Below are 72,089 nucleotides of genomic sequence, written 5' to 3'. Positions count from 1 at the left end.
AACAGCATGTGAAATTTATTGTCAATCAGTGTTGCTTCCTAAGTGGACAGTTTGATTTCACAGAAGTGTGATTGACTTGGAGTTACATTATGTTGTTTAAGTGTTCCCTTTATTTTTTTGAGCAGTGCATTATAGAAGGAATTTTTATCTTGAGAAGCCCCTTCATCTTGGCACACAACACTGCACAATCACAGTGCTGTACAAAATCTGCTGTGACTAACCACTGTACTTATTGGACGTTATGGCTAAGGGTTTTCTGTATGTATTTACACAGCTCTAAACAAACAGAGGCAAAATACATGATAGGGAGAGAATGATAGACAGGGAGAGAGAGTTTATATTTGCCAGACAGGATAACACGAATCTCTGTTATCAGTCAACTACTTCCGTTTTACGTATGGGAAACATTTCATTGGGTGACATAACCCTGCACAAATTACTACCCAACTTCCTCGTAAGAGTATGCATTTACAGTTGAAGTCGGAAGTTTACATACACTTAGGTTGGAGTCATTAAAACTCGTTTTTCAACCACTCCACAAATTTCTTGTTAACAAACTATAGTTTGGCAAGTTGGTTAGAACATCTACTTTGTGCATGACACAAGTAATTTTTCCAACAATTATTTGCAGACAGATTATTTCACCTAAAATTCACTGTATCACAATTCCAGTGGGTCAGAAGTTTACATACACTAAGTTGACTGTACCTTTAAACAGCTTGGAAAATTCCAGAAAATGATGTCAAGGCTTTAGAAGCTTCGGATAGGCTAATTGACATAATTTGAGTCAATTGGAGGTGTACCTGTGGATATATTTCAAGGCCTACCTTCACACTCAGTGCCTCTTTGCTTGACCATGGGAAAATCAAAAGAAATCCGCCAAGACATCACAAAAAAAATTGTAGACCTCCAATAGTCTGGTTCATCCTTGGGAGCAATTTCCAAAAGCCTGAAGGTACCACATTCATCTATACAAACAATAGTACGCAAGTATAAACACCATGGGATCACGCAGCCATCATACCGCTCAGGAAGGAGATGCGCTCTCTTTCCTAGAGATTAACGTACTTTGGTGCGAAAAGTGCAATTCAACGCTAGAACAACAGCGAAGGACCTTGTGAAGATGCTGGAGGAAACAGGTACAACAGCATCTATATCCACAGTAAAACAAGCCGCTCAGCAAGGAAGAAGCCACTGCTCTTTAACCGCCATAAAAAAACAGACTACGGTTTGCAACTGCACATGGGGACAAAGATCGTACATTTTGGAGAAACGTTCTCTGGTCTGATGAAAAAAAAATAGAACTGTTTGGCCATAATGACCATCATTATGTTTGGAGGCCGAAGAACACCATCCCAACCATGGAGCACGGGGGTGGCAGCATCATGTTGTGGGGGTGCATTGCTGCAGGAGGGCCTGGTGCACTTCACAAAATAGATGGCATCATGAGGCTGGAAAATGATATGGATATATTGAAGCAACATCTCAAGACTTCAGTCAGGAAGTTAAAGCTTGGTCGCAAATGGGACTTTCAAATGGACAATGACCCCAAGCATACTTCCAAAGTTGTGGCAAAATGGCTTAAGGACAACAAAGTCAAGTTATTGGAGTGGCCATCACAAAGCCCTGACCTCAATCCTATGGAAAATTTGTGGGCAGAACTGAAAAAGTGTTTGCGAGCAAGGAGGCCTACAAACCTGACTCAGTTACATGAGCTCTGTCAGGAGGAATTGGACAAAATTCACCCAACTTATTGTGGGAAGCTTGTGGAAGGCTACCTGAAACGTTTGACCCAAGTTAAACAGTTTAAAAGGCAACGCTACCAAATACTAATTGAGTGTATGTAAACTTCTGACCCAATGGGAATGTGATGAAAGAAATAAAAGCTGAAATAAATCTCTCTCTACTATTATTCTGACATTTCACGTTCTTAAAAAATAAAGTGGTGATCCTAACTGACCTAAGACAGGGAATTTTTACTCTGATTAAATGTCAGGAATTGTGAAAAACTGAGTTTAAATATATTTGGCAAAGGTGTATGTAAACTTCCGACTTCAACTGTACATGTCTTCTCTCTCTTTCTGTAACTATTTCTCAACTCCCTCCTCTCTCACACCCTCAGCCACAACAACCCAACCAGGTCAGTCTAAACAGTATCAGGTTCACATCAAGTACACAGTGATCTTTTCATGTAGAGCAAAGATCCTCTTTTTATCACAGAGGGTAAAAAAACCTCTGGCTCCCACAGAGATACAATGTGGGAATGTTATTCATCCCTACTAGACCTTTCAGTGCCATTCAAAACTTCTGTTGGTCAGCAGTAATTGTGCCCACTGCCCCTGTACCAGTAGGCATTCTCACCCTGTATACGGCTAGCAGTGCCCACTCCTCACCTACGGGTTATCAACCCCACCATGCCATGTTATTCTTTGAATAGACTACAGTACCTCCTGTCTTGGGCTTGAACTCTGAAGTTGAACGCTGAAGTTGAGAATCGTTTGGACTATGAATTAAAGATGTCTTTAAAGAGACGGCTGCTGTCCATGTTGTTGGGCTGTGTCTACTGCGTGGCTTCGCTCTTCTGCTTCAACCCCAACAACTGTGTCTCCATTAGCACCCGGTGAGTATGTGTGTGTACATGTGTGTGTGTACATGTGTGTGTGTGAGTATGTGTGTGTACAGGTATGAGTGAGTGTGTGTGTGTACAGGTGTGAGTGAGTGTGTATTTCAGTGTGTTTGCCCGAGTGTTTGTATTTGTGTGATGGGCAAAAATGTCTTAGTCATGAATCATGGTGTGTGTTAATAATGTCTTATCTGTTCATCTGTTGGTAATTTGCAACAATCTGAGGTAGTGGCATGTCCTCTGTTTTATGTGTGTTTTTTACATGTGTGTGTTGGCATATGTTTCCTCGCTTGATAGAGAATGAAATACACAGTATAACAATACAGGATGTAAAAACAAGATTGCCAATGAGTTACTTTTTTTGTCTTAATATACTCACAGTAAGGGTAATAAATAAAGTATTCATAAAGTAATTAACAAAGTAATAATGAAGTAATCTTTGCTCGACTATAAATATATATATATTTAATACAGTATGTTAAACAGAACCTTACCTTGAACAGTTTGCTGTGTATGGCACCACTCACAGATCATGTCTTTTGTGCTCTTTTGACAAACCATTTTAGGAATCTCATGACAGTTGTCCAGCAGCTGTACCAACGAGTCACGAGGCTTATGCACACCACTTTGTGATCTTGTGGAGCTCGTTAACACTCATCATCCTCAAGACTGAGTCACTCTACTGCCCTAACCTTTCCATCCAATCGAGATGACCTGCAGTGCACCTGCCACAGACAGAGCAAGAGGACAAATAGTGCTCTCACAGTCATGTATTGTTTTTTTGGAACACCTGAACATTCTTAGAGATCCCTCTTACCATTGCAGTTCACTGTAATAAAGAGGGAGATAGTAAAAAAAATGGTTATTGATTCAGATAGATTTAGTTGAGATCCTACTGGGCTTGTTGTGTGAGATGTGAATGAGGTGGTGGACGCAAAGAGGGCTGGCCCTAGCCTTTTGTGGGCCCTAAGCGAGATTTGGTTGGGGGGCCCCCCACCTTGCGGGCAAAACATTTTAGTGGTCCCCCTCTTGACAGCAGAGAGGAAAAAAAAGTATATTTTAAAGTTAAGTTACTGCAATAATACACATTTTGCATGGGCCGGAGAGAACATTTTGCAATTTTATAATTCATTTCATGGAATTCTACTTATTTTGCAGAGATAAAAATGTGCAGTTTTAAAGCTAATTTCCTGCAATTCTACACATTTGGCCATGACTCATGCCATGTTAATATAATATGATATCTGAGTGGGAGTGACTAATACAATCAATGGGGGCCCACTGGAGTTCAGGGTCCCTGGGCATGTGCCCTGCGTGCCTGGTTGGTAATTCGGCCATGATTACTACAAGTTTAGATTGCTGGTTAGACTAATTTACCAATCCCAAAAATTGTTGACATGGGCTAATTGAGTGACTGTCAGTGACTGACATGACAAGAGAAAACTGTGATGTACAACCAAATATTCTACTATTATAACTCTCTGCCTGTCTGAGTTTGTTTGTGTGGTTTGGGGGCCCCTAGTGCCCGCTTATGTCGCTTAGTGGCTAGGGGTGGCCCTGGACGCAAACATACTTGTAGGTCTACTATGTTTTCAGGTTTCACCTGTGATTCTGTGGCTCAGGCTGTTCCCTTTTATATGCTTGACTGATCTTTCCGTTATAGAACTTGAATGTTAGTATCATTGTTTGCACAGGAGGCAACACATTTGTAATACATGGATGGGATACAATGAGCTGGCCATTGACACTGTGGATTTTATTTTGGCAGCTTTCCGTAGGCATAACGATGTAGGGTGTGGTTGTGTAACAGTATTGCTTCCGTCCCTCTCCTCGCCTCGAACCAGGGACCCTCTGCACACATCAACAACAGCCACCCGCGAAGCATCGTTACCCATCGCGCCACAAATCCCGCGGCCCTTGCAGAGGGGAACAACTTCTTCAGGTCTTAGAGCGAGTGATGTCACCGATTGAAACACTATTAGCGCGCACCACTGCTAACTAGCTAGCCGTTTCACATCGGTTACATTCACCCCCCTTTTGACCTCCTCCTTTTCCGCAGCAACCAGTGATCCGGGTCACGGCACCAATGTAACAGTATAACTTTCATCCGTCCCTCGCTCGAACCAGGGACCCTCTGCACACATCAACAGTCACCCACGAAGCATCGTTACCCATCGCGCCACAAAAGCCGCAGCCCTTGCAGAGCAAGGGGAACAACTACTTCAGGTCTCAGAGCGAGTGAAGTCACCGATTGAAACGCTATTAGCGCGCACCACCGCTAACTGGCTAGCCATTTCACATCGGTTACAGTTGCTCTTGCCTTGAGGGGAGACGCCACAGAACTGACCGATTTAAGTAGCTGGTAAAATTGTTGTGCACACAGAATGCCATTCACAGAGAGCATTTTTACTTTTGCAGAGTATGAATGAGTATGAACATACCTTTGCCATGTATTAAGTATTATGAGGATGCTTTTGCATAGCTGAAGAAATGCAGTGCATGTTAGAAGCATTTGTTTAAGTGCATGAGCTTTGTGTTAGTGGCAGAAATGTCCTGCATTGTAATGCGAGTGCTGGAAAAGCCAATTACAGGATCATTCAAAGATGTCATTCATTTCATGCCCTCTTGTGGGAAACTGAGCAGTTATTTCTACATGATGGTCAATAAATGAATGCTTTCAATGAGCTTCAAAGCTACCACTGGACATGGAAAAGATGTCCTGCTGGAATTGATGTGATTGAGTTTTGTTAAATCTGCTCCATGAATGCATATAGTGTAGTATGTGCTGTCTTCATGTAATAATACTGGGCTTTTACCTTGTGCAAATTATGGGAAAATAGGCAGTGTCGGGGAGTATTGAACAACATGTAGTTCAACTTTGCATTAGCTTGGTGGTAGTTGAAATAAATTCAAATCTAGGTAGTGTTTTCAGTAGTTAATGACTTTTTTGCCATGTAGCGGTGTAGCTAACTACTGGAACTACAGACTAAAATTAAATAAAAAAAGGTGAATTAGGCAAGAATTGTCTTTTTAGTAGTAACTTTAGTTAAGTAAACTATATTTTCTGAGTATCTTCCCCAACATTGAAGATCATATGTTAAATACATTTGTACCACTTGATTGATCTAAATGTTATAACAGTTTAGTCTTTTGTCATTTATGCTGTAGGCCTATCAAAACTGATATAATACACTTTACATTTGTTTTCATAAATGTTTGCCAGTATATTTTTTATATGCTTATACCTTTAACTCACAACATAAGTCTGGTGTAATACACAGCCATATGACGTAATATATTTACTACATGATAAATGTATATGTAGGCCTAGGGAAATTGTAACAAAGGCAAACTCCATTTAAAAAAGGGCGTTGCATCATTATCGCGTACCCTTCCAAATGGTTCCGGAAACTTCCGGTGCCCTCTGTTCCTCTTTCGGCACAAATCCACTAGAAATGGAAAGCTACGTAGCCGGATAACTTTTGTGTTGTTTTATTTATTGAATAAACCCACTTGATGTCGAAGATATGGAATCCAAAATAAAATAGCAGTGCACAACTTTTATTTACATTACTGGTAGGTGTCATTATGTGGTGTTGCAGTTTGTAGCGGGTTTCGTAATTTATTTATAGAACTGTTGGCTTTAGCTAACAATCTACAGTAACTATAGTAGCAAGCTGGTTGTCGCTAACATGCGGACCTGGCGGCCAACGCGGGTTCTGCTAAATGAACGATTATTCCTTTGATTTGATTGACATTTCAGATAGGACTGGGACTCACCTCTGTATTTTAAAAGTTGAACTGGTAGTATCAGATAACATTACATTGTATCATCTTGTGGTGAAAATATGAATGACATTGCTGTCATTCGCGTTATCCTACACACAGTGATGTGGGCGTGGAATGAAACAACCAAAGCCAATTGAAATCCTTTAAATGTTGATTGACTTAAATGGCAGCCAATAGAAATTCTCAATATTTGAGATGGCTAATTTCATGACTCTTTGAGAGAGGCGTTCCTTTCCGGCGCAATATTCTGTGATGCTGATTGTATGAGCTCTCGGGGAGTAATCAAATCAGGTAGCACAATGTTACATGATGTACGATTACAACAATTTCTTTATTTGTATTTCGGCGGCCTGCTGTTGTTTTTAGCAGGGCTCCATCACGTAGAAGCGGCCACCACCGAAATGACCAACCTGAACTGGAAACCGTTCATCTACGGAGGGATGGCCTCTATTGTCGCAGAATTCGGTAAGTGATGCACCAAACCATTTCACACTAATCTAATTTATTTGAGTCATTCATTCATTTTATTATTATTATAGTCACACACATTTAAGACGAATGTTTAGATCCATCACATTGAGAAGCACTGCGAGATGTGCATCAGTCTCTCTTCTTGAGTGATGGCGAAGGCCCTAAATGATGGATGCTGCATCTAATGATTAATGATGCTACTCCATTGGAGTAGATCTACAGTGATGCAATTGTGTGCAACCCCAAGCAATTATAGATTTACTTAGATAAAGCAACTTAAATGATACTGCTCCTTAGAAAAAAAGCTAAACAATGCAACACACCTATTTGCTGAAAGCAATCATGTTGGTTTTAATTACAATCAATGCATTGTTACTCCACCTCATTGTATTGAGAAAATATACCCTGTGATAGTAAACCCTGTGAAAGTAATCACCTCTCCCTCTTTACTATCATGTCCCCTAATCTTTTGAAGGGGCTTGACAATTATGTCATTAAATTAATTGTGTGTGTGTGAATATATATATATATACATACATACAAACACACACACACACACACACCCAGACACACACACACACACACACTGAGTGTACAAAACATAGGTAATACCTTCCTAGTATTGAGTTGCGCCCCTTTTGCCCTCAGAGTAGCCTAATTTAGTCTGGCAAGGGACTCTACAAGTTGTCGAAAGCATTTCACAGGGATACTGGCCCATGTTGACTCCAATGCTTTCCACGTTGTGTCAAGTTGGCTGGATGTCCTTTGGGTGGTGGACCATTCTTTACACACACAGGAAACTGTTGAGCGTAAGAAACCCAGCAACGTTCTTGACGCACTCAAATAGTTGGGCACAATGCATTTAGTTTTTGGCAGGCTTTTAAAGCCAGAATGGAATGTTTGTTAGTAGGTGAGCCTGAGAACCAACTACCATACCCCATTCAAAGGCACTTAAATATTTTGTCTTGCCCATTCACCCTCTGAATGGCACACATACACAATCCATGTCTCAAGTCAAAAGTTTGGACACACCTACTCATTCAAGGGTTTTCTTTTATTTTTACTATTTTCTACATTGTAGAATAATAGTGAAGACATCAAAACTATGAAATAACACATGGAATCATGGTGTAACCACAAAAGTGTTAAACAAATCAAAATATATTTTAGATTATTCAAAGTAGCCACCCTTTGCATTGATGACAGCTTTGTACACTCTTGGCATTCTCTCAACCAGCTTCATGAGGTAGTCACATGGAATGCTTTTCCAACAGTCTTGAAGGAGTTCCCACATATGCTGAGCAATTGTTGGCTGCTTTTCCTAAACTCTGTGGTCCAACTCATCCCAAACCATCTCAATCGGGTTGAGGTCGGATGATTGTGGAGGCCAGGTCATCAGATGCAGCACTCCCATCATTCTTGGTCAAATAGCCCTTACACAGCCTGGAGGTGTGTTGGGTCATTGTCCTGTTGATAAACAAATGATAGTCCCACTAAGCGCAAACCAGATGGGATGGCGTATCGCTGCAAAATACTGTGGTAGCCATGCCTTGAATTCTAAATAAATCACTGACAGTGTCACCAGCAAAGCACCCCCACATCATCACACCTCCTTGTCCATGCTTCACGGTGGGAACCATACATGTGGAGATCATCCACATGTATCATCCACTCTGCTTCTCACAGTGGTTGTAACCAAAAACTCAAATTTGGACTCATCAGACCAAAGGACATTTCCACCGGTCTAATGTCCATTGCTTGTGTGTCTTGGCCCAAACAAGTCTCTTCTTCTTTTTTTTCTTCTTTCTAATTTTTTTTTACCCCTTTTTCTCCCTAATTTCGTGGTATCCAATTGTTGTAGTAGCTACTATCTTGTCTCATCGCTACAACTCCCGTACGGGCTCGGGAGGGACGAAGGTTGAAAGTCCTCCGATACACAACCCAACCAAGCCGCACTGCTTCTTAACACAGCGCGCATCCAACCCGGAAGCCAGCCGCACCAATGCGTCGGAGGAAACACCGTGTACCTGGCCACCTTGGTTAGCGCACACTGTGCCCGGCCCGCCACAGGAGTCGCTGGTGCGCGATGAGACAAGGACACCCCTAGCCCTCCCTAACCCGGACGACGCTAGGCCAATTGTGCATCGCCCCACGGACCTCCCGGTCGCGGCCGGTTACGACAGAGCCTGGGCGCGAACCCAGGGACTCTGATGGCACAGCTGGCGCTGCAGTACAGCGCCCTTAACCACTGCGCCACCCGGGAGGCCCAAGTCTCTTCTTCTTGTTGGTGTCCTTTAGTAGTGGTTTCATTGCAGCAATTTGACCATGAAGGCCTGATTCACGCAGTCTCCTCTGAACAGTTGATGTTGAGATGTTACTTGAACTCTGTGAAACATTTATTTAGGCTGCAATTTCTGAGGCTGGTAACTCTAATGAACTTATTCTCTGCAGCAGAGGTAACTCTGGGTCTTCCTTTCCTGTAGCTGTCCTCATGAGAGCCAGTTTCATCATAGTGCTTGATGGTCTTTGCAACTGCAAATTTTCCGCCTTGACTGACCTTCATGTCTTAAATTAATGGATGGACTGTCGTTTCTCTTTGCTTATTTGAGCTGTTCTTGCCATAATATGGACTTGTTCTTTTACCAAATAGGACTATCTTCTGTACACCACCCCTACCTTGTCACAACACAACTGATTGGCTCAAACGCATTAAGAAGGAAAGAAATTCCACAAATTAACTTTTAACAAGGTACACCTGTTAATTGAAATGCATTCCAGGTGACTACATCATGATGCTGGTTGAGAGAATGCCAAGAGTGTGCAAAGCTGTCATCAAGGCATAGGGTGGCTACTTTGAATACTCTTTGTTTAAAACCTTTTGGTTACTACATGATTCCATATGTGTTATTCCATAGTTTTGATATCTTCGCTATTATTCTACAATGTAGAGAATAGTAAAAAATAAAGAGAAACCCGTGAATTAGTAGGTATGGCCAGACTTTTGACTGGTAGTGTGCCTCCAGTGCATTCGGAAAGTATTCAGACACCTTCCCTTTTTATTTTAATACATTACAACCTTATTCTAAAATGTATTTAAATAAAAAAAACATCTTAATCTACACACAATACCCCATAATGTCAAAGCGAAAACAGGTTTTTAGAAATGTTTGCAAATGAATTAAAAATAGAAAACAGATATACCTTATTTACATAAGTATTCAGACCCTTTCCTATGAGACTTGAAATTGAGACCAGGTGCATCCTGTTTCCATTGAACATCCATGAGATGTTTCTACAACTTAATTGGAGTCATCCTGTGGTAAATTCAATTCATTTGGAAATGCACACCTGTCTATATGTCTGTCTATATAAGGTCTCACAGTTGACAGTGCATGTCAGAGCAAAAACCAAGCCATGAGGTCAAGGAATTGTCCATAGAGCTCCGTGGCAGGATTGTGTTGAGGCACAGATCTGGGGAAGGGTACCAAAAAATGTCTGCAGCATTGAAGGTCCCCAAGAACACAGTGGCCTCCATCATTCTTAAATGTAAGACGTTTGGAACCACCAAGACTCTTCCTAGAGCTGGCCGCCCCGCCAAACTGAGCAACCTTGGTCAGGGAGGTGACAAAGAACCCGATGGTCACTCTGACAGAGCTCCAGTGTTCCTCTGCGGAGATGGGAGAACTTTCAAGAAGGACAAACCATCTCTGCAGCACTCCACCAATCAGGCATTTATGGTAGAGTGGCCAGACGGATGCCACTCCTCAGTAAAAGACGCATGGCCAGACAGTTTGGAGTTTGCCAAAAGGCACCTAAATGACTCTGACCTTAAGAAACACGATTCTCTGGTCTGATGAAACCGAGATTGAACTCTTTGGTCTGGAGGAAACCAGGCATCATCCCTATGGTGAAGCGTGGTGGCAGCATCATGCTGTGGGGATGTTTTTCAGAGGCAGGGACTGGTAGACTAGTCAGGATTGAGGCAAAGATGTACAGAGAGATCCTTGATGAAAACCTGCTCCAGAGAGCTCAACAGCACAGACTGGGGGGAGGTTCACCTTCCAACAGGACAACGACCCTAAGCACACAGCCAAGTCAACACAGGAGTGGCTTTGATACAAGTTTCTGAATGTTCTTGAATGGCTCAGCCAGAGCCCAGACTTGAGCCCGATTGAACATCTCTGGAGAGAGACCTGAAAATAGCTGTGCAGCGACGCTCCCCATCCAACCTGACAGAGCTTGAGAGGATCTGCAGAGATGAATGTGAGAAACTCCCCAAATACAGGTGTGCCAAGCTTGTAGTGTCATACCCAAGAATACTCGATGCTGTAATCACTACCAACGTTGCTTCAACAAAGTACTGAGTAAAGGGTCTGAATACTTACGTAAATGTAATATTTCCTATTTTTTTTGCAAACATTTCTAAAAACTAGTTTTTACTTTGTTATTATTGGGTATTGTGTGTAGGTTGAGGGGGGGAAATATAATTTTAGAATGAGGTTGAAATGTTATAAAATGTGGAAAAAGTCAAGTGGTCTGAATGCACTGTATTTTGTATTTGTGATTTTTGGCCATTGAATACCATTCAAAAAGCGTACAAAAGTATATTTAAAAAAAAAGCAAGGCTACTTCCTGGAAAACTTGCATAGCTAATTATTAGCTGACCTAATGCTGCATTCCCGTGCTAGTCGGAACTAGGAAATTCAGAAATTCCCAACTTGCTAACTGGTTGTAATTATACACGTGCCGTGTTTTAAAGAATCAGCAAGTCACACGTTTTCTAATTCCGACTAGAATGTGAACGTGGCATTAGTTACTGAGGGGTCACTGTGTGTCATCTGAACTTTCTTCATTGATATATTTATTACCTGTAATCTCTAAACTAAATAATGTTGTCATGATGTTGTCTGTTCTCCCCCTAGGTACATTCCCCATAGACCTGACTAAGACGCGGCTGCAGGTGCAGGGCCAGTCCCAGTACATGGAGGTGCGCTACCGGGGCATGTTCCACGCCCTGTTCAAGATCGGCAAGGAGGAAGGCATCAAGGCACTGTACTCTGGGTGAGCAAAAATAATATGGTTTACACTATAGAAAACACTTGTGAAATGGCTAGCTAGTTAGCGATGCACGCTAGTAGTGTTTCAATCAGTGACATCACTCGCTATAAAACCTTGAAGTAGTTGTTGCCCTTGCAAACGATATGTAATGATTCTTCAAGGGTGACTGTTGTCGATGTGTGCTGAGGGTCCCTGGTTCAAGCCCAAATTGGTGCGAGGAGAGGGACGGAAGCAATACTGGTACACATACAATATTTATTTTGTGTGTAATGGCCACAACTTAGATCAGATGACTGCCTGGTGCGTATGAATATGAAAACACCATGAACACTGCATAGCAAAAATTCTAAGTGGTTATTGTATTCCAGATGCCTGCTATCATGGCTAGGAGGAGGACATAACGGGCTGTCATGCCATGTTTACAATATACTTTTGTTGTAGATGATCATGTTAAATGCTATGCCATACATAACCATATGTTAATGTTCATGCACAGTGTAATGCAACCTCATGCTGGATTTGTGGCAGTCAGTCTAAATGTAGTCCTAGGCCCTACTTGGTACTGTATGCAGAATTGTAGTAATCTTCTGCAGTTTATCAGAATTGATCATGTCAAGGCTGGTGACTAGAGAGATTTTTGCAAATGTCTCAGTGCATTGTTCCCTTCAGTGAATTGGCAAACGTTTTTACAAACGAAACAAAATATGTGATCCATACATGGTATTCACACTTTACAGGACTACTGTAGGGAGGCAATAAACTGTCAGGTCAGCTTAAGCTCCTGGCCTGAGTATGTCAACATCCAGGACACAATGTCCAGGTCTGAGTTCTTAGAAGAGGCTTAGGTCAGGGACTAACACAATAGAAAATAACATCTTAGCTCAAAGGTGCATTGGAGAAGCAACAACTGAAGAACTGAACAACGGTACAAGTGACCCCTTTGCATTGTACTTGCAAATTCAACATTTTTGTTTTTAAAAAGTTGACAAAGGTCTATGTGGGTGAACTTGTCAGTAAATGTTTAATTTGTAAGTATACACAGTGTCCAAGACTCTCTCAGTTCTACCATTTTAGAACATGGAATCAAACACAATATTTTTCTTCTTAGAACACAGTTAGATCATTATCATGTAAACCACTATCCATTAATCAAAATAAACTCTACTAGAACCTTCTCTCATTCTCAAGGATAATATCAACATTTGACCTCTGAGCTACTGACATGGAATCTGGTCTCGTTTGTGAGAGGGTGACCTTTGAAAGTGGGCAGTATCTTTAGCACAACCTAGGGGCGAAGTGCTCTTCTTGGCTGTGGTTTTTATCAGAGAACTGCTTTTGAAATCCAGTACCTGTTAGGTCATTCTGCTCTCAGGGAGTCTAGAACTAGTGTGATGACAACAATTGTCAATAGTGTGCAACCTAAACAAGAGTTGATTTAAGGAACTGAGCTCCACGGGCAGAATACAAATTCCTTCCAAAGTCTTGACAGTCCTGATGGAAAGGTAATGTGAAAATTAGGCAGAGTGCCTCTTCACTTGTTCATAGAAGTGACATTCCCTGATATTACTTCTGTCTTTCTCTTTTTCCATGCAGCATCTCCCCAGCTCTCCTGAGGCAAGCCTCCTACGGGACCATCAAGATTGGGACATACAACACACTGAAGAGGTTATTTGTGACCCATCCGGAAGGTGGGTTTCAATGACTCTGTCCCCACTGCTTTCTATCTCACATCATATTCTCTTTGTTTGCTCCACCCATATAGCTTTTGATCTAATACTGAACTCCCAGCCAAATTCATGTTAGGGACTGACATTCCAAATACTCATACCAGGACAGGACAGTCACCACTTTACAGCCATGTGTGTGGGGGGGAGAAAAGCTGGCCAACCTGAAAGGGTAGAGGGGACAGCAGCACTTGATTTTACTTCACCATATACTATTAATTTGCACACACAAAGAAACAACAGGGATTTAAATAAAGCCTGTAATTTTGAAATAGACCATTGCGCTGATTCTTCTGAAGATCAGTGTTTTGTTTCTAGGCCTTCCAATAGTGTTGACAGGGCGCTATCTCATACCCTCATCAGCAAAAATAACGTCTGGGGAAATACCTGTCTAGACAACCTGCATTGACACAGATGGAGAACGCCTAACTGCTGTCACTAATGCCCAATCTAAACAGACGACTGGGAGCCTCCATGACAAGAGGGAACAAATCTCCTCCGCTGTCTATCAATAGGTTTGCATTACATTAACCAGCGTCAGCATGTATCCCCATATCACAGGAATCACTTTCCACTGAGAGACTATTTGTATTTACTGTACAAACAATTACAATATTATTTGAACCACTGCATTAGAGAAACGGACCAAACAAAGTCTGACAGGGGTTCACCTAGTTAGTATAGGGGTTGACTCAGATTATTTTCTGCGATTTAATAAGCATTGGGGTTAGTAGGGAGTGGTGACTGGGTTTTATTTGTGATTGTGTGTGTTGTAAACAGAAGACCTCTCTGCTGTTGTGCTTCTTCACTCTGCATGCCTCACTCTGCCAGAATGTGCCACTGTGTTTTGAATGCTTATTTTGATACAGGCTGTGGTTTGCCTGGTGTGGTGGTGGTTGGGCAGGGAATCCAGTGCCCGTTCTCCTGCCATAGTGAACGGTGCCAGGACCACACTAACTATTGGTCACATTGATCAAGGTTTCACTGTAACTATTGTTCTTAACTTGATCCATTATTTTTTTCCTGCGCCTGTGTCACACCTCCTTCCACTGTAGATTTGTTTTGTTTGCCGGTGACTAATAATCTCTTGTCCTAACCCCAACTGTCATAACTTCTAGTAAATAAATGAAGGTCCCCATTCCATTTCAAACCTCGTACTGTAAGAGAGACAGGGTGCAGTCTCACTCTGTCCCATTACGGTAGTGTATCAATAATACAGTAGTGGTATGTTGTGAAATGGTGACAAATCCAAATTGCAGATAGATGTAGTTGGTAGTCATTTTTTACTTGTGATAATGAATAGGATAATGGCTCTCTGTTTTTCTTTATGTACATGTAGGCTTTCTAATTCTCGTGATTCTCTGTCTGGAGTTGAATTACTGCATGTTTGCGTTGATCTTTTAGATTTTATGTTCACCTTGAAATAATAGATCATTTGCAAATCTTCTTGCTCAGAATTATAGCCTCTTGTTATTACGTGGAACATACTTCTGTCTTTCTAGCATTTCTCTCTATTTGTGTGTGTGTGTGTGTGTGTGTGTGTGTGTGTTATGTGGAGGAGTAACGGGCTGTCCTGTGTTTGCCCTGACAGATGAGACCATGGTGATCAATGTGTTCTGTGGAGTGGTGTCTGGAGTCTTGTCCTCCTCTCTGGCCAACCCCACTGATGTCGTCAAGGTAAAAAAAAAACGCTTTTTAAAGAAGATCTAGATACTGGACATTGCAGATAGAAATGTCATGAATAGAACTGATGTGATTCCTTTTTGTGTCCGAGGCATGTTTGTTCTATAATAGATTTCTGTCTGAACGTTCCACACCGTTCTGGCCTGCTGAACGCAAGCCCTGATGTTCTGTGTTCAGATCCGTATGCAGGCACAGGGCAGTCTGTTACAAGGCAGTATGATGTCCAACTTCATTAGCATCTACCAGACAGAGGGAACCCGTGGCCTGTGGAGGGTGAGTGGTCCTCTCTCTGTCACAACCTATCAAACAGTGGCTCTGATCTGTCCTAAACTACCCCCATGTGATGTGTGGTTGGGACAGCAGTAGTAGGTGAATTATATAGGCATACTGTTGTTAGGATTTCGTTTTTGTGGTCTTTGTTGTTGTGTAAGATGGTGACCAGTGAGAGAGCTGTTTTTTTTAGGCCATCTGAAGACCGTTGAGTGACTGCTACACTCAGATTATTTACATTGTTGTCATCCTCAGGGCGTCATCCCTACAGCTCAGCGGGCAGCCATCGTAGTGGGAGTGGAGCTTCCTGTCTATGACATCACTAAGAAGCACCTCATCAAGTCTGGCACCATGGGAGACACCATACTCACACACTTTATGTGAGTTTAGACATCAATATTGGATAATGCATCTATAAAAAATACTATTTTGTTTTTCCATATGTACCGACATGCTCTCTTTAAAAAGGTGTTATATTGAGTGTGCATATTACACATTAGTGAGTGAGCATATTACACATTAGTGAGTGAGCATATTACACATTAGTGAGTGAGCATATTACACATTAGTGAGTGTGCATATTACACATTAGTGAGTGAGCATATTACACATTAGTGAGTGAGCATATTACACATTAGTGAGTGAGCATATTACACATTAGTGAGTGAGCATATTACACATTAGTGAGTGAGCATATTACACATTAGTGAGTGTGCATATTACACATTAGTGAGTGAGCATATTACACATTAGTGAGTGAGCATATTACACATTAGTGAGTGAGCATATTACACATTAGTGAGTGAGCATATTACACATTAGTGAGTGAGCATATTACACATTAGTGAGTGAGCATATTACACCTGAACCTCTGGCTTCTCCCACTTCTGTCTCTTCCTGCAGTTCCAGTTTTATGTGTGGCCTGGCGGGGGCGCTAGCCTCCAACCCAGTGGACGTAGTGCGGACACGTATGATGAACCAGCGAGTGCTGTCAGGGAACCCCATGTATAAAGGCACGCTGGACGGAGTAATGCAGACATGGAAGAACGAGGGATTCTTTGCCCTCTACAAGGGCTTCTGGCCCAACTGGCTGCGTCTGGGGCCATGGAACATCATTGTATCCTTTCCATCAGTGGAATCAAACCCACTGTGTTGCCAGCACTATGATCCAAATCACTGAACCATCCGAACACCTCTTACTCACTCCCTGCATTTACATATCGATTTCTGTTATGTCAGTTCAGTTTTACTTCAGGTCATATTGAGTATTTTAAACTGGTTCGAGCCCTGAATTCTAATTGGCTGACAGTCGTGGTATATCAGACGGTATACCACGGGTATGACAAAACATTTTATTTTTACTGCTCTAATTACATTGGTAACCAGTTTATAATAGCGATAAGGCACCTCGGGGGTTTGTGGTATATGGCCAATATACCACGGCTAAGGGCTGTGTCCAGGCACTCCGCGACGCATCGCGCATAAGATCAGCCCTTAGCCGTGGTATATTGGCCATATACCACACCTCCTTGTGTCTTGTTGTTTAATTATAGACATTGTAGAGCTCCATTCCTAGCAGTAGAAGGCGCCAAATACATGCACTGAAGCACAATATGCAAGGATAGAACATTGTTATATACTGAACTAAAATATTAACACATGCAACAATGAACGGTTTTACTGAGTTACAGTTCATATAAGGAAATCGGTCAATTGAAGAAATTCATTAGGCCCTAATCTATGATATCACGACTGGGCAGCGGCGCAGCCATGGTGGGCACAGGCCGGCCCAGTGGGGAGCCAGGCCCAGCCAATCAGAATAATTTTTATCCCACAAAAGGGCTTTATTACAGACAGAATAGTCCTCAGTTTCATCAGCTGTCTGGGTGGCTGGGCTCAGATGATCCTGCAGGAGAAGAAGCCGGATGTGGGAGGTCCTGGACTGGCATGGTTACACGTCTGCCGTTGTGAGGCCAGTTGGACGTACTGCCAAATTCTCTAAAATTATGCTGGAATGTGGCTTATGGTAGATAAATGAATATCTGGCGACATCTCTGGTGGACATTCCTGCAGTCAGCATGCCAACTACACGCTCTTTCAACTTGAGACATCTGTGGCATTGTTGTGACACAACTGCACATTTTACAGTGGCCTTTTGTCCCCAGCACAACATGCACCTGTGTAATGATCATGCTGTTTAATCAGCTTCTTGATATGACACACCTGTCAGGTGGCTGGATTATCTTGGCAAAGGAGAAATGCGCACAAACTGGGATGTAAACACATTTCTGCACAAAGTTTGGGAGAGAAGCTTTTTGTGCAAATTGACAATTTCTGGGATCTTTAATTTCAGCTCATGAATAATGTGATAAACACATTTTTGTTCAGTATATTTACAGTGATATTGAATAATACCAAATGTTAATTTTATTCAGTAAAGTATTAAATGTATTATGATTATTTTTGTGTGGGCAGAGATAATGTCAAGACTATATGTACACTTCAAGGCTGCCGTCATCTGTTGTCCTTAACCTGAGCTATTTAGTTCTTCATCACGTTCGAGCAGCTGAAGAAACTCAACTTGTAGTTGGAACAGGAAGTGGACACTCCGTCGGATTAGATGCAGGGATGGGCAACTCCAGTCCTCGGAGGCCGGAGTGTTGTCCCACTTCTTCCCCATCCCTAGAAAACACAACTGATTAAGGCCAGGCACCATACCCTATTGGGGATTTAAAAAAGAAATCTTAATCATATAACAATCAACTTTTCCTAGTTGAATGTAGACAAAGTTTTGTATAAATGTTTGAAATATTAAGATATGCAAATGAGGTAATAAGTATACATATTTGCATACCATACAAATTCATTTTTTATAGATGCTGGATGAATTCTGCCTAGACGTTTGTTTCAGATTAAGACACTCCAGGACCGGACTTGTCCAGAGCAGATTCTGGATAAACTTTGTATCTTTAAAATACTAAAGACTATAGTAAAACATTTAAAAAAATGTTATCTAGAATTTAAAAAAGTTACATCAACAATTCCCCCTGGGCAAGTCTGGAGAATGTATCTAAGGATAACTACACACAATTCAAAAGCAGATGCTTCTGAAGCTGAGAAAAACAAGTTGGCGGTGTGGTGCCTGGCCTTAAACTGAAGATCATGATTAGTTGATTATTGGAGTCCAGTGTGTTAGCTTGGGCTTAGGTGTGACAACAATCAGGCCCCCGAGGACTGGAGTTGCCCATTACTGGTCTATAGTGTGTTGGAGAGCGGGAAACCCCACAACACCCCAGCCCACGTGTCAAACTCATTCCACGGAGGGCCGAGTGTCCAGGTTTTCGCTTCTCCCTTGTACTTGATTGATGAATTAAGGTCACTAATTAGTAAAGAACTCCTCACACCTGGTTGTCTAGGTCTTATTTGAAAGGAAAAACAAAAACCACTAGGCCAGAGTTATTCAACTCTTACTCTACGAGCCTGCTGGTTTTCTGTTCTACCTGATAATTAATTGCACACACCTGGTATCTCAGGTCTAAATCAGTCCCTGATTAGAGGGGAACTATGAAAAATGCAGTGGAACTGGCTTTGAGGTCTAGAGTTGAGTTTGAAAACACTAGGCCCTGCATGGAATGAGTTTGACGCCTCAGCCCTTCGTCCTTGTTACATTCACAATCCCTCCCTCTGTCACACAATCTATATGTCTGTGCATGCTCATCTAAGTGTTATTTTAGTTTTATTTGAACTTTTAATAATATTGATAGTATAAAAAAACAAACATTTAAAGTTATTAGTTGTATTATGTTTTTTAAAACACTTATTCATACCCCTCAACCACCCTTGAGGCCTCTCCTGGCAGCTAAACATTAGGTTGTAGCTGAGGACGGAAGCCTGTTTGGGCCAATAGGTATTAGCTAGGTATGTTGCCTGCCAACTTGCTACCTTCTTAGTGAGGAGGAGGACTATCCTGGGTGGAATGGGAACTGGAGATCTACTTGAGCTTATTTAGAGAGATGTGGAATGGGCCTCTGATTGTGTCTGACCTAGTTTTTAACCGCATCTCTGCTCTGCATGGGACATGCAGGTAAAAGACAAAGGTTTTGTGTCATTTCAGCCAGAAAGTAGTGCTCACGAGCCAAAACTGGTTCTGAAAATTGTGCACAGTTGTGTAAAGTCAACTATTTTGTACATGTTCCGTCCTGAAATTTAAAACAAATAAATCTTCCTACAATTCGTATGATATGTTACGTATTCCAATTCGTACAATATGTTACAAATGTAAAGATCTGGTTCAATCTCTTTAAATGTTTAGAATTGTAGTTTTGCCATTCTGATCTGACATTTGAATAATCTATTCACTGTTTTGGGCAACACTAGCTAGCAGAGGATGCATGATGGGTTAACTGGGTTTTTATTGTCAAATCATTTATTCTCAATGACTTACCTTTTTAATAAAAGGTTACAATAGATTCTGTTTAGTCTGTTAGAGGAACTCAGGACAAAGCTGAGACTGTATCTGTATGGCCAATAAGATGGGATTGGGGACTCTTTTGTCATTACTTGAATGCGGTCTGTTGTTGAGCCAAAGCCACCAGTTGTTCCCCGAAGAGTGACTGCTTTCTGTGCATGTATACCTGAATACCTGATAAGTTGTTGGCGCACGCACAAATTCTACTGTAAAAAACATGTCACTTTTTTGTCAGAAGGTAGTAGAACTATTGAAAGGTTTTAGATTGTTATTTTCCTTTGCCCTCTCCAAGTCCCCTGACCTCTGTGTGAAACAGAGTTCTGTTTTTTCTTGTCCAGAACAGGCATTGCAGTGGAAGCAATTAGGACATTTCTTGGACCTGCCTGGTTGTCATGGTGATTCCCATAAAAGTACATTATGTACAGAGAGACACACATGTGAAGGTGGATACACCATATTGTGACAGGCATGTCTAGCTTGTACATAAAGCTACTTCAGAGTACTTGCTTTTTGTTTCTATTTTGAGGTTTGCGTAAAGCCCTGAATAGAAATGGCCTGGAGTACTAGGATATGGGGGCCGCAGTGCCAAAGTGTGCATGTACTGTACTGCACCGTTGTTGTAAAGCTCTGTCCCTGAATAGGTCTGAACTGCACTGTTATATACTTACTCCAGCCTTACACTTTACTTTCATAATGTTTATAATTTCTATGATGCCTCTTTCTGTGCCTCTGCCTCATGTCCCATGGTCATGTTGAGTTGTGTTTTATTAGAATGACAAGTTTTGTTGTAGCATTTCCAGATCATGTATATGGATGTTAGGTGTGAGAGATGTGGGTGTTATGTACTGTGTAATTAATTGAAACCAACATCCTGTTTTCTTTAGGTTTGATTTTTACAGTTCATGCTTACGGGCGGCAGATGGCCTAGCGGTTAGTGTTCGGTCAGTGACTGAAAGGTTGCTAGTTCAAAGCCCTGAGCCAACAAGTTGAAAAATGTGTCTGTGCCCTTGAGCAAGGAACTTAGCCCTAATTGCTCCATGATCGCCGTTGATAATGGCAGACCCTGACCGTGACTCCACTCTCCAAGGGTGTCTGAGGGGGAGTTGGGAGATGAAAAAAAAAAACAATCACAAATGCGTATGAATACAAACTTGTACATGTATGAAATAGGACAATTATAAGCATTCAGTTGTTGTTTCAGCAGTCATGTTTTAATCAGCCGTCCTTTCAGCTTTTTCAGCTTTACCATGATGATGTGTCTTTACCATGATGATGTACTACTTTTTTCCCACAGAGAATATTGTGTGGGTTTCTTTCCTTTTAAACACATCCATTGTTTGTGTGGAAGAGACTATTATATTGGCTAATATATTTAGTCAGATTTATTGAAAAATATGATTGAATAACTTATATTTTTATTGGATCGAATTTCTTTCCAAAGCTTTATCTATTTTTTAAATAACCTCATGTTTTCCCATATGAACTTAACAAAGAACACTTTTTTGAAGTCTTGAACTTGTTTCCCCTTTACTCAAAAATGCAGAGTATGTTATGTAGTTATTTGTCTCTAATTGCTGTTCTTTTATAATGATTATTGGACAATTATTGCATTTATACAACCCATATAGTTGGCTCCAGCTGCATTCTGGTAACCACAAATTGAATATTACTTGGGTGATCAGTACATTTTCAGTTCATTCACTTCAGGGAGTGATTTGAATTTCCAATTTAAGAATAGAAAAAACCCTAATTGAAAATGGATTCAATCATTGTATTGGAATTTCAGAATTGACCATTTGACTCCTTAGACTTGCCTTACTTTATTGTTTTTCAGTTCCTTCAGAAAGTATTCATACCCTTTGACTTATTCCACATTTTGTTGTTACAGCCTGAATTCAAAAAATTGATTTTCTCACACATCTACACCCAATGCCCCAGAATGACAGTGAAAACACATTTTTAGACATTTTTGCAACTGTATTGAAAAATGAAATACAAAAATATCTCATGTACATACAGTGCCAGTCAAGAGTTTGGACACACCTACTTATTCAAGGGTTTTTCTTTATTTTTTACTATTTTCTACACTGTAGAATAATAGTGAAGACATCAAAACTATGAAATAACACATGGAATCATGTAGGAGAAAAAAAAGTATTAAACAAATAAAAATATATTTTATATTTGAGATTATTCATAGTAGCCACCTTTAGTGTGTGCAAAGCTGTCATCAAGGCTAAGTATTCACACCCCTGAGTCAATACATGTTAGAATCACCTTTGGCAGTGATTTACAGCTGTAAATCTTTCTGGGTAAGTCTATAAGAACTTTGCACACCTGGATTGTACAATATTTGCACATTATTATTCAAACTATTCTTCAAGCTCTGTCAAGTTGATTGATCATTGTAAGACAGCCATTTTCAAGTCTTGCCATAGATTTTCAAGCCAATTGAGACAAAACTGTAACTAGACCACTCAGGAACATTCAATGTCGTCTTGGTAAGCAACTCCAGTGTATACTTGGCCTTGTATTTTAGGTTATTGTCCTGCTGAAAGGTGAATTGGTGTCTGTTGGAAAGCAGACTGAACCAGGTTTTCCTCTAGAATTTTGCCTGTGCTTAGTTCCATTCCGTTCCTTTTTATCCCCCCCAAAAACACCCTTCCTGATGACAAGCATACCCCTAACATGACCACCATGCTTGAAAATATGACCTCATGTTTTCCCATATATAAAGAGTGGTACTCAGTGACGTTGCATTGGATTTGTCCCAAACATAATGCTTTGTATTCAGGACATAAAGTACATTTCTTTGCCACAGTTTTAAATGTTGTACATTCGTGCCTTATTGCAAACAGGATGCATGTTTTGGAATATTTGTTATTCTGTACAGGTGTCTTTCTTTTCACTCTGTCATTTAAGTTAGTTTTGTGAAGTAACTCCAATGTTGTTGATCCATCCTCAGTTTTCTCCTATCACCTCATGGAGAAATACCTGAGCGGTTTCCTTCCTCTCCGGCAACTGAGTTAGGAAGGATACATGCATCTTTGTAATCACTGGGTGTATTGATACACCATCCAAAGTGTAATTAATAACTTCACTGTGCTCAAAGGGATATTCAATGTCAGATTTTTTTTTTTTTTACCCAATAGGTGCCACCTTTTGCGAGGCATTGGACCTCCCTGGTCTTTCTGGTTTAATCTGTGTTGTATATGTGGGGTACAGAGATGAGGCAGTCATTCAAAAATCATGTTAAACACAATTATTGCACACAGTGAGTCCATGTGACTTATTATGTGACTTGTTAAGCACATTTCTCCTGAACTTATTTAGGCTTGCCATAACAAAGGGGTTGAATACTTATTGACTCAAGACATTTCAGCTTTTAATTTTTAATTAATACAAAAAAAATGTCAAGCATAAATCCCTTTGATATTATGTGGTATTGTGTGTAGGCCAGTGACACAAAATCTACATTTGAATCCATTTTCAATTCCGGCTGTAACACAACAAAATATGGAAGAAGTCAAGTGGTATGAATGCTTTCTGAAGGCATTGTATATTTTGATGACAGTAAATTGTATTTATTTCTGTTTTCGTGGTATTCGTTGTATTCTCTACTGCTGTATGACTCAGCTGGCTGGGACACTGTTTGGTCTCTGTCAAATCTTTTAGCCTGTCATATTACCTGGTCAATGTGCACTTTGGTAAAATGTCTGTCGATAAAACTGTATTTGCAATCATATTTATAATCGTTTTGCTTGTTTAGTCAATTGATTGTATGGTTGATTATATATGTGTAAACTATTTTCAGTTACAGATTGGATTTTGCTTTGTATAAATAACAAGTATGTATACTTCCGAAATAAAATATATCCACTGATGGTTTTGATACATCCATCAGTGATCTATTTAAGCAATAAGGCCCGAGGGGGTGTGGTATATGGTCAACATACCACGGCTAAGAGCTGTTCTTATGTACGACAGAGTGACTGGACACAGTCCTTAGCTGTGGTATATTGGCCATTTATCACAAACCCCCGAGGCGCCTTATTCCTATTATAAACTGGTTACCAACGTAATTAGTGCAGAAGAAATAAATGTTTTGTCATACCCGTGTTATATGGTCTGATATCAAATCAAACTTTATTTGTCACATGTGCCGAATACAAAAAGTGTAAACCTTACCGTGAAATGCTTATACTTACAAGCCCTTAACCAGCAGTGCAGTTCAAGAAGAGTTAAGAAATGATTTACCAATTAAAATCATAAAAAGTAATACAATAACATAATAACGAGGCTATACAGGGGGTACAGGTTAGTTGAGGTAATTTGTACATGTAGGTAGGGGTGAAGTGACTATGCATAGATAGAAACAGCGTGGTTGTCAGCCAATCGGTATTCAGGGCTCGAACCACCCAGTTTATCATTATTTTTAAGGACCGAACACAGGGGTGGACAGTTGAATAACCAAGTAAGAAGGAAATTACCTGATTTTAGAATGTCCTCACAATAATTGTCTCACTGTACCACAGGTCAAAATAGACTATGCATTATATTTATATATATATATATATATATATATAAATAAGCAGGATTTCCAAAAATCGAACGCACCTCCGCAGGCTCTAGTAGCCTACAGGTCAACACCTGGAACAATCATACAGATTACAATTGTATACAGTGTATCTGTGGGCTGCCCTGTATTGTATATGTTGGTTGCCTCCCACATTACATTTTCCCTTCAGGTAGGCGATATTTGAGAACGAGGCACACTATGTCAGCAAGTCATTTGCATAGATCGCCGCCCCCAACGCTTTAGTTGCGTAGTCTATTATGCAAATCACTTTCTCTTTCAAGGAAGTTCAGCGTTTCATAGGGACTGGATTTATTTGATTTAGCCTTCACTCTGCAACTATTTTTCATGAAGTAGGCTGTTCGATTGTCTTCGATAATAAAGGTCGCATGCGAGCACACATGGTCTAACAAGGCCACTTTGGATAAACTTGGTAAATAGCCGTTTTCAAAGTTTCTGTCTGGGCGTAATTCTTCGCAGCAAGATGTCTATACACAATACCTCCACATCATACAGGACCGTCAGCGTCTCGTCGGACCCGGCCACCACAGTTCTATCCTCGGGCCAATACATCGACGGTTACAGAACTATGAGTGTTTCGCCTGCTCCGGTACAGTATGGTATCGGTAATGGCTACGAGACCGTGCGCTACCTGATGCCCGTACAGCAGCCGATGCAGCAGCAGCAGATGCAGTACGTACTGGTCAACCAGGCCCCTCAGGTTATGCAGCAAATGGTGTCACCTGTATATTTGCAGAATATGCAGAGGGTCAGCGTGAGTAGTTTGGAAGAATCTGACATCTACCGACAACAAAATGTAGAGGTGAGTTTATTACAACACACTGTATGATGGGGTTAATGAACAAATGGGGTTAATGCCTAAAAGAGTATGAGTTTAACATTTTATAATATTTGTATATAATTTATTTTAAGAATGGTAAGAACTGTTAACACTTGGGCATCTTTGGCTCTCATTAGAAAATCCACCCATGTGCAAATAAAATAACAGTTTGTCAGTGCAGGTCGACATGACAGGTATATCATAATCTGCCCAGTGCATTGTCTTTACACCATTCATTCTTTCTTTGATACTGTATAGAAAAAAATCCACATGCTTGTGATAGTGATTTGGCAGTAGGCTAAAGGAACAACAATTTGCTCCAGTATGACCCTGAGGGCTTCATTTGAACAAACCTAATGCAATGGTAAATCTAAGCTTTGGTGGTAACCCTAGGGGTGTGTCAGAAATACTTTTGCTATTTTCACAACCAGAATTATGGGCGCGTAGCTGGTGGTGGCGGGAAATGTGTGGGTTTTGATGAATAAACAAGTTGAAGGTTTGTAGAGGCTTGAATCAGAAAGTGCTCCATGGCTAAATATGTGGTTCGTTCAAGTTGTGCATTTATGGTCTTTTATGTATTGCGTTGTCATCCACTCCAATTTGAATGTTAGCCCAATATAGAGCCTAGTATGTTAAATAGCCTACAGAAACAAAAAAAAACAAAATGTAGGCCTATCTCTAATTTGCTAAATATGTTTAACATAATTTTTAACATTAAATGCATGGCTTCAATATGGAAATATATTGTTAGCATACCATTTGCACTGATATAGGCCTACTGTAAAATGCATTATGTCTGAGCCATGGACATGCCAAACGTTGTCAATAAGCAAGATTACATTCACTATAAATTAGACCTTGAAAGAGAGTGAATAATTCTAAAAAAATGTAACAACAACTTGTTTTAAATAGGCTATGTCTACAGTTAGAGGCACCATCATTTCTCCCCGTGGGCATATAATATTAGGCCTAAAAGACAACGTAGACTATGGAGGTTTTTACACACATTCAAACTTTTCACAGGACCCCGAAAAAGATCCAATATAAAGAGAAAGGGGGACTGTCCACTCACCGTTACTGCTTCCAAATATATATATAGCTATAGCATACCATCGCTGTCGATATGGCCAGTAGTGCCTTTGCCACGTGAAAGGTAAACAAACAAACAGGAAATATAACCTACAAGCGGATTCAGCACCTTGGACAGAAAATTCTCGCGATTTGACAGTTCGGTCCAACAGAGGAAAGTGGAAGAGTTTTTTTTTAATCAAAATTATAAAGTATTTTTAAATTACTTGATGTTCCTAAACAAGCTTCCTACAGTCACTGACACCTTTCATGGAATGGGCATTGCACATAATGAGTCTAAACATTTCAGAGAAGCTGGACAAAAATCATGTCCAATATAAATAAATAAAATACAATGTCTGTTGACTATTTTGCTGTTTGTGATATTTTCATAAAACATTGGTGATGTAGGCCTACATAAGGCTACTGTTTGTGCCTCAGCTGGTAAAATCAATGCCATAACCAATTACATTAGGCGGGTCTACCTCTAAGACCAGCTTTTGGTCGGTCTTAAATATCTCTATTTGCGCTCACTGAAATTGGCATATTGGTGCATGTTTTTAAGGACACACCTCATATTTCCGCCCCTCTCACCTCAGAACAAGACCGCTGATGTTAGACAGGTAAATTGCCGAACCTGTCTTAGGTCTGGAAAATGCCAGTATGCCAATTTCTACGCAATTTTCAAAATTGCAAACTAACGGATGTTTGACATTTGAGCCTCCTTTATACTTCCAGCCTGAAAATGCATCTCTGAGCCTGAGAAAAGCACACAGATGAAAGAAGCATGCTTTCCTGAATGCTTGTCTTTACTTGGATCCCACAGGGTACTCCTGTTACGGAGCCACACCTAGTCAAGTTTAAACCAGCCGTCACACCTTATTACAACTAAATAATAAATACACTTCTTACAACCCTCTGATTCAGCAGCCCCAGTCATCACTCTTATCTGCAGCAGTGTTTCTCGTTGAACTTTCAGGTTCATCATCAAACCAGTGCCACAGAAATACAAGTATTTTTCCTTCTTAGAAATTTGATGTGTAACACAAATTACATAGTAAGTGCTACCAGTAATATTCTAGAACCTATACTGTTAATGACCCTGTGCCTGTTTTTTTTTGCTTCCTTCAGAATATCGATGGCAAAACTCCTTCTGTCTTCAGCCAGACATCTAGCTCCATCAAGAGCCCTGAGCCTGGTGTCGGAGAGGAGGAGGAGGAAGAGGAAGAGGAGGAGGAGGAAGAAGAGGAGGAGGAGGAGGTGGTGAGAGGGACTATACACACCTGCACACACATTGAATTTACTTGCGTACTGCTCTTCACACAGACACACACACATACATCTTCCTACATGCAAACCTGTTTAGTGCACATGAAAGCATCTAATTACACATGCACCCATTTTAATTTTATTCAAAATACAATTGTAAGGAAACCAGCTGCGATAGGATTGTGAGTTGGCTCAACAAAAAATATGTTGAGCAAACTCACAACAAAAAGTTTGTGAGTGAACATTTTGTTGAGCAAACTCTCAATGGCAGCTTGTTGCCTTACAATTGTATGTTGAATCAGCATCTTTTGTTTTCACAGTGTGGGTGTACAGCACTGCACTTAAGTCAATTATTCATGCAAGTAGTCATGCAAGCACACTGTAAATAATGCTGAGAGCTAACACACACACACTACAGTCCTGGAATATATTTGCCTGCCTGGACCTTTATTTCTGGAGTCAGGTCTATTGACCGCTTATGACCCTGTTCACAGCTGTTTCTCAAATAACTTTTATGGAACTATGGTAATTACCTAATGGTGCGGTCATTGTATTGAGCACTTAAGCTTGGCCTAGTTTGACCTAGTGGTTGCTTTGGAGCTTTTAACATGCCTTTACCAGAACAATGAGCCAATCACACACACACCTTTGACTAAAGTTTGGCCTTTTCGATACCGTTGGTTTTATGAATAGAGAACACTACCAGTATTACAGCTGAACTTTGTTCATCAGCATTGTCCCTAGTCTTATGCAACACTGTGCGTGGGGCCAGGTTAGGGTGCGGCATGCCACCCTGTTACCAAGAAGCCTTTGCTGTGGTCAGAGGCGGCAGCTCTTTTTGATCAGACCAGAGATGCCATGAAGATAGCTGTTGTCAAAACAGAGAAAAAAAAACGTTATTCATGTGTGGTGTTGTTATCACCTGGCTTTCATTTCAATTTGCTGTTCAGTATTGTCTTGTCAAATAATCATCACGGCGTCCTTGGGTCATGTCAAAGTGTGTGTGACTAAGTGTGTGAGTACATGTGTGTGTGTTAATGTGTAGATTGTGTCTGACCGAGGATATCTTTTTAGCCACTTGAAGAGGCATACTGAGCGTCTGAGGAGTTATTAGCATATTGTCTTTGTTTAAGTTGTTCTAGGTTATTGTCAACTCACTTTGTGTTGTGACATGCCTACGTTGTTCAGGCTTGCATTCAACATATTTTAAGAATAAAATGAAGCATTCATGAATTCCAAGATCAAGACGCTTCAGGGCGTACAGCCATAGACTTAACGTTCTTCAGGGATTCAGTTTTCCTTTCTCACTGAATCACATAGAACATATCCATTAATCACTACTGATTGTCAGGTACATTGTGAAGGGAGGACTGATCCAGCTTGTTCCTAACCACACCACACCTACGTGTGTTATTGTATCTGGAAGAGTTGAGGTTGAAAGACAGAATTCTAGGTTTCTTACTTTCTTCACACTAAGGAAAAAACCGCAGCACTCTAACGTGAATGTTAGTTTCCTCCTATAAAGATGTTGGGATTTAAAGTGATGTATCAAAACAAATTTCAGTCAGCTTTGTTGCCCTGAGGGACTAAGATAATCACTTATCTTCTAATATTCTGCTTGCATAACTAAGGAAAATGTAGGCAAGTTAGTAGACGGCTCTACACACAGGAACTTTCTCTCACCCCCAAATTAGATTACTTTGTGCAGGCCCGGTCTTGGCCACTCTGCTGCCCTAGGCGAGGCAAAAGTAATTGCAGCCCTTCTAAACCCTGCAAATCTACACAAGTCCCAGTAAGCAAAATTATGTTGAAAAGACGTCATTACTGCGAATTTGAAGTTAGGTTCATTTTAGTTTCTGAATGAAAGGTTAAAATACTTATTTCCCGGACGTTGAAATTAGGTTCATTATCGGTTCTTAATGAAAGTTGATAAGACGTCAGTTATAGATGTCTATTTTCGGACCAAATCAACGCTGGTCCAGACCGGACCAAATCAACACTGGTCCAGACCGGACCAAATCAACGCTGGTCCAGACCGGACCAAATCAACGCTGGTCCAGACCGGACTAAATCAACGCTGGTCCAGACCGGACCAAATCAACGCTGGTCCAGACCATACCAAATCAACACTGGTCCAGACCATACCAAATCAACGCTGGTCCAGACCATACCAAATCAACGCTGGTCCAGACCGGACCAAATCAACGCTGGTCCAGACCATACCAAATCAACGCTGGTCCAGACCGGACCAAATCAACGCTGGTCCAGACCGGACCAAATCAACGCTGGTCCAGACCGGACCAAATCAACGCTGGTCCAGACCATACCAAATCAACGCTGGTCCAGACCGGACCAAATCAACGCTGGTCCAGACCATACCAAATCAACGCTGGTCCAGACCGGACCAAATCTGAAACAAACATTGATGTCAATGATTGGTTCAAGGCCTGTCTGGACCGCCCCCAAAAAACACAGCCGGACCAGACAGGACCAAAAAAAGATGTCCAAAAGATATCAGTGTTGGTCCGTGCTTAATTGGGTGTAGCCTACAGATACCAATTCCGATTTTTTGGGGGGACAAAACTTACAGATACCGATAATATCTGTCAATTATACTGTTTGACTGTGGGGAAATTAAATGTTGTAATTTTTCCACACTGAATTCTTGTACGTTTCCTTCCAAAAGAGCAATTGTCCAATAACTATGCTTCAAATGTTGTGTCATTTTTGTCACAATGTATGAAATCATCATGAGAATGGCCGCAAGTGTTCAGATGAGCATGACATTCCCTTTTTTCAACCTATTTATTGAATATCTGTTGAATTATCGTCCGATACTGATATAGCGGTAAAAGGCCAATATCGACGATCATGAACCGATATATTGGTCAGACTCTAAATGTTTCTATGTCAAACTTGTTTTTTGCAAATAGGCAGCAGCCGGTTTAATTGCCATTTGGATCTAGACAGGTTCTTTCAGTCTCTGGCCTGTATTCCCACGATACACTAACAGCCCAGCGATGATAATGACTGGGCTTGGCATTTTATTGGCACACTGCTGCCCTTGATGATTGGGAAGACAAGGTACATACAGGTAGTTGATTACTCAATAACTAGTGGTTACAGGCCTGTACACGGTAAAATGGTTTGCTGATCATTTTGGATTCTGTGTTGTATGTGTTGAGTGCTGTGCGTGTGTGCCTGGGTGTGCGTGCGCGAGTTTGTGTGTTTGTGTATGACCAAACAGACCTACATTTTATTTGCATATGTCCTTGTTATTGTTTATCTTATGCCTTCACATTCCTGTGAGGTCCCTCCAGTGTCAAATGGTCAGACTGTTAGAACGCTAACATGCCCTCCCACTCTACACAGGCAGTGTCACAATACCCCAGACTCTGCTGTTACAGTGTAATACTGATGCCCTGGTTCATACTCCTGTCCTGACCTACATCAGTATTCACATGGACACACAGGGCCTTTGTGGATAAGGCAATAAAGTCTAGAAGGACTGGACACACTTCCAGGTAGAGCCATCATGATGTATTGCCTTCAAGTTTTCGATTACAGATGTATACATAGTTTAAGGGGATTGCTGTCTCAGATTCTATTTTAAAAAATACATTTGTTTTGAAGGGATCACATTTTTATTTAGATCAAATTGTATGTGATACAAACCATATACAAGTGTGCTTTTCACTCTAGATAAATGAGTGTCTGGGTTTATAAGTGCTTTCTTTAGAAGATGGAGGAATTTGAAATAGGGTCTGATCAATGACTATATAATGGCTGTGTTTAGTAATATCCTACTCCCCCCAGAGAGGGGAAGCTGGTTCAGCTGGATGGGTGTGTACAGTGTAGTATGGATTTTAAGGGCAATTCCATGATAGCATAGCCTGGAAATAGGTTTGGTATCTCAGATGAATCTGTCAGTTCTCACATAGAAACTTAATTGGGAGGAAGGATGTTTAATATGCTTTTACATTTGTAACACAAACCATTTTTGAGAAAATCATGATTAAAGTGACAATTTTAGGCCTTTTTTTTTTAGAGCTATACAGGCCTCATGTAAGGCCCTATGATCCATGAACTGTACATTATACAGACAACACCTCCTAACAGTGTGCTCTAAAATATGGAGCATCGCTACATTCTAAAATACGATTTTACACATGAATGAGAACTCCCTCAGCTGGTGATTTGCTAAATGCGCAATCCTACAGGTTAATGACCTATAATGTACATTTCTATGTTTAAAATGTATAATTTCCTCAGAAGGAGCAGAGAGCCACTCTGGAAATGTGATGTGTTTTAAGAGTATATTGTTCTAAAAATAAGCAAAATCAAAAAAGGGGCCTTTAATGTGATTTTTTATATTTCAGAATATAGCCATACATATTTTATAGCACACTGTTAGGAGTATGACACCAAGGTTTTGTCTGTATCATGTACGGTTCATGGATCATAGGACCTTACAGGAGGCATGTATACGTCTAAAAGAGGCCTAAAATGGTCACTATCATCATGATTTTCTCAAAAAATGGGTTGTGATACAAATGTAAAAAGCATTTTAAGCATCCTTCCTCCCAATGAAGTGAGAATTGCCAGAGCACTCTGTGGTACCTAAAAATATCTTTGGACTAAGCTGCTGTGGAATTGCCCATAAAATACAATCTCCTAACAGCAATCCTTCAGAGCTGGTTGTTAATTAACTATGATAAGGATAAGCATATTCAGCTCATAATGACATGTTGTCTTGACTCACAGCCAACATCCTAATGATATAGCCCATGTGTATGCAATACAACATAGTAAGATAAGAATGTAAAATAGAAGGGCTTGTTTGTTTCTGCATTCTTCTAGCACAATACAGTGCCTTGCGAAAGTATTCGGCCCCCTTGAACTTTGCGACCTTTTGCCACATTTCAGGCTTCAAACATAAAGATATAAAACTGTATTTTTTTGTGAAGAATCAACAACAAGTGGGACACAATCATGAAGTGGAATGACATTTATTGGATATTTCAAACTTTTTTAACAAATCAAAAACTGAAAAATTGGGCGTGCAAAATTATTCAGCCCCCTTAAGTTAATACTTTGTAGCGCCACCTTTTGCTGCGATTACAGCTGTAAGTCGCTTGGGGTATGTCTCTATCAGTTTTGCACATCGAGAGACTGACATTTTTTCCCATTCCTCCTTGCAAAACAGCTCGAGCTCAGTGAGCCATTTGTGAACAGCAGTTTTCAGTTCTTTCCACAGATTCTCGATTGGATTCAGGTCTGGACTTTGACTCGACCATTCTAACACCTGGATATGTTTATTTTTGAACCATTCCATTGTAGATTTTGCTTTATGTTTTGGATCATTGTCTTGTTGGAAGACAAATCTCCGTCCCAGTCTCAGGTCTTTTGCAGACTCCATCAGGTTTTCTTCCAGAATGGTCCTGTATTTGGCTCCATCCATCTTCCCATCAATTTTAACCATCTTCCCTGTCCCTGCTGAAGAAAAGCAGGCCCAAACCATGATGCTGCCACCACCATGGTTGACAGTGGGGATGGTGTGTTCAGCTGTGTTGCTTTTACGCCAAACATAACGTTTTGCATTGTTGCCAAAAAGTTCAATTTTGGTTTTATCTGACCAGAGCACCTTCTTCCACATGTTTGGTGTGTCTCCCAGGTGGCTTGTGGCAAACTTTAAACGACACTTTTTATGGATATCTTTAAGAAATGGCTTTCTTCTTGCCACTCTTCCATAAAGGCCAGATTTGTGCAATATACGACTGATTGTTGTCCTATGGACAGAGTCTCCCACCTCAGCTGTAGATCTCTGCAGTTCATCCAGAGTGATCATGGGCCTCTTGGCTGCATCTCTGATCAGTCTTCTCCTTGTATGAGCTGAAAGTTTAGAGGGACGGCCAGGTCTTGGTAGATTTGCAGTGGTCTGATACTCCTTCCATTTCAATATTATCGCTTGCACAGTGCTCCTTGGGATGTTTAAAGCTTGGGAAATCTTTTTGTATCCAAATCCGGCTTTAAACTTCTTCACAACAGTATCTCGGACCTGCCTGGTGTGTTCCTTGTTCTTCATGATGCTCTCTGCGCATTTAACGGACCTCTGAGACTATCACAGTGCAGGTGCATTTATACGGAGACTTGATTACACACAGGTGGATTGTATTTATCATCATTAGTCATTTAGGTCAACATTGGATCATTCAGAGATCCTCACTGAACTTCTGGAGAGAGTTTGCTGCACTGAAAGTAAAGGGGCTGAATAATTTTGCACGCCCAATTTTTCAGTTTTTGATTTGTTAAAAAAGTTTGAAATATCCAATAAATGTCGTTCCACTTCATGATTGTGTCCCACTTGTTGTTGATTCTTCCCAAAAAAATACAGTTTTATATCTTTATGTTTGAAGCCTGAAATGTGGCAAAAGGTCGCAAAGTTCAAGGGGGCCGAATACTTTCGCAAGGCACTGTATCTATAGCTCAGCTAACACCTTTATTGTTCTCCTTCTCTTTCATCTGCTTCTCCCTGCTTTCCCACCGTTTCTCCTGCTTTACTATCACTCTCACCCTGCCATACCATTACCCCATAGTTATCTCCCATACCATTACCCCATAGTTCTCTCCCATACCATTACCCCATAGTTCTCTCCCATACCATTACCCCATAGTTCTCTCTCCCATACCATTACCCCATAGTTCTCTCCCATACCATTACCCCATAGTTCTCTCCCCCATTCCATTACCCCATAGTTTTCTCTCCCATACCATTACCCCATAGTTTTCTCTCCCATACCATTACCCCATAGTTTTCTCTCCCATACCATTACCCCATAGTTTTCTCTCCTATACCATTACCTCATAATGATCCCCCTCCCCCCTATACCATTGCCTCATAGATTTCACCCTCTCCTATACCATCACCTCACAGTGATCACAAGTAAAGTGATCAAAAGTATCTATATCTACAGTAAAACGAGACCTATATCAACATAACCTGAAAGGCCACTCAGCAAGGAAGAAGCCACTGCTCGAAAACCGCCATAAACAATCCAGACTATGGTTTGCAACTGCACATGAGGACAAAGATCGTACTTTTTGGAGACATGTCCTCTGGTCTGATGAAACAAAATAGAACTGTTTGGCCATAATGACCATCGTTATGTTTGGAACAAAAAGGGGTAGGTTTGCAAGCCGACGAACATCATTCCAACCGTGAAGCACGGGGGTGGCAGCATCATGTTGTGGGGGTGCTTTGCTGCAAGAGGGACTGGTGCACTTCACAAAATAAATGGCATCATGAGGAAGGAAAATGATGTGGATATATTGAAGCAACATCTCAAGACATCAGTCAGGAAGTTAAAGCTTGGTCGCAAATGGGTCTTCCAAATGGACAATGACCCCAAGCATACTTTCAAAGTTGTGGCAAAATGGCTTAAGGACAAAAAAGTCAAGGTAATTGGAGTGGCCATCACAAAGCCCCGACCTCAATCCTATAGAAAATTTGTGGGCTGAACTGAACAAGCGTGTGTGAGCAAGGAGGCCTACAACCTGACTCAGTTACATCAGCTCTGTCAGAAGGAATGGGCCAAAATTCACCCAAATTATTGTGGGAAGCTTGTGGAAGGCTACCCAAAACATTTGACCCAAATTAAACAATTTAAAGGCAATGCTACCAAATACTAATTGAGTGTATGTAAACTTCTAACCCACTGGGAATGTGATGAAAGAAATAAAAGCTGAAATAATTCATTCTCTCTACTATTATTCTGACATTTCACATTCTTGACCTAAGACAGGGAATTTGTACTCTGATTAAATGTCAGTAATTGTGAAAAACTGAGTTTAAATGTATTTGGCTAAGGTGTATGTAAACTTCCAACTTCAACTGTAGTAACCAAACAAGTGTTAAACAAATCAAAATATATTTAACATTTTAGATTCTTCAAAGTAGCCACCCGTTGCCTTGATGACAGCTTTGCACACTCTTAGCATTCTCTCAATCAGCTTCTCCTGGAATGCTTCTCGAATAGTCTTGAAGGAGTTCCCACATATACTGAGCACTTGTTGGCTGCATTTCCTTCACTCTGTGGTCCAACTCATCCCAAAACATCTCAATTGGGTTGAGTTTTGGTGATTGTGGAGGCCAGGTCATCAAATGCAGCACTCCATTACTCTAATTGGTCAAATACAGCCTGGAGGTGTGTTGGGTCATTGTCCTGTTGGAAAAGCAAATGATAGTCCCACTACGCGCAAACCAGATGGGATGGTGTATTGCTGCAGAATGCTGTGGTAGCCATGCTGGTTAAGTGTGTTGAATTCTAAATAAATCACTGACAGTGTCACCAGAAAAGCACCCCCACACCATCACACCTCCTCCTCCATGCTTCATGGTGGGAACCCCACATGTGGAGATCCTCCGTTCACCTACTCTGCGTTTCACAAAGACACGGCAGTTGGAACCAAAAATCTCCAATTTGGACTTACACCGGTCTAATGTCTATTGCTCATGTTTCTTGGCCAAAGCAAATATCTTCTCCTTATTGGTGTCCTTTAAAATCAAATCAAATTTTATTAGTCACATGCGCCGAATACAACAACCTTACAGTGAAATTCTTACTTACAAGCAAGCCCCTGACCAACAATGCAGTTTAGTAGTGGTTTCCTTTAGTAGTGGTTTCTTTGCAGCAATTCGACCATGAAGGCCTGATTCACACAGTCTCCTCTGAACAGGCTGGAGAGTATCGTCGTCCGAAGGAGGAGATGGAGACAGCTAAAGCGGAACGGCGACGTTACGAGGAGTCGGCTCAACGAAGCAAGCACGAGAGGCACACGGGGGACACACGGGGAGATTGGCGGAGTCAGGGTTCAGACCTTAGCCAACTCCCCGTGTTTACCGTGGGGAGCGAGTGACGGGTCAAGCACCCACGTTATCCTGCACCAGCTCTACGCATGGTATCCCCAGTTCGCCAGCACAACCCAGTGCGGCCTTTTCCAGCTCCCCGCACTTACCGGGCTACGGGGGGTATCCAGCCAGGACGAGTTGTGCCAGCTCTGCGCTCCAGACCCCGGTGCGCCCCCACGGTCCAGTGTGTCCTGCGCTGGCTCTACGCACTATGCCTCCATTGCACCGTCATAGCTCAGTGCGTCCGGTGCCAGCTCTCCACAATCACAGAGCTAGAGTTGGTATCCAGCCAGGACGTGTTGTGGCAGCTCCACTCACTAGGCTGCCAGTATGTCTCCTCAGTCCGGTGAGACCTGTTCCGGCTCCACGTATGAAGCCTCCAGTGATGATCCATGGCCCGAAGCCTCCAGTGATAACCCATGGCCTGGAGCCTCCTGTGATGATCCATGGCCCAGGGGCCTGTAGTGGTAATCCATGGCACGAAGCCTCCAGTGATGATCCATGGCCCGGAGCCTGTGGTGATGATCCATGGCAAGGAGCCTGCAACGACGGTCCCCAGCGACGGTCCGCAGTCCGGAGTCTTCAGTGACGAGCTGCAATCCAGAGGCGCCAGCGGGGGTTCCCAGTCCAGAGCCTCCGGCGACGATCTGCAGTCCGGAGCCTCCAGTGGTGGTTCCCAGTTCAGAGTCTCCGGCGACGATCCATGGTCCGGTTCCACAGAAGAGGAGGGATCAGCGTAGGGAGTGGGGGCTACGTCCCGAACCGGAGCCGCCCCTATAGGTTCAGGTTTGCGGCCGGGAGTCCTCACCTTTGGTGGGTCACGCCCTGACCTTAGAGACAGGGGTCACGACAGGGGTCACGCCCTGACCTTAGAGAGCCGTTTTATTTCTCTATTTGGTTAGGTCAGGGTGTGATTTGGGGCGGGCATTCTATGTTGTCTATTTCTTTGTTTTTGGCCGAGTATGGTTCCCAATCAGAGGCAACTGTCTATCGTTGTCTCTGATTGGGAATCATACTTAGGCAGCCCTTTTTCACACTTTCTGTTGTGGGATCTTGTTTTTGCACAGTTGCTGTTAGCCCTGCAGAACTTTACATTTGTTTATATTTTGTTGTTTTTTGGTGTCGTTTTTAATAAAATAAAAATGTATGCCTACCACGCTGCACCTTGGTCTCATTCCGACAACAGCCGTAACAAAGAGTGTGCAAAGCTGTCATCAAGGAAAAGGGTGGCAACCTAATTTAACACCTTTTTTGGTTACTACATGATTCCATATGTTATTTCATAGTTTTGATGTCTTCACTATTATTCTACAATGTATAAAATAGTAAATATAAGAAAAACCCTAGAATGAGTAAGTGTGTCCAAACTTCTGACTGGTACTATAGGTTTAACTATATGGAAACAGATACAAATGTAGGATCTTAATTTAAGCCAGTTTGCTACAGCTGAAAAATGATCCTGCAGTAACAGGAAATGTACATTTTTATGTGGATTATATGGACATTTTCCGCAAGGGAAAATCAAGTCTGACGTTTCAAAGTGGAAATTACAAACTTCAGAAGCCTTTTTAAACCTCAAATACACTACACATATTAACAAGCATTGCATGAAAGTTATCCTACAACAGGGTTATCAAATAAAAATATTTAGGTTTGACTCAAAGGGTATCTTGACCTTACAGTCTGGTAACCTATGTGTATTTGTATAGATATAGAGAAGTTTCACTCCGGGTTTAGCTAACCTCACCATTGTGCTTGAACTTAGGTATGCATGCCAAGTTCAGTTGTATCCATATAAGTTTAACTCCGTGCTATGGAGGGGCAGCATCATAAAGTGTTTACAGAGCATGTTGCTTCTTGCCTCAGGTGTTGCTCTGTTCTCCAAACCGGTTGAGTGGCAGCCAGCTTCAGGGCCAAGTCTGTCACCATAACCTCTACCAACTACCTCTCTTTCACTGGAAGAATCCCTGGAATGTTTCCATATCAGACACACCCAACCAGGAGCCAGGCGAGGTTCAAGGACACTCTCCCTCCACATGGGTGATTACACCCAAAACACAGCAGTGCAGGCAGGAGCGAATAAGCCAAACTATCACTTTTCTCTCCACATTAAAAAGCCCCTTATTAATAACGCCTTGTCACTCATCACATAGTACAGTATATGTCATAATATATTGGATTTATTTATTTAAACTTTATTTTACAAGGCAAGTCAGTTAAGAACAAATTCTTATTCACAATGACGGCATACCCCGGCCAAACCCTAACCCGGACGACGCTGGGACAATTGTGCGCCGCCCTATGGGACTCCCAATCACAGCCAGTTGTGATACAGCCTGGAATTGAACCAGGGTCTGTAGTGATGCCTCTAGCACTGAGATGCAGTTCCTTAGACCGCTGCGCCACTCAGAAGCCCAAAGATTAGCGCCCGACATGGCGCTAATATCTGAGATGTTATGACAGAAAGGGTAGGGGAGAGAGAAGGGGAAATAGAGGGTGACAGTTTTTTAGATGATTACAGTATTATAGAGCAGTGAGGAGGAGCTCCGTGGACCCTTTCTGTCCAGAAGTAATTTTGCCAGTCATTGTAGCCATTGGCGCTCTATAGTTGCTTTTTTCTCAAGTTTTCTTGTGTCAATTAACTTGTGACATTCTTTGATTACTCATTATACTAATGAAGTCAGATTTAATCAATAAATACTATAGTCAGTTTAAAAATGGCTAAGGGTACACAAGACTGTGTACATATCTGCCTGTGTTGGCTAAATCACTACATATCCCATCGGACCAAGCAGGGAGAGGCTGCCCGTTTTTACAGTTCCAAGACCTGACTACGCCAATGATGCCGGTGGATCCCAAAACTGAATTTGGACCCGCGTTAAGTAGCAATGATATTCTTCGCCACCTTTGTCTTATAACACACGAAATAGCATGAACCAGTCATAACTATTCAACAAAACAAATAATTTTCAAGTTTCTTTCCAGCAAATGTCTTAGTTATATGATTGAATAACTAGCAAAGGAGTTATTAAGTTGAGGGTGCAGTTTTTATGACGTTTGGCAATGTGGGATGAAAACTATCATTGTTCAGCCAGTAAAAAACGGGGGAAACAAGCTCGGGACAGGATATAGCTTTTTATGCCCTAATATCAGGAGCTGGCGTTCGATTAAACAATTCAGAGACTGAAACAAATACATCAGATGACAAATATTTAAGTAGAGCGACTCGATATACAAATCCTGAAATCAGCTGTAACTGTTAAAAGTAAAACAGAGCTTAAAACGGTGTTTCAGTGAACCTGAATCCAGAAAATTGTACAGCAAATTATCCAGTGTTTGACCATGTTAAATTTAACCCTGGGCCGGTGTCTATACTGGTCCACACTTTTGAGTGTTAAATTAACAGTGTGCTTTGTGCTGACACTGTTACACTTTGTTAATGTTAGGCAATGAACACTTTCAGTGTTATGCAATAACACCTCATATAGTATTTTTAATGTTGCGTTGAACCCCCCTTGCTTAAACCAAGAGGTTCATACAAGGTTGGGTAATGGACATTTACAAAAATATTTACAGGTCTTTATTGCCACATGCTCTTATGTAAGCGCCTATACTGTAAATACTTTAGAACTGGCAGCAGACATGCTAAAACTTTAATGAATATGTTATAGGAAAAATGTTATATTTTCTACATTGTAGAATAATAGTGAAGACATCAAAACTATGAAATAACACATATGGAGTCATGTAGTAACCAAAAAAGAGTTAACCAAATCATTTTTTAAATATTTTATTTTATTTTAGATTCTTTAAAGTAGCCACACTTTGCCTTAATGACAGCTTTGCATTCTCTCAACCAGCTTCATGAGGTAGTCACCTGGAATGCTTTTCCAACAGTCGTGAATGAGTTCCCACATATGCTGAGCACTTGTTGGCTGCTTTTCCTTCACTCTGAGGTCCGACTCACTCCAAACCATCTCAATTGGGTTGAGGCTGTGTGATTGTGGAGGCCAGGTCATCTGATGCAGCACTCCATCACTCCCCTTCTTGGTCAAATAACCCTTACACAGCCTGGAGGTGTGTTTTGAGTCATTGTCTTGTTGAAAAACAAATGATAGTCACACTAAGCACAAACTGGATGGGATGGCGTATCACTGCAGAATGCTGTGTTAGCCATGCTGGTTAAGTGTGCCTTGAATTTTAAATAAATCACTGACAGTGTCACCAGCAAAGCACCCCCACACCATCACACCTCCTCCTCCATGCTTCATAGTGGGAACCCAAAATGCGGAGATCATCCGTTCACCTACTCTGCGTCTCACAAAGACACGGCGGTCGGAACCAAAAATTGCAAATTTGGACTAATCAGACCAAAGAACAGATTTCCACCTGTCTAATGTCCATTGCTCGTGTTTGTTGGCCCAAGCAAGTCTCTTCTTATTGACGTCCTTTAGTAGTGGTTTCTTTGCAGAAATTTGACCTATGAAGGTCTGATTCACGTACTCCTCTGAGCAGTTGATGTTGATATGTGTATGTAACTTGTGTCTGTAACTAACTATGTGAAGTGCAATCTGAGGTGCCGTTAATTGACCATTTCTGAGGCTGGTAACTCTAATGAACTTATCCTCTGCAGCAGAGGTAACTCTGGGTCTTCCTTTCCTGTGGCGGTCTTCATGAGATCCAGTTTCATCATAGCGCTTGATGGTTTTTGTGACTGCATTTGAAGAAATGTTCAAAGTTCTTGTCATTTTCTGCATTGACTGACCTTCATGTCTTAAAGTAATGATGGACTGTCGTTTCTCTTTGCTTATATGTGCTGTTGTGCTGTGGCTACTTTGAATAATCTAAAATATAACACTATTACTACATGATTCCATATGTGTTATTTCATAGTTTTGATGTCTTCACTGTTATTCTACAATATAGAAAAAAAGTTTTTAAGTAAAGAAAAACCCTGCAATGAGTAGGTGTGTCCAAACTTTTGACTGGTACTGTGTGTATATACAGTTGAAGTCAGAGGTTTACATACACCTTAACCAAATACATTTTAACTCAGTTTTTCACAATTACTGACATTTAATCCTCGTACAAATTCCCAGTCTTAGGTCAGTTAGGATCACCGCTTCATATTTAGAATGTGAAATGTCAGAATAATAGTAGAGACAATTATTTATTTCAGCTTTTATTTCTGTCATCACATTCCGAATGGATCAGAAGTTTACATACACTCAATTAGTATTTGGTAGAATTGCCTTTTGTAAAGGAGTGTGTAACTGGCTGCAGGGAAGTCAGGCGCAGGAGAGCAGAAATGGGTAGCAAACGGAGCCCTTTTTTGAGGCGAACAAAACATGGCACATAGACAACTAAACACACACGGGTTACAATAACCCGGCGCTAACCAGCCTGGAGTACACATACATTTACATATAGCAATTCCACACACAGACATGGGGAGAAACAGAGGGTTATATGCACGACGAGTAATGAGGGAATGCAAACCAGGTGTGCGGGAAAACAAGACAAAACAAATTGAAAATGAAAGGTGGATCGGCGATGGCTAGAAGACCGGTGACGTCGACCGCCGAACGCCGCCCGAACAAGGAGAGGGACAGACCTCGGTGGAAGTCGTGGCACCTTTAAATTGTTTAACTTGGGTCAAACATTTCCGGTAGCCTTCCACAACTGTGTGTATGTATATATAAACTCAGCAAAAAAAGAAACGTCCCTTTTTCAGGACCCTGTCTTTCAAAGATAATTCATAAAAATCCAAAGAACATCGCAGATCTTCATTGTAAAGGGTTTAAACACTTTTCCCATTCTTGTTCAATGAACCATAAACAATAAAGGAACATGCACCTATGAAACGGTCGTTAAGACACTAACAGCTTACAGATGGTAGGCAATTAAGGTCACAGTTATGAAAACTTAGGACAGTAAAGATGCCTTTCTACTGACTCTGAAAACACCAGAAGAAAGGTGCCCAGGGTCCCTGCTCACCTGCATGAACGTGCCTTAGGCATGCTGCAAGGAAGCATGAGGACTGCAGATGTGGCCAGGGCAATAACTTGCTATGTCCGTCCTGTGGGACGCCTAAGACAGCGCTACAGGGAGACAGGACGGACAGCTGATCATCCTCGCAGTGGCAGACCTCGTGTAACAACACCTGCACAGGATCGGTACATCCGAACATCAAACCTGTGGGACAGGTACCGACCGGATGGCAACAACAACTGCCCAAGTTACACCAGGAACGCACAATCCCTCCATTAGTGCTCAGACTGTTTGCAATAGGCTGAGAGAGGCTGGACTGAGGGCTTGTAGGCCTGTTGTAAGGCAGGTCCTCACCAGACATCACCGGCAACAACGTCGCCTATGGGCACAAACCCACCGTCGCTGAACCAGACAGGACTGGCAAAAAGTGCTCTTCACTGATTCACTGGTTTTGTCTCACCAGGGGTAATGGTCGGATCCGTGTTTATCGTCGAAGGAATGAGCGTTACCCCCTAGGCCTGTACTCTGGAGCGGGATCGATTTGGAGGTGGAGGGTCCGTCATGGTCTGGGGCGGTATGTCACAGCATCATCGGACTGTGCTTGTTGTCATTGCAGGCAATCTCAACGCTGTGCGTTACAGGGAAGACATCCTCCTCCCTCATGTGGTAACCTTCCTGCAGGCTCATCCTGACATGACCCTCCAGCATGACAATGCCACCAGCAATACTGCTCATTCTGTGCGTGATTAACTGCAAGACAGGAATGTCAGTGTTCTGCCAAGACCAGCAAAGAGCCCAGATCTCAATCCCATTGAGCACGTCTGGGACCTGTTGGATCGGAGGGTGAGGGCTAGAGCCATTCCCCCCAGAAATGTCCGGGAACTTGCAGGTGCCTTGGTGGAAGAGTGGGGTAACATCTCACAGCAAGAACTGTGAGAGGAGGCGATGCACTGCAGTACTTAATGCAGCTGGTGGCCACACCAGATACTGACTGTTACTTTTGATTTTGACCCCCCCTTTGTTCAGGGACACATTATTCCATTTATGTTAGTCACATGTCTGTGGAACTTGTTCAATTCTTATGTTCATACCAATATTTACACCTGTTAAGTTTGCTGAAAATAAACGCAGTTGACAGTGAGAGGACGTTTCTTTTTTTGCTGAGTTTATATATATATATACAGTGCCTTGCGAAAGTATTCGGCCCCCTTGAACTTTGCAACCTTTTGCCACATTTCAGGCTTCAAACATAAAGATATAAAACTGTATTTTTTTGTGAAGAATCAACAACAAGTGGGACACAATCATGAAGTGGAACGACATTTATTGGATATTTCAAACTTTTTTAACAAATCAAAAACTGAAAAATTGGGCGTGCAAAATTATTCAGCCCCCTTAAGTTAATACTTTGTAGCGCCCCCTTTTGCTGCGATTACAGCTGTAAGTCACTTGGGGTATGTCTCTATCAGTTTTGCACATCGAGAGACTGACATTTTTTCCCATTCCTCCTTGCAAAACAGCTCGAGCTCAGTGAGGTTGGATGGAGAGCATTTGTGAACAGCAGTTTTCAGTTCTTTCCACAGATTCTCGATTGGATTCAGGTCTGGACTTTGACTTGGCTATTCTAACACCTGGATATGTTTATTTTTGAACCATTCCATTGTAGATTTTGCTTTATGTTTTGGATCATTGTCTTGTTGGAAGACAAATCTCCGTCCCAGTCTCAGGTCTTTTGCAGACTCCATCAGGTTTTCTTCCAGAATGGTCCTGTATTTGGCTCCATCCATCTTCCCATCAATTTTAACCATCTTCCCTGTCCCTGCTGAAGAAAAGCAGGCCCAAACCATGATGCTGCCACCACCATGTTTGACAGTGGGGATGGTGTGTTCAGCTGTGTTGCTTTTACGCCAAACATAACGTTTTGCATTGTTGCCAAAAAGTTCAATTTTGGTATCATCTGACCAGAGCACCTTCTTCCACATGTTTGGTGTGTCTCCCAGGTGGCTTGTGGCAAACTTTTTATGGATATCTTTAAGAAATGGCTTTCTTCTTGCCACTCTTCCATAAAGGCCAGATTTGTGCAATATACGACTGATTGTTGTCCTATGGACAGAGTCTCCCACCTCAGCTGTTGATCTCTGCAGTTCATCCAGAGTGATCATGGGCCTCTTGGCTGCATCTCTGATCAGTCTTCTCCTTGTATGAGCTGAAAGTTTAGAGGGACGGCCAGGTCTTGGTAGATTTGCAGTGGTCTGATACTCCTTCCATTTCAATATTACCGCTTGCACAGTGCTCCTTGGGATGTTAAAAGCTTGGGAAGTATTTTTGTATCCAAATCCGGCTTTAAACTTCTTCACAACAGTATCTCGGACCTGCCTGGTGTGTTCCTTGTTCTTCATGATGCTCTCTGCGCTTTTAACGGACCTCTGAGACTATCACAGTGCAGGTGCATTTATACGGAGACTTGATTACACACAGGTGGATTGTATTTATCCTCATGAGTCATTTAGGTCAACATTGGATCATTCAGTGATCCTCACTGAACTTCTGGAGAGAGTTTGCTGCACTGAAAGTAAAGGGGCTGAATAATTTTGCACGCCCAAGTTTTCAGTTTTTGATTTGTTAAAAATGTTTGAAATATCCAATAAATGTCGTTCCACTTCATGATTGTGTCCCACTTGTTGTTGATTCTTCACAAAAAAATACAGTTTTATATCTTTATGTTTGAAGCCTGAAATGTGGCAAAAGGTCGCAAAGTTCAAGGGGGCCGAATACTTTCGCAAGGCACTGTATACACTGGCAACCTGCATTCAGAATAAATGTCAGGGTTAGGAACATTAATAATGGATACTACCTAAAAAACTTTTCAGTAAAAGGTTGAATAAATCTAAGGGGGAGCGGTAATTACCCGATTCTCATTTGCACTCAAACATATCAGTGTGTGTGCGTGCTTTACGTGTGAACATAAACCTAACCAGCTGAAAACCATAGCTTCCTATTGGCTCAGTCTCCCCTTTGGAATCTGGCCTGACTGGCTGCTGTGCGTTTCCACCACACCTACCATGGTTTGACATTTGATATGGAGGAAGAGATCAGACAGAGAACACTATCTTCTCTCAATCTACTGGCAGTGAAACCAGGCAAAACCAGACTGAAACTCTGATCAGATCAGGCCAAAAACATAAACGTCCGATTTCTAGATTTGTGAATTAGCCAAGATATTACATCAAGGGATATCTGAGACTCTTTCTACAGCCCATTCTTTTTCTCTGACGTTTTCAACGTAAAATGATTATTATTTTTTTTATTTATTTCACCTTTATTTAACCAGGTAGGCTAGTTGAGAACAAGTTCTCATTTACAACTGCGACCTGGCCAAGATAAAGCAACACAGTGCGACACAAACAACAACACAGAGTTACACATGGAATAAACAAACATACAGTCAATAATACAATAGAGAAAGTCTATGTACAGTATGTGCAAATGAGGTAGGATAAGGGAGGTGAGGCAATAAATAGGCCATAGTGGCGAAATTATTACAGCATGGCAAATTAAACACTTGGGTGATAGATGTGCAGAAGATGTGCAAGTAGCGATACTGGGGTGCAAAGGAGCAAAATAAAATTAACAATATGGTGATGACGTATTTGGATGGGCTATTTACAGATGGGCTATGCACAGGTGCCGTGATCTGTGAGCTGCTCTGACAGCCGGTGCTTAAAGCTAGTGAGGGAGATATGAGTCTCCAGCTACAGTGATTTTTGCAGTTCGTTCCAGTCATTGTCAGCAGAGAACTGGAAGGAAAGGTGGCCCGAAGGAGGAATTGGCTTTGGGGGTGACCAGTGAAAAATATACCTGCTGGAGCGCGTGCTGCGGGTGGGTGCCTCTATGGTGACCAGTGAGCTGAGATAAGGCAGGGCTTTATCTAGCAAAGACTTATAGATGACCTGGAGCCAGTGGGTTTGGCGACGGATATGCAGCGAGGGCCAGCCAATGAGAGCATACAGGTCGCAGTGGTGGGTAGTATATGGGGCTTTGGTGACAAAACGGATGGCACTGTGATAGACCGCATCCAATTTGCTGAGTATAGTGTTGGAGGCTATTTTGTAAATGACATCGCCTAAGTCAAGGATTGGTAGGTTAGTCAGTTTTACTCGGGTATGTTTGGCAGCATGTGTGAAGGATGCTTTGTTGCGAAATAGGAAGCCGATTCTAGATGTAATTTTGGATTGGAGATGCTTCATGTGAGTCTGGAAGGAGAGTTTACAGTCTAACCAGACACCTAGGTATTTGTCGTTGTCCACATATTCTAAGTCAGAACCGTCCAGAGTAGTGATGCTGGACGGGTAGGTAGGTGTGGGCAGCGATCGGTTGAAGAGCATGCATTTAGTTTTGCATGCATTTAAGAGCAGTTGGAGGCCATGGAAGGAGAGTTGTATGGCATTGAAGCTCGTCTGGAGGTTAGTTAACACAGCGTCCAAAGAAGGGCCAGAAGTATACAGAATGGTGTCGTCTGCGTAGAGGTGGATCAGAGAATCACCAGCAGCAAGAGCAACATCATTGATGTATACAGAGAAAAGAGTCGGCCCGAGGATTGAACCCTGTGGCACCCCCATAGAGACTGCCAGAGGTCTTGACAACAGGCCCTCCGATTTGACACACTGAACTCTGTCTGAGAAGTAGTTGGTGAACCAGGCGAGGCAGTCATTTGAGAAACGAAGGCTGTTGAGTCTGCTGATAAGAATGTGGTGATTGACAGAGTCAAAAGTCTTTCGAAGACCTTAGAAAGGCAGGATAGGATAGATATAGGTCTGTAGCAGTTTGGGTCTAGAGTGTCTCCCCCTTTGAAGAGGGGGATGGCCGCGGCAGCTATTAAGCTATTGCCTACAATAGACGGGCCCTATCTATTGATTGTCCTGATATAGGCACCAGGATCCACCAGGATCCACACATTATGCGGCACCAGGATCCAGTCGCTGAACCAACCCTATCTCTGAGTGGATGAAGTGTAAACTGAGCCAGTGTTGTGAGAGCATGATGGTTCTTCCTGTACTGACCTGTATAATGTAGGGGCGGCGGCTCATTCTAATATTTTGCGGTGTGGTTTGCTCACAGCTCTTTTTGTGCAACTGTGAGTGAGAGAGTCATTCCAGTTTATTTAATCTGTTGTGTTTTGTCTTTACATATTAAATATGGCTATGGTTAGTTATGGACTTTTGAAAGACTCCTTTAAGGTCTTGTGTCAGTTGAGGACTGTTGACAAAATCAGTGGTTCTCAATTCTCTCCTCAGGGACCCCCAGCTGTTCCAGGGCTAGCACACCTCATTCAACTTGTGAATTAACACCTATGGAATTTTAATATCACTACCAGAAGAAAAACCCTGTTTCCTCAAAATGTTCTTTGTAGAACCTTTGAGATTAATAACAGTTCTTTATAGAACCATTCTCAATAATGGTTCTATTGAGAACCATAAAAAAGGGTTATAGCACAAAAAAGGGTCATGGCTAGAAGGGATACAGCTGTTGTCAAATTAGCGTAAATGTTTTTTAGAGGCTAGAGCCCTGCACAGGCATGAATTTTAAGGCCGAGCCCTACCCATGCCCGTGACGTTCAAGCCCTACCCTACCCAAGCCAAATTGCTTCTGCTAAATTTTAGTAAATCCGTTAACTGCTCCTCTCTGTCTCACTTGATCGCTCCCTGAGCACGGTCAGCTCGCTCTGCATGCACTCTGCTTTGTCTGAGTACTATTAATATGATTCCGATGGAGTTTCCCATCTCCTCAAAAGTATCTCAAAACAAATCAAATCAAATCAAATCAAATTTTATTTGTCACATACACATGGTTAGCAGATGTTAATGCGAGTGTAGCGAAATGCTTGTGCTTCTAGTTCCGACAATGCAGTAATAACAAGTAATCTAACTAACAATTCCAAAACTACTGTCTTGTACACAGTGTAAGGGGATAAAGAATATGTACATAAGGATATATGAATGAGTGATGGTACAGAGCAGCATAGGCAAGATACAGTAGATGGTATCGAGTACAGTATGTACAAATGAGATGAGTATGTAAACAAAGTGGCATAGTTTAAAGTGGCTAGTGATACATGTATTACATAAGGATACCGTCGATGATATAGAGTACAGTATATACGTATGCATATGAGATGAATAATGTAGGGTAAGTAACATTATATAAGGTAGCATTGTTTAAAGTGGCTAGTGATATATTTACATCATTTCCCATCAATTCCCATTATTAAAGTGGCTGGAGTTGAGTCAGTGTCAGTGTGTTGGCAGCAGCCACTCAGTGTTAGTGGTGGCTGTTTAACAGTCTGATGGCCTTGAGATAGAAGCTGTTTTTCAGTCTCTCGGTTCCAGCTTTGATGCACCTGTACTGACCTCGCCTTCTGGATGATAGCGGGGTGAACAGGCAGTGGCTCGGGTGGTTGATGTCCTTGATGATCTTTATGGCCTTCCTGTGACATCGGGTGGTGTAGGTGTCCTGGAGGGTAGGTATCTCTGGCTCTGCTCAATGACCAAAGAGACGTGATAGAGCAGTAAGCTACTTTTGGTCACTCTAAGCAAATGGCTCAGCTTCAATATGTTAGTGATCAATTTGGTGATACCCGAGCACTACCCGTACCTTAGTTATTGATGAAAAACAGGCTATACCCGGTCCTAACCCGATGTATAACGTCGGGGCCCGTCGAGTTCGGATCGGGTAGCAGAGTTCTGTTAGAGGCCCTCTGGCCGCAGAGACAACATTTTTGGTTTTAAAGCATGCAATTCTACATAGTTTGGGGGCGGAAAGAGCATTTTAAAGATAGTTTCCTGCAATTCTATTCATTTTGTCATGGGGCTGAGAGAATAATTGCATTTTCAAAGCTATTTTCCTGCAATTCTACACATTTTCCCATTGAGATGAGAGAAAATGTGCCATTCTACACATTTTGCAGTGGCTCGTGCCGTGTTCTTATGTGATCTGAGTGACTTAAACATTATAGCAAAAATCAATTGCGGCCCCATGCCATACCATTTTTTGCATTATAGATTCTCCCTGACTGTCTAGTTTTTATTTTGGTGAGTCGTAGTTCCCCAAAATGTACCTATTAAATAATATATTGTTCTATTATCTTTATATCTAGTTTTAGTCATTTAAGTTTACACTGAAAATGTTTTACCATACCGAAAATTATATGATTAAATGTTTATTTTTGGGGCAAGGAACAGTTGAATGTGTTGTATTGTAGGAAACCGACTTTCGGGTAAATGATTCAATGATTGTAGATGTCTCTCTCTTTTGCTTGTGATAGATTGATGTGTAAGATTGAACTTGTTCCCTCTCTTTTTCCTCAGGAGGTAGAAGAGGACAGTGTGGAGGAGAGGATGGTGGAGAGGGTGAGAGAGAACGTGTCTCAGGTGAAGATGAAGTGCAAGGTGAGAGAGGTACAACCACTGGTGAAGATGGACACACGTTTCTTTGGAGAGCTGCTGGCGGAGGTTTATAGGAAGAACTGTGACATCCACACGTGCATCTCAGAACACGTGGCCAAGATACGCGGACGGTGGGTTTAGGTTTTTCAACATAAAGCCTTATTAATGTGTATGGCTTAAAGCTTTGTTATAGCTTTGTTTTTCCTCCAGCACCAACCATAAAACATAACATACTAAGAAAAACAATAAGGAAGCAAGACAGAAACCAAAGGGAGAAAGTACTGTAACTCGATCTCCTTCTAAACTGTAGGGGTAGTTTCGGGTGCTGGTTGAGTATTTAAATAATCAGTGTTAGCTCTGGCTCTCCTCTCCTCAGTTTCACACTTGGTTCAGAATGTCACACTTGCTCTAATTCAATTTGTCATGCTAGATCATAAAATACTGTATGAGGTTTGTCAGGTTAGGTCATAAAATACTGGATGAGGTTTGAGGCGCAGGCACTGCTACTCTGTAACCCATAGAGACTACAGTATCGGTGGAATATAACGCTCCTGGGGCCATTAAAGAACATGCTCTAGTAGTCAGAGTCAACACATTTTACATAAACTTTCTAGACTCACTAGCTAGGCCATATAATATGTACAGTAACGCTGTGGAATGCACAACTCCCTAATGTTTTTGGGGATAATCTGCTCAGCAACAATGTTTCCCAAGGAGTCCCTTAATTACAACCGTCAGTCAGACCTCTTTCTTTCTCTAGACTCTGTTTACTCATAGTACCTGTGATTCACTAAGCAAACACACCCCTCTGTTTCCCTGTCCTGCATCCATGTGAACCTGTGTAGAGACACAGCAATGATTTATAGACCAGTCTGATTAGAATTAGACTAAGTGTGTGCGTGTGTGTGTGCGTGCGTGTGTGTGTGTGTGCGTGCGTGTGTGTGTGCGTGCCTCATGACCTGTCATGTTCTTCAGTGTTTACCTTTCCATCTCTCTCCCAGGAAACACCTCCTGGACCCCAGCAACGACTACAAGGTACAGCAAGGAGGGAGAGGCGGCTACCATGATGGTTTTACACACAGTACATCATATAAGTCTTGTACCGTCCGGTTTAAACAGTTACAGTGTATTCTGAAAGTATTCAGACCACGTTACAGCCTTATTCTCTCATCAATCTACAAACAATACCCCATAATGACAAATTAAAAACAGGTTTAGAGTTTTGGTGTGCAAATGTATAAACAAATATTTTAGAAATAAATATGACATTTACATAAGTATTTAGTATAGCATTATACTGACTATGGGTATATAGTGTTATACTGACTATGGGTATATAGTGTTATACTGACTATGGGTATATAGTGTTATACTGACTGGGTATATAGTGTCTTACTGACTATGGGTATATAGTGTTATACTGACTATGGGTATATAGTGTTATACTGACTGGGTATATAGTGTCTTACTGACTATGGGTATATAGAGTCTTGGTGGTTCTAAACTTCTCCCTTTTAACTCAACTGTCAGTCTTATAGCAAAGGGTCTGAATACTTATGTAAATAAGTTAATTCTGTTAGTTTAATGATTTTAAATGTGCTATTATGCGGTGTTATGTATAGATTGAGGAGGATAAATATTTATTTGATCCATTTCAAATAAGCCTGTAACGTAACAAAATTTGTGAAAAGGGAAGGAGTCTGAATACTTTTTGAATGCAGTAGGGAAAAGCACAATGGTTTTGTTAGTAACTTCATTTTCTCACTAGGTGCTCATAGTGCTCTTTAGAAGAAGGTAACCATTCGAAACATGAAAGACTAAACGTGTGTGTGTGTGTGTGTATTTGTCCAGATGGAGAGAGAGGACATCGAGGCCTTGATCCCCAAAGGAGCATCTGAACTGACCAAACAGCAGATCCGTTACCTGCTGCAGGTAACACCTGTTTCTATTGGCTGTTTAACAGTGTTCTCCCAGAACATTCCCTCGCTGTGTTTCCCTCTATTAATCACTCTCTCCTGTCACTCTTGTTTTTCTCACATATCTTCTCTGACCTCCTCCCCCTCTCTCTCCTGCTCTCTCAGACCCGTATGACAGCTGACAAGACAATGCGTCTCCTGCTGACCACCTTCAGCAGCCTGAGGGAGGAGCTGATCCACATGTCAGAGGACCTGAGGGTAAGACCTGGGGCGTGGGCCCCTAAAGTAGCCTCTAATGGCTCTTTTCTAAACTGTCCCATTGAAATATATATGTAGGTAGTCTTACAGAGTATTACTGCGTCTGTCTCTGTTAATGATTTATAAATGCACTAGAATCGGTGGTTCCCATCCTTTTTCGGTTACTGTACCACCAACTGTTTTTTGCTCTACCCGGAGTACCCCTGAAGTTCCCCCTCACAGGGTATTTTACCAGTAAGCCTATGGTGTCATGGGTCTTCTCAAGTACCCCCTATGGATAGGCCAAGTATCCCCAGAGGTACCCCTGGTTTGGAACCACTGCGCTAGATGACTGACAGGGGACGCTGTTACTTTTCAATTAAATTCTGTGAGCTAAACATTAACATGTACAAATGTATAAAACCATTTTCCTTAAAGTATAACTTTTTTGAAAGTACTAATGTTACTATCTTCACGACAACAAAAAACACGTTGGTCTCTGTTCTCCCAGCGTCTGGAGAGTGAGAAGGAGACCCTGGAGAGAGACTTAAGCTTCAAGGCTGACCAGGCTGAGCAGTATGACCGCCTCCTAGAGGCCGTACGAGAGAACAACAGACAGCTACAGGTGTGTGTTGGGGGAGTTTGTTTGTGTGTGTCTTCCACTGTGTGTTGCTTGTGTGGGTTTGCCTGTGTGTACACCTCCTCTGCACTATATGTTAGTGCAATGTGTGTATACAGTATATGTGTGAGCAACTCTGTCCATCTATCCATATAGATATCTCTGAAGGAGAGCAGCTCCAGCCAGCGGACCCTGGAGACTCAGATCCTGAGCAGCCACAGTACAGACTCAGGCAGGGAGTTCCGCATCAGAGAACTGGAGGGCAGCTACCGAGCCCTGGAGAAGGAGAACGAGATGCTCAAACAGAAGGTACTCTAACTTTACTCTCATCTCTGACTCTAACCCTCACTTCAGAGCTAGAATAAACTCTCACCAATTCTTCCTGCCCATGATTACTTAACTATAGTTTCTGACTGTAGAATTATTCTCATAGAACCAACTTCCTTAACTAACTTGTCTCTCTCTGCATCTGTTTTCATCCAGCTGGCCGGTCAGTGCAGCAGTAGCACCATTCAGTTTAAGACAGAAGAGCTGTCACGTCAGTACTCGGAGCAGCTAGCTGCTCTGCGCCAGGAGAAGGACAAGGAACTGCAGAGCCTCAGGGTAAGAAGCCTACAGAAATGTATGAATACAGGGTTGGGCTTTTCTGCACAGTTGGAGGTAGTGTTGCAGTACTGACTGTACTTGTGGGCAGAAATATGGTTATATAGTGTTATACTGACTATGGGTATATAGTGTTATACTGACTATGGGTATATAGTGTTATACTGACTATGGGTATATAGTGTTATACTGACTATGGGTATATAGTGTTATACTGACTATGGGTATATAGTTTTACACTGACTATGGGTATATAGTGTCTTACTGACTATGGGTATATAGTGTTATACTGACTATGGGTATATAGTGTCTTACTGACTATGGGTATATAGTGTTATACTGACTATGGGTATATAGTGTCTTACTGACTATGGGTATATAGTGTCTTACTGACTATGGGTATATAGTGTTACACTGACTATGGGTATATAGTGTCTTACTGACTATGGGTATATAGTGTCTTACTGACTATGGGTATATAGTGTTATACTGACTGGGTATATAGTGTCTTACTGACTATGGGTATATACTGTAGTGTCTTACTGACTATGGGTATATAGTGTTACACTGACTATGGGTATATAGTGTTACACTGACTATGGGTATATAGTGTTATACTGACTATGGGTATATAGTGTCTTACTGACTATGGGTATATAGTGTTATACTGACTATTGGTATATAGTGTTATACTGACTATGGGTAAATAGTGTCTTACTGACTGGGTATATAGTGTTACACTGACTATGGGTATATAGTGTTATACTGACTATGGGTATATGGTGTTATACTGACTGTGTATATAGCGTCTTACTGACTATGGGTATATAGTGTTATACTGACTATGGGTATATAGTGTCTTACTGACTATGGGTATATAGTGTCTTACTGAGTATGGGTATATAGTGTTACACTGACTATGGGTATATAGTGTTATACTGACTATGGGTATATAGTGTCTTACTGACTATGGGTATATAGTGTTACACTGACTCTGGGTATATAGTGTTATACTGACTATGGGTATATAGTGTTACACTGACTATGGGTATATAGTGTCTTACTGACTATGCGTATATAGTGTTACACTGACTATGGGTATATAGTCTTATACTGACTATGGGTATATAGTGTTATACTGACTATGGGTATATAATGTTACACTGACTATGGGTATATAGTGTTATACTGACTATGGGTATATAGTGTCTTACTGACTATGGGTATATAGTTTTACACTGACTATGGGTATATGGTGTCTTACTGACTATGGGTATATAGTTTTACACTGACTATGGGTGTATAGTGTTATACTGACTGGGTATATAGTGTCTTACTGACTATGGGTATATACTGTAGTGTCTTACTGACTATGGGTATATAGTGTTACACTGACTGTGGGTATATAGTGTCTTACTGACTATGGGTATATAGTGTCTTACTGACTATGGGTATATAGTGTCTTACTGACTATGGGTATATAGTGTTACACTGACTATGGGTATATAGTGTTATACTGACTATGGGTATGTAGTGTTATACTGACTATGGGTATATAGTGTCTTACTGACTATGGGTATATAGTGTTACACTGACTATGGGTATATAGTGTCATACTGACTATGGGTATATAGTGTTACACTGACTATGGGTATATAGTGTTATACTGACTATGGGTATATAGTGTTATACTGACTATGGGTATATAGTGTTATACTGACTATGGGTATATAGTGTTACACTGACTGTGGGTATATGGTGTTATACTGACTGGGTATATAGTGTTATACTGACTATGGGTATATGGTTTTATACTGACTATGGGTATATAGTGTCTTACTGACTATGGGTATATAGTGTTATACTGACTATGGGTATATAGTGTTATACTGACTATGGGTATATAGTGTTATACTGACTATGGGTATATAGTGTTATACTGACTATGGGTATATAGTGTTATACTGACTATGGGTATATAGTGTTATACTGACTATGGGTATGTAGTGTTATACTGACTATGGGTATATAGTGTTACACTGACTATGGGTATATAGTGTTACACTGACTATGGGTATGTAGTTTTATACTACCGGTATGTGTGTCTCTGACTATCTTTGTGTCTGTCCAGACCCAGCTGACACGGATCACCACGGAGTACACCACGGAGAGATCAGGTGACAAGAGCCTGCAGCTCCGCATCACACAGCTGCTGACAACACTGGAGCAGCGGGAGATCGTCATCAAACGTCAGGAAGAGGTCAGGGGTCATAGTTACTGGTCAATGTTCAGCCTTTAGGCACAGATCTTGGATCAGATCTAAGAAAAAAGTCAAACAAGATTTGTATGTATTGCCTGACTTAAACCCCCTTAAGAGAACCAAACTAACCCAACAGGTTTTGATTAGGAAAAAAACCTTGCTTTTAGGGTCTTTCATCTCATTTGTTCCCATAATCAAGTTATGGGTTTTGGTCCGGCCAGTCTGACTACATTCTCTCACAGTCCTTGTGTTAACGTGGCTCTGAAGGTTCTTTTAATTTCACCTTAGGAATGTGTTTATCTGACACGCTTGTACACCTTTAGCTACATCATTAACACCTGTTTTACAGCACAGGCCTACTTCCTCCTCCCTTCTTATTCATATCTGACCTCCCATTTCTGACCTTTAACCATCAGGAGATCTGGCGGCTGCAGCAGAAGAAGAGCGACAGTGCCAAGAATGTCACCACAACCACTATCACCAAAAGGTCAGCCCCCCACAACACCATGAGCCTATTTTATGGGGAATATTTGGAAGAAGCTCCCCTAAAATGGGTTAATGTAATTTAGGATGCCTAGTGTGGTGTTTCCCAAAACAGGATGTTGTACTGGTATACAGTAAGTACATAACCAACCAGTATGCGTTCCTTACTGTGTATAACTGATTTGTAGGTACAGTAACCAGTACCCCCTCCTGGGCCTGCTGAGTGATGACTTCCAATCTACATTGCCCGTCAAGGATGCCAAGACCATCGTCATCGAGAGCCGGACAGGGGAGATTATCAAACAGGTAGAGTAGAGCAGGTAAGAAGTATAAGCTAGACTGGCCATGCTAGAATGGACAAACTATAGTATAGCTATACTGTAAGAACTGACAAGTAAGAACATCAGTTATTGTTCTCAGTTTAGAGTTTGAAGTGAGGGGTAAGATTAGGGAAATAATTAAGGTAAGTGGTTAAAAGTGAAATATGATTAGTGATGTCTATTCTGACATGGCCAAATAGTGTTAACCCTGTGTGTACTGTCATGGGGACCAGGAGGGAGAGAGCTTGGGTTCCTTACTGGGCTTTTACTAGGGGTCGCTGTGTGAGGAGGGATGATGAGAGGCTGATGGATGGATGGATGCTGTTCCCTCTGGGGTCCTGGAGAGCTAGGCACTGATGGCATGGAGAGACCATGTTCATTTCTGCCTCTGTCTGTTAGTAGTAAAATAAATGGATGTTCTCCCAACTCTACTAAATTCCCCATCAGGGTGGTATGTTTAATTGGACAAGTGTCCTTGTTTGTGAGAAGCATGCAAGAGGTAGTGATTGAGTTGGAGTGGATATACAGTGCATTCAGAAAGTATTCATACCCCTTGAATATTTCCAAATGTTGTTACGTTACAGCCTTATTCTAAAATTGATCAAATTGCTTTTCCCCTCATCAATCTACAAACAATACCCCATAATGACAAAGCAAAAACAGGTTTAGACTTTTGGTGTGCAAATGTATTTTAAAAAAAGAAGGAAATATGACATTTACATAAGTATTCAGACCCTTTACTCAGTACTTTGTTGAAGCACCTTTGGAAGCGATTACAGCCTCGAGTCTCATAGCAAAGGGTCTGAATACTTATGTAAATGTCATATTTCCTTTTTTTTGAATACATTTGCACACCAAAAAATCTAAACTTGTTTTTGCTTTGTCATTAAGGGGTATTGTTTGTAGATTGAAGAGGACTTTTTAAAATATCTAATCTTTTTAGTTTAAGGCTGTAACGTAATAAAATGTGGCAAAAGTAAAGGGGTCTGAATACTTTCCGAATGCACTGTTGGGTGACATTACCGACTTTTCCAGGGATTGGAGATCCACTGTTAGTCTTAGAGCTGTCATGACATCTGAGTCAAAACAACAACATCAATCAGAGGGTTGGATAAGATCAAGCTTTTTGTCTTTCCAAGGCATAATGAAAGAGTTGTGTGGCAGATTTATACTGAGTGAGAAAAAGAGAAAAAGACATGTGATTAAGTACATCTGATGGATTAGACCTACACACCACAACGACTGTATCCATGTTGTTTGTTTTGAAACAGAAAATCATTACAACCCCTTAAAGAGACTGCTTCTCTCTGCTCCGCACAGGAATGAACGACAAGAAGACCCTGATGTTCCCCCTCCCTCCCACACTCCGTCCGTCCCTCCCCTTCTCCCCCTGCAGCTGCCGTCTCCCTCATCCTCAGGGCTGCCAGGGTGGTGGTGGTGGTAGGGTCAACACCCCTATATTTGGGATGAGTGGTTTGGAACAAATGGGGTTGCTTAGATGAGAGGCTTCACTTTGGTTGGGATAGGGACACCAAATACTCAACGACCAAATATGTTATAGTAGAAGCTTTTGCTACAGCCACGAGGGCTGGGGAGGGGACAGGGAAGAGGGGGTTGGTAATTATTAGTGTGCAGCGATCTAGTCCTCTGTCCTCCATGGAGCCAGCACTACCCTGCTAATCTTGGGGACAACTCCTCTAAAGGCGTTATGGTTACTTTGCATGTAAATAAGTTAGCTAAATATGCTTTAATTATGCGCTAATTAAAAAGACTAAGACTAAGAATAAAAATGGCAACCTCTGTTCTGGTGTTTTGCTATTCTTTTGGGGCAAGGTAATGGTACATAACTGTGATATGTATTAGATTAATTTTGTTTCATGTTTAAACCTTAAGAGGTGCATGGGTTTGTTTTGATTGAGGGGTTATCTGAATGGAATGCTGTGCTTGGGGTTGGGGGTTGGAGTGGGTGTATGAGAATATGAATGACAGGGTTGGACATGGACTGGTGCATGGTTCTATGGGTAATATACCATAGTGGCTGACCTGGTCATTTTAGAAGCACAATAAACACTGTATGGAGTACTATGTTTTTCCTTCAATTGTTATCTGCTGAAGTTCTCTTTAATGTGCTCTCACATTTAAAGTCAGCCTGTTCTTTTCTATTTAGGCCTTTAACCTCTGCTTTTTGCAACTGTGATTAAAATGTACAATTTAACGTCACTTGTCTTTAATTTTTTATGTGTTTTATTTTCTTTTTACCTATGAAACGCCACTAATACGACCTTGGGGCAACTACTATATTATCCAGTAGGGTGCAACTGTGATGCAGTTACCTTCTTGTGGCAGCAGAGGGGGCCAGTGGCCTACAGTTGTGCCTCCAGAGTGACGGAGTGGTATGGAGCAGCCCCCCTCTGCTCTGCTCTCAGTGAATGAGGTCATGATATCTCTGTAGGGTTTGGCTCAGGCAGACTGTCAACCATTTCACTATCCCATTCACTGGACTTTCTGTCTGACGATGCACACATGCCCTGTGATCTATATATGCTTGGTAATGGTAGTAGGACACTAGTACCTAGTGTTTTAGTGGTTATATATTGCAGTGCTATTAGTAGTATTACAGTCAAATAAGTACAATTATTAGTTGTGTTGTTAGTGCGTGAGAAACTTTTGTGACACATTTCTTGACTGAACCATTTCCGTAGCCTGTTTTATGCATGCTTCATGAATTAGTGATGAGGCGTGGTGCTGGTCTCTGGTAGGTCTTCAACTGCTCTCTTCAGGAGAATGAGGTCGGGAGGGAAGCTACGGCTCCTAAAGGAAAATACTGTCTCATTCATAAAGTTAGGGATTATCTGGGCCTCTGCTATCTGATTGGCCTACCTACCTGGCCTCCTGATTGCCTGGCCAACCAGACTCCTTGCTAGGGCCAAACGGTACACCACGCCCAAGTCTGGATCTGAGACCCTTCACCGAATGCAAACACATTCGGGCCATCTGATTGGTCCAGAAACCGATGCGTTGAGCCAGAACACATGTGGGTAAAAAAAAAATCTGAATTGGTTTTGATACTCTTATTGTTTAGAGACAATCCAATCTCTTTACGACTTTGTTTTGTACGACACCCCTCGTACCCCTCATCACCACAAACAACTTCAATGATGGCAGTCTCAGACTAAGGTATGTAGCGAACAGCAGAACAGCGTTGTCAGACTAGCCTCTTGGTACCTGTACGTATATCACTTCCTAATAAGTTGATGACACACACAAGCAAGCCCCCACGCACAGTTACACTCACGCACACTACTGTGTCTATATGATCACGATAGTGATTTGATTTTGATTTGAAGCGGTATCATTCTTAGTTTCCCCTCTTCCAATCCCTCTCTCTCTCGTTCTCCACATCTCTATCCTCTCTCCCTCCCTTCCCACTGCATGGCCTGATGTAGCTCTGAGAGTTAGAGATGCATGGGCCAGTGTGTGTGAGGTTGAGCGTCGTATGGGTGAGGAGAGAGAGGGAGATGTGGGGGCTGGGGATAATGGGGAAGCATTGATTATGGCTGATAATTCAGGGCTTTGATGTGGATAATGCAGTCTCTCTCTTCCTGCACTGCCTGTGAACTCAAAGCCCCTGGGGGCCACAGAGGATATTGGGTTTACACACTCTCTCTTTCTCTCTCTCGCGCTCTCTCTGTGTTTGATAGAGCGAAAGAGAGAGCATGCACGCACATGTAGAGTGTGTGTAAGTGAGTGATTGTGTAAGTGTGTGTTTGTACAGTACTACCACAGAACTGTTTGTGTGTCCCAACTCACAGTGGTTTTTACCATGTCTGTCTTTGTCTTCCGGTGTTCCTTAACTTCTCAATTCTGTTGTGTTTATAGAAGTTTTAGTTTTCATTGTTTTTCACTGTCTCTTTCCATCCATGACCCAAACCTTACTCTCTCTCTCCTTCTATCCTAACACAAACCATGCTCTGTCTCTCTTTCCAATCTGACTATGCTCACTCACAGGGCCCTACACACACAGACTCACTCCATCATCTGCTCACTCACACATAATATGCACATACATTTATACTGACTCTACACACACACACACACACACACACACACACACACACACACACACACACACACACACACACACACACACACACACACAAGCTGCTGCTACTCAGCTGATCCTATATCCGGTTGCCTAGTCACCTTACCCCTATACATATCTACATCTACCTTCATCACTCTAGTATCCCTGCACGTTGTGAATATGGTATTAGAACTGACCCTGTATATAGTATGCTTCCTTACTGTATTCTTATTGTATTTTTATTGTATTCTTCATATTTCCTCTTATTTCTAGTATTACATTGTTATTGATTATTGCATTGTTGGGTTTTGAGTTAGCAAGAAAGGCATTTCACTGTACATGTGCATGTGACATTAAAACGGACTAGGAAATGTGTGAGTGGCAGCTCTCTCTCTGGCCTCTGTTGAACCCTCTTTCCCTGTTACCCCTGTATCCCATCTAACCAGGACCCCTGCAGTGGGTCATTGGCGCCTGCCCCTCCCTGCAGCACTCCACCAATCAGGCCTTTATGGTAGAGTGGCCAGACGGAAGCCATTCCTCAGTAAAAGGCACATGACAGCCCGCTTGGAGTTTGCCAAAAGGCACCTAAAGGACTCTCAGACCATGAGAAACAAGATTCTCTGGTCTGATGAAACCAAGATTGAACTCTTTGGCCTGAATCCCAAGCTTCACATCTGGAGGAAAAATGGCACCAGCCCTGTGGTGAAGCATGGTGGTGGCAATATCATGCAGTGGGGATGTTTTTCAGAGGCAGGGTTTGGGAGACTAGTCAGGATCAAGGCAAAGATGAACAGAGCAAAGTAGAGAGAGATCCTTGATGAAATCCTGCTCCAGAGCGCTCAGGACCTCACATTGGGGGTGAAGGTTCACCTACCAACAGGACAAAGACACTAAGCACACATCGAAGACAACGCAGGAGTGGCTTCTGGACAAGTCTCTGAATGTCCTTGAGTGGCCCAACCAGAGCCCAGACCTGAGCCCAATCGAACATCTCTGGAGAGACCTGAAAATAGCTGTGCAGCGACACTCCCCATCCAACCTGACAGAGCTTGAGAGGATATACAGAGAAGAATGTGAGAAACTCCCCAAAAACAGGTGTGCCAAGCTTGTAGCGTCATACCCAAGAAGAATCGAGGCTGTAATCGCTGCCAAAGGTGCTTCAACAAAGTACCGAGTAAAGGGTCGGAATACTTATGTAAATGTGATATTTCAATTTGTTTTTATACATAATTTAGCAAAAATATCTAAAAACGATGTAATCCATTTTAGAATAAGGTTTGTAATGTAGCAAAATTTGGAAAAAGTCAAGGGGTCTGAATACTTTCCGAATGCACTGTATATGCTTAAAATGCTAAACCACGCACACCCTCATCACCCCTCAAGCTCCACTAACTCAACTCTGTCGCTCTAGTCTGTACCCCGCCCCTACCATATCACACACCCTCATTGGCCTTCAACCCTCACCACCTTCTGTGATCATTACCCCTACTCCCTAAACCCAGCCTCCCCTAGCCCCTACCATTCTGTGCCCATCACCGTAAGGTCTTTCTATTTGACCTTTTGACCTGGGAGAATGTCTTTGTTTGTCACTCTTTTCTCATGTCTATTTCCCCATCTCTGTTTCCCATTCTGTTTCCCTGTGTTAGGAAGAGCCCTCGCCTGTCCACTCTCTCTGTTTCCCTCTGTCAACCAGAGCCCTCACCCCTCCGCTCTTCGTTTCCCTCCGTCTCGAAGAGCCCTCGTCCCTCCACTCTCTCTGTTTCCCTCTTTCCGGAAGAGACCTCGCCCTTCCACTCTCGTTGTTTCACTCTGTCAGGAAGAGCCCTCACCCCTCCACTCTCTCTGTTCTCCTATGGAAGAGATGACTACCCAGCAAACCGGGGACATTCCCAGAACCTTAGATAAGATTCCCATTAAGTTCTAGTTAGGGTTTTATCTAGCATTAGGATGATAACATCCCAAAAACATTCAAATAATGATACATTTTTTTATATATTTTTTTAAATATATGAAATATCCTTGGAATGTTCTCCTAACATTCACTAAAATGTTGTGCACAACATCTGTAACAACCACCACAGAACATTCTCTAAAAGTTCTTCTTGTGTACATTGTATTACATTACCTGGAAATCTAATGTACCAATAATATTTTCCCCCAAACCAAAATTGGTTCTGTGAAAATCCCCAGTGCATTCGTTAGGTTGCAGAAAATGTTCTTTTAACACAAAAACTGTCCAGATGTGCTGATGATTATGCAATGTTTGTGTAAAACATTCCCGTGATGTTGCAAGAACGTTCCCAGGAAACATTTTGTCTTGTCCCCGAATTTCCCCGGGTTAGTTACAGTTGAAGTCAGAAGTTTACATACACCTTAGCCAAATACATTTCAACTCAGTTTTTCACCATTTCTGACATTTAATCCTAGTAAAAATTCCTGTCTTAGATCAGTTAGGATCACCACTTTATTTTAAGAATGTGAAATGTCAGAATAATAGTAGAGAGAATGATTTATTTCAGCTTTTATTTATTTCATCACATTCCCAGTGGGTCAGAAGTTTACATACACTCAATTAGTATTTGGTAGCGTTGCCTTTAAATTGTTTAACTTGGGTCAAACTTTTCGGGTAGCCTTCCACAAGCTTCCCACAATAAGTTGGGTGAATTTTGGCCCATTCCTTCTGACAGAGCTGGTGTATCTGAGTCAGGTTGCAGGCCTCCTTGCTTGCACACACTTTTTCAGTTCTGACCACAATTTTCAATAGGATTGAGGTCAGGGCTTTGTGATGGCCACTCCAATACCTTGACTTTGTTGTCCTTAAGCCATTTTGCCACAACTTTGGAAGTATGCTTGGGGTCATTGCCCACTTGGAAGACCCATTTGCAACCAAGCTTTAACTTCCTGACTGATGTCTTGAGATGTTGCTTCAATATACAGTGGGGAGAACAAGTATTTGATACACTGCCGATTTTGCAGGTTTTCCTACTTACAAAGCATGTAGATGTCTGTAATTTTTATCATAGGTACACTTCAACTGTGAGAGACGGAATCTAAATCTAGAATTTTTAAGTAATTAATTTGCATTTTATTGCATGACATAAGTATTTGATCACCTACCAACCGGTAAGAATTCCGGCTCTCACAGATATGTTAGTTTTTCTTTAAGAAGCTCTCCTGTTCTCCACTCATTACCTGTATTAACTGCACCTGTTTGAACTCGTTACCTGTTTAAAAGACACCTGTCCACACACTCAATCAAACAGACTCCAACCTCTCCACAATGGCCACGAACAGAGGGCTGTGTAAGGACATCAGGGATAAAATTGTAGACCTGCACAAGACCTCTACATGCTTTGTAAGTAGGAAACCCTGCAAAATCTGCAGTGTATCAAATACTTGTTCTCCCCACTGTATCCACCAAAATTCCCATCCTCATGATGCCATCTATTTTGTGAAGTGCACCAGTCCCTCCTGCAGCACCCCCGTGCTTCACGGTTGGGATGATGTTCTTCGGCTTGCAAGCCTCCCCCTTTTTCCTCCGAACATAATGATGGTCATTATGGCCAAACAGCTCTAGTTTTGTTTAATCAGACCAGAGGACATTTCTCCAAAAAGTACGATCTTTGTCACCATGTGCAGTTGCAAACCCGTAGTCTGGCTTTTTCTTGGTGGTTTAGGAGCAGTGGCTTCTTCCTTGATGAGCGTCCTTTCAGGTTATGTCAATATAGGACTAGTTTTACTGCGGATATAGATACCTTTGTACCTGTTTCCTCCAGCATCTTCACAAGGTCCTTTGCTGTTGTTCTGGGATTGATTTGCACTTTTCGCACCAAGGTATATTCATCTCTAGGAGACAGAACGTGACTCCTTCCTGAGCGGTATGACGGCTGCGTGGTCCCATGGTGTTTATACTTGGTTGCTATTGTTTGTACAGATGAACGTGGTAACTTCAGGCATTTTGGAAATTGCTGCCAAGGATGAACCAGACTTGTGGAGGTCTACCGTTTTTTTTCTGAAGTCTTGGCTAATTTATTTAGATTATCCCATGATGTCAAGCAAAGAGACACTAAGTTTGAAGGTAGGCCTTGAAATACATCCACAGGTACACCTCCAATTGACTCAAATTATGTCAATTAGCCTATCAGAAGCTTCTAAAGCCATGACATAATTTTCTGGAATGTTCCAAGCTGTTTAGAGGCACAGTCAACTTAGTGTATGTAAACTTCTGACCCACTGGAATTGTGATACAGTGAATTTTAAGTGAAATAGTCTGTCTGTAAACAATTACTTGTGTCATGCACAAAGTAGATGTCCTAACCGACTTTCCACTATAGTTTGTTAACAAGAAATTTGTGTAGTGGTTGAAAAACAAGTTTTAATGACTCCAACCTAAGTGTATGTAAACTTCTGACTTCAATTGTATGTCTAAGAATACAAAAAAAAGCATGGAATTCTTGATTGTCCATACTGCCATGGCTATATACTGAAAAAGAAGATCTGAGAGAGCTTCCCTGGTAGTGCAGAGGATTGAAGACCTGCTTTGAGATCCAAACATTCTAAGTTCAAACCCCACAGGTGTAGATGGTCAACATATAGTATGAAGTGTAAAAAATATGGTTGTGATTGAATGATTAAATGCTGTTCAAATGTCCTATGAATTAAATGAAAATGCCATGTGTCTCTGACACCTTCAAATGAGAATTGACATTAAGCCTGGAAAGAAACATAATGGGGGTGTAGTATTCCAATCAGGTATCTTATGCTTTAAGGAGCTACAGTTTTGCATGCTGAGAATGTTGTGGTGGTATTAGGTCAAACTTAGATATACAGTTGTCTAAATGTTCTTGAAATTTTCTGAGGACCTCCAGTACAAGGTAAAATGTATATTGCGTGAACATCAATTTAAAATTATGTTAAACCTAAAACAAATATGCTATGAACGTCATTAAAACAGACTGATATGGAAATTGTGGAACATTGTGGGAATGTTACGTGCAACCTATGTCAATATCGCAAGAATATTCTTGAAACATCCCAGAGAATACCCATAGCTTAATTAAATGTTCTGGGAACCTTTAATGATCTGACTAGGTGTTCTGTCAAAATTATTATAACATTATAGGAATGTCCTGTGCAACCTTCCTTAAACATTGTATGAATGTCATCACAACTGAGCATATTTTGTGTTTTGGGAACCTATTTCTTGCAATGTATCCACACTGTTCCCAAAATATAATGAAATGTTCTGGGAACCTTTGAAGGACTCAGAAATGCTGTTCTGTCAACAGTCTTGGGGAGTCACTAGAGGTTAAAGGACTCAGAAAGGCTGTTCTGTCAACAGTCTTGGGGAGTCACTAGAGGTTAAAGGACTCAGGCTGTTCTGTCAACAGTCTTGGGGAGTCACTAGAGGTTAAAGGACTCAGAAAGGCTGTTCTGTCAACAGGCTGGCAACATCAGAGGAATGTTTTGTGCACCCTGATACAAACAATATCCGAATGCCAGCACAACTGGACTGTTTTATATCTCAAATCATCTCCCCCCAATGTTCCCACAACCTGAAGAAACATACTGGGAACCTTTTTAAAGAACAGACAAAATGTGTTCTGGTTAATGATTTTTGCACCTAAAAGACACATTGTAGAATGGACAGTTTTGTGTTTTGGAAAAATATATTTTGTGATTTCCACACAATGTTCCCACCGGACTGTTCAACTTAATCAAACACTCTGGGAACCTTTAAAGAACATATTGAATGTGTTCTAGAAACTTGCTTGCAACATCAGGCAAATGTTTTATACAAACATTCTAGAATCATCAGCATGACATGACAGTTTTTGTGATATTTGCTGTGACCTAACAAATGTGGTGGGAACTTCCACAGAACCAATTTTGGTTTGCTGGGTAGGCTCATCTTTCCAGCATCTGATGTAATTATGGACTGTCTGTCTCCTCTTTATCTCTCTAAACTCCCCCTGTCTTTATTTATCTCTCTCTCTCAGGTTCACTCCCTCTCTCCATCTCTTTAAAACAGTCACTTTTAACCTCTCATCTTTTCCATCTCTCTTCTCACTCTTCCGTCTCTTTCTTTTTTTCTTTCTCTCTTTCTCGGTCCACTTTTCGGCTCACATGCCCTAGCTGCTGATGCACTCCTGGCCATTAATACAAGTTTTATACCTAGTCAGTCAGGAAATGCATCTGAGCCCCAGCGGCTGCCTGCAGCCTCTCAGACCGACAGGAAATGGGAGTTTGGCTGGTGGCCAGCCCTGCTATTTCAGGGGGCGGCCGGAGCCAATCAACAAGCCCTGGTCAGTTAATGGAACACGGATACTTTGGCGAAATATCAGGAACAATTATGGAGGCGCAAAGGAGGGGGAGGAGGGGGTAGAAGAGAGGAGGGGGGAGCGATTGCCTCAGACATAGGACTAGGGAGGGGGAGTAGGGATGAAGATGGAGAGGGGTTGGGGGAGCTAAAGGGGGTGATGATGGGGAGAGGGAGAGGGGATGGGGCTAGGGAGGGGTAGGGTGTATTGCTTCATCGGCACAGGGCTGAACAGAGACTATAGCCAGGGATTGGAGTGACACGTGGAGAGGTGGGAGTAGGGAAGGTCGGCATTAAATCAGATTAGATACAGATGGCTGTGTTTATGAATCTCAGTGTTGTACAGAATGAGGGGATGAGGAGGGGATGAGGGGAGTTTGACTGTGACTGCATTTCATTCTAGAAAGTTTCTCCTTTTCACTGTGCGTGCATTCACTTCCCTTGAAGAAGGAGTAATGAGGGGGAGGGAATGAGGACAGAGGAGAGGGAGCAAAAGTCTGGAATGAAACACAGCCAGAGTGAGATCTATAGTATAACTGAATAAAACACAGCCAGAGTGGGTTCTATAGTATAACTGAACGTAACATAGCCAGAGTAGGTTCTGTAGTATCGTGAAGAAAAATGTCATGTTTGTGCATTTCTAATAACCAATTTGACTGTGTTCATGCAAGTAACTGACTGATCGTGCCTGGGAGGAATCTTCACTATCAGTATCTGCAATTTGGAAGTACGCACAGAACATTGTTTTGAGAACGGAAAGGGGTATCTCAGTTTCAAGGTCTCAGCTTGGAGAGAAGAAGCCTTGTGAGGTATTTGTCTGTCACAAGCAGGAACCAACGTTAATGATGAATTAATTAGGAATAATGAATAAGCTAAATCATGCAAATATAACTTCTCTGTGTAAGCAGTATATATGAGAACTAACGGGACAGCCTTGGCAGAGCTCACTTCACACCGGTACTTTAAGCATCTAAATTTGACTGAGAACTCTCCAGCTTACTGTTAATAAAGAATTATTAATTCAATATTAACTTTGAGTGTCCCTGTGTAGAATTTCCACAACAATTTAACTGAATGTAACACAGCCAGAGTGGGTTCTATAGTATAACTGAATGTAGCATAGCTAGAGTGGGTTCTATAGTTTAACTGAATGTACACAGCCAGAGTGGGTTCTATAGTGTAACTGAATGTAACACAGCCAGAGTGGGTTCTATAGTGTAACTGAATGTAACATAGCCAGAGTGGGCTCTATATTATAACTGAATTTAACACAGCCAGAGTGGTTGTACAGGCATTTAGGTAGGTCTATACAGTAGAGGTGAGAGTTGCAAAATACTGTAATCCTACTGCTACACTCTGGGTTTATGGAGCGCTCACAGCTGGAGTGTTTTGTGTGTGTTAGAGCTGGACTGTTGTGTGTGTGTGTGTGTGTGTGTATGTGTTAGCACTGGACTGCATTGGGTTGTGTGTGTGTGTCTGCATTTGTGTGTGTGTCAGTGCTGGATTGCAGTGTAGTGTGTGTGTGTGAGTGTGTCGGTGCTGGACTACAGTGTGTTGTGCGTGTGTGTGTGTGTGTGTGTGTGTGTGTGTGTCAGTGCTGGACTGCATTGTGTTGTGTAACCTGATCCTGAGCGCCAGGCGGGCTGAACTGACCTCCAGCTCTGGGGTTCTGCAACAGAGTGTTCACAGTGTATGCCTGTGGAACTGTGACAGTGGGATACAAACACACAGTGTGCAGAATGCCGGCAGAAATTAATGACTTTGTCAGCTGTGTGCCGGTCGTTAACCAGGCCGTTTTACATTGATCCTGTCCTGGCCCAAAACTACATCCCCACATCCTTACATTCACTCCTCTATACTCCCTCCATCCCTTCAGTCCTACCCTGGCTCAGAACAGAGTAAATCACCCTAGACTCCTGCCTACCACGTTCTGGGCCTATAGTTAGGCACTGATTGACAGTGCCCTCCAGGAAACAAAAAAACACTGGAAATACGTGGATGACGTGAATCTGGATCAGACGTAGACACCTCAACTACCCTGTACCCACCAACAGACCCTAAATGGTCTTGACATCTGGGTAGAGGAGCACAGAATGAAACTAAACCCCCCCCCCAAAAAAAAAGTTCTGCATGTCACCCACAGTAAGCATCCACCCAACCTACTGACACTCTCCATTGACCAGAACACCCTTGAAGTCTGTGACACAGAAAGAATCCTGGGGGTCACCATCCAGAATCATTTACAATTGGACACTCAAGTGGACCACATGCTGAGCTCTGCCAACAGGAATCTGTTCGTTCTGCGACGTCTGAAGAAATTTGTCCTAGACCCAGAACTGGTTTCCATCTACAAAGGTGTCCCGTACTTCAATATGCAGCCCCGGTCTGGCGCAGTTCTGTGACCAAAAACCAGGCTGAAAGGCTGGAACGCACACAGAAACAGGCCTGTAAGATCATCCTTGCCAGAGGTACTCAGGCTACCCAGAGGTAAATCTGAAACTAAATCCATTTAGTGTTTTATTGCCCTCTGTATGACGATCTGAGATTTTATTTTTGTAAAATGTTGGTGATAACCCTGAAGGATTCTGCCTATGGGACGAGCAGAGTCTTGAATTCTGTTTCAGATGGGAGTTGTTTGAAATTGCTTAGCTTGTTCATAATGCCTGGAGAAAAATGTGAAATGGACTGTTTATGAAGTGTGGCTAGATGGTAGTTGTACTTGCCATGGTTATTGTATGCGTGTAATTTGTAACATTTTATTTTGCAGTGTCTTGTAAGCCCATGTGGGCTGAACACCTGTAGGCGTATGACACTTCAACCAAATCAACCAATACCTTATTTGAGCAGCCTCCTAAACAAAAACGGATTTTCAATTTTCGCTTAGAGATTTTTTGCACTTTACATTTATTGTATTTATTTAACATTTATTGTTTTTATTTTAACAGAAAAGTAATTCGGTGTTTTTAATGACAACTGTTTTAAAGAACTTGTAATAATGCTGAAAGACCAATAAACGAATAAACTACCCTTCAATCCTCTCCCTCCTCTCAGGTGTTTCCCCCGGCAGGAAGCAGTGCTGTTTGTTCCTGGATAGTGTCCGTTTACCATTTAGATGACTGTGTAGGGATGTATACAGTATATGCATAATGTCTATAGGGCAGAGAATAGTCAGCCACAGAGATCTTGCAGAGAACCTGCTGAGTAAGACCGGGGCTGGTGGAACGGAAGAGTCCCAAATATACATTTGACTGCAAAAATATACATCATCAATATTGACGTTGACAGCTTTCAATATTACCCAGAGTGCTGCTGACAAGGCTTTCCAGGATGAGACCGGAAATAAGGAAGTAAACACTGAAAAATAGAGCTAATGTTTTTGTCTTGAAAATGGGCAACACTTTATTTGGATAGTCCATCTGTAGATGCTCTATAGACTATCTACAAGCTATCAGTAACATTTCAACTAACTATCTATTAAACCCTTATCCTAACCCTAAACTTAACTCTAACCATTTCCCTATTCTTAACCCTTTCCCTAACCCTTATTCTAAACCTAAACCTAACCATAAACTTAGCAAGCAGTTGCTTATCAACATATAGTTTGTTGATAGAATGACCATCTGTAGAGCATCTACAGATGTAATATCTGGACCATCCAAATAAAGTGTGACCTGAAAAGGTTTTGAAAGAGGCTCTCAGAGCTGTGTCTGTAGGTGAGAGGACACAGAGAGTGGCACAGAATTGTCTTGTATAAAGGTTGAGTGGCAGCTTTGTGACAGGGGTGTTTGACCTGTGTGTGTTGTAAGGGCTTTTGATAGTTCCTGTGGCTCCCCCACAACACTCTAAACATCTCTCTCTCCCTTTCTCGCCCTCTTTCGCTCTCTCTACACTGTGATACTGTCAGCCTCGTGAGGCTTTTTATGACTTAACTCCTGCATTCCCCTCCTCTATTTTCCTCTTTTTCCCTCTCTTGCTCATCCCTTGCCCATCACATGCTCTTTCACCTCCCCTCGCTCTCCCTCCCTGTCTCCCCTTTTCTCCCTCTCTCCCTCACTCCCTCTGTCTTTCCTCTCCCTCCTTTTTTCTCTTTCTTGCACACACTCTCCCCTTTTCTTCCCTTCTCTCTTTTTCTATCTCTCTCTCTCTCCCATTCTCCTTCTCTCTCTCTCTCTCCCTCTATCAAGGCTCTGCTCATAGACTCATATGGAACAGTGCCTGAGGGAGAGCAAATGAGAGATTCAGCCTGATGATGCCACTTAGCTATTAACTATCTGCAGCAAACATGTATCCCCCATCCTGAACAGAACCCTCCCCTGCCTCCCTCTACCATTCATGTCCAGCCCCCTCCTGCTCTCTTTCTCTCTGTTTCCCATCCTCCCTCCCTCCCTCCCATCTCTCCCCCTCTTTCTGTGTCGGTGTCTCTCACGCTCTCCCTCACACACACACTCTCGGCTTGCAGAGAATGAGAGGATAGACGTACAGACAGGAAGGACTGACCCAAGAGCGTTAGAGAGAGAGAGCCAGAGAGAGAGAGAGAACAAGAGAGCAAGGGAGAGAGGGACTATCCAGCACTCAGTCATTACGCTTCCAGGGATAGCAGAGAGAGAGAGACTACAGAGCCATACTACTACAATATCTGTGTCCTGTAATTTTGGAACTTTTTCACTTTAATTTGTTCACTTTTTTTCACAACCTTATTTTTTTAATATAACAATATATTTATTTCATTCTGAAGCAGAGGACCTGGCTGTTACTTCTTCTTGTGTTCTCTGGGATATTTCTAATGGTACTCTGCCCTCTGGTCTCCAGTGATCAGCACACTGTGGACCAGGGACCTCTCTGCCCCTGACAAGGCATCGTGGAGAGGCTGCTTGGCTGCTTGTCGTCAGGGCTGGGTTGTTGCTGCTTCTTCTTTGCAGGGAATGCAAAGGGACGCTCCTGAAAAGCCTACGAAGGGGACTCAAGGTGAAGGAAGGGAAGGGAAGGAAGGAGCTGTGGCCCCACAGAACTGAGAGAACTGCCCCCCCTCCCCAACCCCAAGGCGCCCCATCCCACTGCAGCATGGAT

The 72,089-nt window shown here is 41.9% G+C and overlaps 3 protein-coding genes and 1 long non-coding RNA gene across 9 annotated transcripts in view; 3 read left to right on the top strand and 1 right to left on the bottom strand.

Annotated features, from left to right (window-relative positions):
* Window positions 1–6,503, bottom strand: part of LOC110537408 — an 11,166-nt gene extending 4,663 nt beyond the window's left edge. Inside the window, exons 1-3 of one of the 2 annotated variants that reach the window (XR_002475623.2) lie at window positions 6,404–6,503; window positions 3,118–3,452; window positions 2,448–2,912 (exon numbers count right to left, since the gene is read on the bottom strand). This is a non-coding gene — a long non-coding RNA (uncharacterized LOC110537408). The remainder of the gene's footprint in view (window positions 1–2,447; window positions 2,913–3,117; window positions 3,453–6,403) is intronic. The other variant, XR_002475624.2, reaches the window with a different exon arrangement.
* LOC110537406 (brain mitochondrial carrier protein 1) lies at window positions 6,011–21,280 on the top strand. Of its 3 annotated transcripts, none has more exons than XM_021623428.2 (9): window positions 6,011–6,199; window positions 6,782–6,877; window positions 11,806–11,944; window positions 13,535–13,629; window positions 15,257–15,342; window positions 15,526–15,621; window positions 15,874–15,998; window positions 16,522–16,735; window positions 18,164–21,280. In XM_021623428.2, exons 2-9 carry the CDS (start codon window positions 6,814–6,816, stop codon window positions 18,203–18,205), a joined length of 861 nt encoding a protein of 286 aa, XP_021479103.1. In that variant the 5' UTR covers window positions 6,011–6,199; window positions 6,782–6,813; the 3' UTR covers window positions 18,206–21,280. The 3 variants fall into 3 exon arrangements, with proteins under 3 accessions (XP_021479103.1, XP_021479102.1, XP_021479101.1); XM_021623427.2 differs by having other exon boundaries at window positions 6,012–6,199; window positions 6,779–6,877; XM_021623426.2 differs by lacking the exon at window positions 6,011–6,199 and having other exon boundaries at window positions 6,626–6,877.
* A 3,632-nt stretch (window positions 21,281–24,912) lies between these two features.
* On the top strand, window positions 24,913–58,839 carry LOC110537396 (protein POF1B). Of its 3 annotated transcripts, none has more exons than XM_036937375.1 (13): window positions 24,913–25,485; window positions 27,703–27,831; window positions 50,104–50,312; window positions 51,183–51,216; window positions 52,033–52,113; window positions 52,263–52,355; window positions 52,846–52,959; window positions 53,110–53,262; window positions 53,437–53,556; window positions 55,688–55,816; window positions 56,233–56,303; window positions 56,488–56,619; window positions 57,940–58,839. In XM_036937375.1, exons 1-12 carry the CDS (start codon window positions 25,147–25,149, stop codon window positions 56,612–56,614), a joined length of 1,599 nt encoding a protein of 532 aa, XP_036793270.1. In that variant the 5' UTR covers window positions 24,913–25,146; the 3' UTR covers window positions 56,615–56,619; window positions 57,940–58,839. The 3 variants fall into 3 exon arrangements, with proteins under 3 accessions (XP_036793270.1, XP_021479092.2, XP_021479091.2); XM_021623417.2 differs by having other exon boundaries at window positions 27,703–27,834; window positions 56,488–56,605; XM_021623416.2 differs by having other exon boundaries at window positions 27,703–27,834.
* A 12,612-nt stretch (window positions 58,840–71,451) lies between these two features.
* Window positions 71,452–72,089, top strand: part of LOC110537402 (protein sprouty homolog 3-like) — a 20,357-nt gene continuing 19,719 nt past the window's right edge. Inside the window, exon 1 of the mRNA XM_021623423.2 lies at window positions 71,452–72,089. This exon is cut by the window's right edge and continues 16 nt beyond it. The gene's annotated coding sequence lies outside the window, so the exon portion shown is untranslated.

Source organism: Oncorhynchus mykiss, chromosome 12, assembly GCF_013265735.2.
Source record: "Oncorhynchus mykiss isolate Arlee chromosome 12, USDA_OmykA_1.1, whole genome shotgun sequence".
In the NCBI taxonomy this organism is placed as follows: domain Eukaryota; kingdom Metazoa; phylum Chordata; class Actinopteri; order Salmoniformes; family Salmonidae; genus Oncorhynchus; species Oncorhynchus mykiss.
The sequence above is the reverse complement of the archived record's forward strand: the minus strand, read 5'-3'. Positions and strand labels throughout refer to the sequence as shown.

Coding starts and splice junctions, on each gene's coding strand:
- LOC110537406 (XM_021623426.2), top strand. CDS start 6,676: ATGAGCTCTCGGGGAGTAATCAAATCAGGTAGCACAATGTTACATGAT. Junction 15,622..15,873: donor GAACCCGTGGCCTGTGGAGG/GTGAGTGGTCCT, acceptor TGTCATCCTCAG/GGCGTCATCCCTACAGCTCA. Junction 16,736..18,163: donor TGGGGCCATGGAACATCATT/GTATCCTTTCCA, acceptor TGAGCTATTTAG/TTCTTCATCACGTTCGAGCA.
- LOC110537396 (XM_021623416.2), top strand. CDS start 25,147: ATGTCTATACACAATACCTCCACATCATACAGGACCGTCAGCGTCTCG. Junction 50,313..51,182: donor GTGGCCAAGATACGCGGACG/GTGGGTTTAGGT, acceptor TCTCTCTCCCAG/GAAACACCTCCTGGACCCCA. Junction 52,960..53,109: donor AGAACAACAGACAGCTACAG/GTGTGTGTTGGG, acceptor CTATCCATATAG/ATATCTCTGAAGGAGAGCAG.